The 69198-nt window shown below is 45.5% G+C and overlaps 6 protein-coding genes across 6 annotated transcripts; all 6 read left to right on the forward strand.

Annotated features, from left to right (window-relative positions):
* The first annotated feature begins 2618 nt into the window (after positions 1-2618).
* LOC120611301 (keratin, type I cuticular Ha8-like) lies at positions 2619-6711 on the forward strand. Its single transcript, XM_039873807.1, has 7 exons — positions 2619-3110; positions 3295-3377; positions 4425-4581; positions 4950-5111; positions 5194-5319; positions 5801-6021; positions 6579-6711. Exons 1-7 carry the CDS (start codon positions 2619-2621, stop codon positions 6709-6711), a joined length of 1374 nt encoding a protein of 457 aa, XP_039729741.1.
* A 9349-nt stretch (positions 6712-16060) lies between these two features.
* On the forward strand, positions 16061-19741 carry LOC120611132 (keratin, type I cuticular Ha7-like). Its single transcript, XM_039873519.1, has 7 exons — positions 16061-16552; positions 16737-16819; positions 17681-17837; positions 18206-18367; positions 18450-18575; positions 19062-19282; positions 19705-19741. The coding sequence occupies exons 1-7, from the start codon at positions 16061-16063 to the stop codon at positions 19739-19741; spliced, it is 1278 nt and encodes a 425-aa protein (XP_039729453.1).
* A 6037-nt stretch (positions 19742-25778) lies between these two features.
* On the forward strand, positions 25779-31224 carry LOC120611131 (keratin, type I cuticular Ha7-like). Its single transcript, XM_039873518.1, has 7 exons — positions 25779-26461; positions 27540-27622; positions 28671-28827; positions 29104-29265; positions 29348-29473; positions 29840-30060; positions 30814-31224. The coding sequence occupies exons 1-7, from the start codon at positions 25904-25906 to the stop codon at positions 30947-30949; spliced, it is 1443 nt and encodes a 480-aa protein (XP_039729452.1). The 5' UTR covers positions 25779-25903; the 3' UTR covers positions 30950-31224.
* Positions 31225-38074: 6850 nt separating this feature from the next.
* Positions 38075-41766, forward strand: LOC120611302 (keratin, type I cuticular Ha1). The gene is made up of 7 exons (XM_039873808.1): positions 38075-38475; positions 38679-38761; positions 39115-39271; positions 40048-40209; positions 40294-40419; positions 40572-40792; positions 41449-41766. The coding sequence occupies exons 1-7, from the start codon at positions 38128-38130 to the stop codon at positions 41618-41620; spliced, it is 1269 nt and encodes a 422-aa protein (XP_039729742.1). The 5' UTR covers positions 38075-38127; the 3' UTR covers positions 41621-41766.
* Positions 41767-51750: 9984 nt separating this feature from the next.
* Positions 51751-55156, forward strand: LOC120611134 (keratin, type I cuticular Ha4). The gene is made up of 7 exons (XM_039873521.1): positions 51751-52098; positions 52201-52283; positions 52851-53007; positions 53870-54031; positions 54116-54241; positions 54413-54633; positions 55087-55156. The coding sequence occupies exons 1-7, from the start codon at positions 51751-51753 to the stop codon at positions 55154-55156; spliced, it is 1167 nt and encodes a 388-aa protein (XP_039729455.1).
* Positions 55157-61586: 6430 nt separating this feature from the next.
* LOC120611135 (keratin, type I cuticular Ha3-I) lies at positions 61587-67310 on the forward strand. The gene is made up of 7 exons (XM_039873522.1): positions 61587-61937; positions 63464-63546; positions 64528-64684; positions 65599-65760; positions 65845-65970; positions 66143-66363; positions 67184-67310. The coding sequence occupies exons 1-7, from the start codon at positions 61590-61592 to the stop codon at positions 67308-67310; spliced, it is 1224 nt and encodes a 407-aa protein (XP_039729456.1). The 5' UTR covers positions 61587-61589.
* Positions 67311-69198: the final 1888 nt, after the last annotated feature.

Raw genomic sequence — 69198 nt, forward strand, 5'->3', positions numbered from 1 at the left:
CATGCATCTTTCTGCAGCATAGAAGAGGTAAGCTGTGGGTTAGGTGCAATTTCCAGGTGCTAGTCTGAAACTCCATACTTTTCTCTCCCACTGGTTGAGATACACCCATAGGTAGCAACATCAGGTTTGAAAATAGCATCCCAAGACCACAGCTCCAATGTCCATCTCCAGTAGACTGCCCACCTCTGGAGACTGGTATTCCTAAAATCGGAATCATTGCAGAGAACGTTGTGCACACAGGTGAGTGAAGGAGGGCTGAAGGCTCCCATCTCTCACTCTATCTTCGCCACTTCACCTCACTGAACCTGGCTCATATTTGATCATCAAGGGGCACAGGGACCCTATTTAAAGGATTAGGGAAGAAGATTGTTTTAGATATGAGGGCAAAGATCCTCACCCCATACTCACCTCCTTTGAGAAAAATGCAAATCAGCGGAACCAAGCGACTTTACAAAGAGATGGGCAACATCAGAGTCATTATGCAAAACAGCATCCTCAGTAGAAGCCCAAGCCAGTACCATCACTGAGCTTTAGTAGAGAGAAGCATCATCCAAACATATAAAGCTTCAGCAGTGATGTTATAAAGTAGCAAGTGTTATTTATTTTGAGATGGAAGAAATCATGGGTTTTAGCTAATGGAATGAATTGAGCTGGAGAACAAAGTCAAAAGATGGATTCTATTTTGCAAGTCAAAAGAAATAACTTGAAAAGTCAAGTTCTTTGGTTTACTGAGAAGCTTGTTGCTGTGTGATGAGGTAAGCACTGTTTGAAGATATAACCTATGCAGATTGTACCCAGAAGCCTCTGAAGGATGGGATGACTTGGCCTGGTAATGTCTTCTAATGATAGTGTCTGTAAAGAGTTATTCATTGATGAGCTCCAAGTAACCCTAGGTCAGAGCTGACCACTAGTTACCTTTTCTTGAAAACCCTATCTGGACCAAATTCTCAAATTATGCATTTCTTCTTGATAGAACTCTAATAGCTTATGTTTCACATACACATAGCTGGTCCCTGTAGAGATGTCTGTTCAGCTTTTGCGCAATGCTCAGAGCACTGGCAAATATTCGTTTGCTCAGAGACCTAGTTGTAACCACTTTGGGGGGATGTCTTACTTGACATTAGATTTTGTTCAGTCTTAGGGGTCTATCTACTTCCTGCTGCAAATTTTGAGAGAAAACTTTTGGGACCTTACCAGTTAGTTATCTTGGTTCCTAGTATGGTACGAGATGTAGTATAATAGAACTTTCTCCTGGGCATTGTCCTGCATGGTCCTTGGCGAAATCCTGACCTATCGCTTTAGTACTCCAACATCTGTGTTTTCTGATACACAAAGAGGAATAATATAGAACGTTGGGTTCTTGTTTTATTTCTTGATTGCAACTTCTTGCCCAGTTTGTAGGCCTTTAAAGCCTTCTTAGTTCTGGCAATGGCACAGTTGTTCTGTTTTGTGGGCAGAGTGGGGGCTGGGGTGGTGGTCAAGGTGAAGAAAATAAGAATAGGCTCTGGAGTTGAAAGAAACTGATACTGAGATGAGGCTTTGCCACTGTATAATAGGTTTATCTTAGGAAAATGATTTCATATCTCTGGCCCTCAATGCCCGTTCCTTTCTTTCTTTATAAAGTTAAGGTAATAATGTATCCTTTGTAAGATGATAAGAGGGATTAAACAAAGTCACCAATCAATCCCCTAACACATACTGTAGGTGCTTGATAACAGTCTTTAGAATCAAGGAAGTAAGGCAGGAAGAGGACCAACAATGACTCTGATAACTCAATATCCTTTGAGTTTCATGGCCAAGTCCTTATTTGACTTTCAAAAAGATTATTGTTCATTTTTGTTTGTTTCTGGACCCTTGAGCTCACCTTTCTTGGTCCAGATTTGGCATAGTTATCAGGGTCACCCTCATACAAGACACCCATGGCTACCCACCCAAGTTGCTTCCTGATGGACTGTACATCAGGTGTGTGGCACAGTACCTGGCATATAAGATATGCTAAGATATGTATGTTGAATGAACAGACTTACCAAAGTCTTACTGCCTCTCAAGTGAGTCTGAAAGGCAAACAACTGAAGAAAAGAAAAACACAGAACTTCTTAATAACCAAAACCATAACATCTGCTAACCAAGAACCACTATAGGGAAGGCTGGCTGAGTTTTAACCCAGGGATGCCACTACAGTCATAGGGGTTTGTCTCTCCTGCTACTCCAGTGACCAACAGGAATGGTCATGCCTTTAGAGTGGGCAAATCAACAAGGAGGTCAACCCCAGTCAAGGTATAAACACTTGATGGCTAAGAGAACTTTTGTTCTTTGAAAAATAATAAAAGCTTCCGACCTCTCAGCAACAGACAACCTGATATCAAAGAGCCAAGAGGCACCTCAGATTCATCCACATTCCTTTAATGAGGTGAGAAACCCTTAATGGTAAACTCAACAGCTGAGTAACAGGATGACGGTACAACAACAGGTCGAGAATCAAGGCAGCGAGGGCAAAGCGCTGAGCCAACACCCGCCTGGGATGGGGTATAAAAGGCCTAGGAGGGAAGGGGGTTGGCAGACTCAGTGTCTTGGCCTTCCCAGCACTCTGAACCTCTTGTGCAGCCTCAGCCCACAGCATGACTTCCTTCTACGTCAGCTCCTCCCCATCGCTGGGCAGCATCACGACTCCTGGGGAAAGAAACTTATGTATCTCCTCCATCGATATTGGGAGCCAGCCTGGGGCAGAGGTCAAGCCTGCCTCCCCGGGCCTCTTGGCCACCGTGGCACACGCCAACCGAGTCCGTGTGGGGACGACCCCTCTGGGCCGACCCAGCCTCTGTCTGCCCCCCAGCTGCAACACCGCGTGCCCCTTGCCAGGGACCTGCCACGTTCCCGGCAACATCGGAATCTGTGGGACCTACGGTGAAGGCAGCCTGAACGGCCACGAGAAGGTGACCATGCAGTTCCTGAATGACCGCCTGGCCAACTACCTGGAGAAGGTGCGCCAGCTGGAGCGAGACAACGCGGAGCTGGAGACCAAGATCCGAGAGTGGAGCAAATGCCACGAGTCCACCGTGTGCCCGGACTACCAGAGCTACTTCCGGAGCATCGAGGAGCTCCAGCAGAAGGTGAGGTCTGGGGCAGCCCGGGATAGGCCGGGTCTGCGGGAGCAGGGGTGTGGCAGGCCAAAACCACCGAAGGCTCAAAGACTTTGGGGTCTTGGGTTCTCCCGAGCAGGAGTGTAGACACCACACGTAGGGCTGAGGCTGGAGTATGATGTGTGCGTGTGTGAACTGTCCTGGTTTTCCTCAGATCCTGTGCAGCAAGGCGGAGAACGCCAGGCTGATTAGCCAAATCGACAACGCCAAGCTGGCTGCCGACGACTTTAGAATCAAGTAAGTAGAGTCAAGAGGGCTCAGAGTGACTTTTTCCTTCACCCTAAGTCCCAACACCCAAACACTTGTTGAATGAGATAATTGCTGTTCTGTTTCTTCTTTCTTAAATGCCCCAAATTTAAAAGAAATTATTACACCCAAAGCTAACAGATGAAAAGCACGGCACAGGGAATGTAGTCAGCATTAATATGATGGCTAAGTGGAGGGTCAGGGGAAGGAGGGAGAAATTGAGGGAATCGTTTTATGAACAATATAGATGTCTAACCAATGTACTGTATACTTGAAACTAAGTTAAATAAATAAATTTATTTAAAAAAAGACAGTGCTCGGAAAAAAACACTAATAGAAAGTAGAGGAAAAAACACCATTAAGTTAAGTGTGTATGATACAGCCTAGTATTAGTCCTTCATTTATTTCCCTAAAATAGAAATAAGGCTGCCTGAATTCATTAACCAAGAGCAGAATAAAGTAATTTCGAGAATAAACTGAGCAAGGATGGCCACTATAGTTTATGTATAAGTTGGAGGAGACATGTAGAGATGGGTCAGGGTCCAGATTTAGCTATGGAGCCCCCAGCTACCAGACATTTCCACTAAATAAAGGTGAGAGATGAACAAATAGCCCAACACAAGGAATAAGGGAACAAATCAAGGCTGCTGGTTGTTGCTTATCCTAGTTAATGGACAGTCCCTACAATGTGGTGAGTCCCATACTGGGTCCTTAGATACATGGTATTCAGTCTTTCTGAACCATAGTTGCTTCAATGTACAATAATAAAGGCAGCATGGGCAAAGTACTGAGCCAACACCCACCTGAGATGGGGTATAAAAGGCCCAGGAGGGAAGGGGGTTGGCAGACTCAGCATCTTGGCCTTCACTAGACAATGAGCCCTTTGAGAGGAGGGGCTGTGTCTAATTCATCTCTGAGCCAGAGCACGGGGCACAGTGAACAAATGAGGATTGAAGGTGGTAAAGAAGGGGGGGACCTGGGGCAGCTGAGAGGGGCTCTCCTTGGCATCTATTGACCCCGCATGTCCCGTGATGGCAGGTATGAGAGTGAGCACGCCCTGCGCCTGCTGGTGGAGGCGGACATGTGCGGGATGCACAAGCTCCTGGATGACATGAGCCTGGCCAAGGCTGACCTGGAGGCCCAGCAGGAGTCCCTGAAGGAGGAGCAGCTCTGCCTCAAGAGCGACCATGAGCAGGTGTGGTCCCGTGGCTGCAGACTCACGGGGGAGGGCGCTGGGCAGAGAGTAAGCCCTTCCCACCCTGTGTGGCTCTTGGATCAGAACCCGGGCCTGGTTGGCCTCAGGATAATCGGTCGATCTGGGTCTGAGAGTCGGGGTGACTCTGTGGGATGTGGCCGAGTGAGAGTCTCTTCTCTAAAGATTGGCCCTGTGAGTTCGGGAAGGTCTCAGAGGGGCTCTTCCCGCTGGACCCTGGCCAGACCTTTCACATCAGCACGTGTGTGGGTTTGCCCCTCAGTGTGCTCGTCGGGAGAGGGGTTCAGGTGCTGTCTGCTCTGTGCAAAGCCCTTTCCTCACTTAGGGTTTGGGTCCTTCCGTCCCCGCAGGAAGTGAACACCCTGAGGTGCCAGCTGGGAGACAGGCTCCGGATCGAGCTGGACACTGAGCCCACCGTGGACCTGAACAGTGTGCTGGAGGCGATGCGGTGCCAGTACGAGGCCATGGTGGAGACCAACCGCCGCGATGTGGAGCAGTGGTTCGAAGCTCAGGTGAGGCGGTGCTGCAGAGCGTGGGGAGTCCAGCTTCCATCTGGCCGGCAGGTGATCGTGTCTCTGTGCACTTGTGCTTCAGTCTGAGGGCATCAGCCTGCAGGCCATGTCCTGCTCCGAGGAGCTGCAGTGTTGCCAGTCGGAGATCCTGGAGCTGAGGTGCACGGTGAACGCCCTGGAGGTGGAGCGCCAAGCCCAGCACAACCTGGTATGGGTCCTGCTTCCCCGTCACCGCACTGCCAGTGCCTCAGTCCGTGGCCTGGTAGCATTTTATTTTGGAGTTCTCTCTCCTCTCACCTGCCTACCTATCGATTGTCAATTTCTTTTAAAATATTTATTGTCAGGGTCAGTTGAAATCAGAAATATAACTTAAAAAGTGAACCTCCCCCTTTAAACAAAATATTGAAGCTTAGGCATTCATTGCACAAAAATTTATTGACTTGGAACTTTTTGTCAGTTATTGGAGCTGTCGATAATATGCAGCCACTAAAGCTTTGGAGTCAGTGCTATTTTGGCAAAATTCTTGTTTATAATTCGTTTTACCTAGAACTCTCGGTGTGAGTTCCTAAAATTCTTTCTGTTCTTGGTGAGTTTCCATATTGTGGCATTTTGGGCCATAGTTATCACTGCTAAGATTTGGTGCAAGTAGCAGTTTCTTTGGTGCCTTACCCCATTATTTCCCATCACAGAAGGACTGCCTGCAGAACTCCCTGTGTGAGTCTGAGGCCCGTTATGGCACCGAGCTGGCCCAGATGCAGAGCCTGATCAGCACCGTGGAGGAGCAGCTGTCTGAGATCCGAGCTGACCTGGAGCGGCAGAACCAGGAGTACCAGGTGCTGCTGGATGTCCAGGCCCGGCTGGAGGGCGAGATTGACACATACCGAAAACTTCTGGAGAGCGAGGACTGCAAGTATGTGGGACCTGGGCAATTCCTGGCCACACCATTTACCCAATTCTCATAAGCTCCTCAGGGTGAGAGAAGTGCTGTCTGCATAGCACGCAGCTTTCTACGCTCCTGCTGAGTGATGTATTGTCTGTCTCACACTCACACTCTGCATTGTTGACAGAGTGTAGAGGGAGGGACTGTCCATTCGGAGGAGGCTGTTGTCATTTGCCAGGTGTCCAGTGGCACTGCCTGGCATAGCCATTGACTGATGAGAGTAGAAATGTGGCTATTCCTCAAATAGATTTGATCCAGCAGGTATTTTGGAATTGCTTTTTTTTTTTTTAAATCCTTCCTGGTATTTTCTATCTTGGGAGATAGAATCTGACTCTCATCTACAGAACTTTAATTCTGGAAGAATTTTAGAGATTACCCAGTCTCACTCTAAGGGTGCACAGTAGTGGGGGTCAAATGGCCAGGGCTTTAGTTGGGTCCACGTCCTGTGGTTTGCTCCACACGCACATCACTGAGACCCCCATTCATTCCCCATGCCTAACTTTGCTCACCTTTTTGTCTCTCTGCAGGCTTCCTTGCAATCCGTGCTCCACACCTACCTCCAGTGTGCCTCCCCCCTGTGCTCCTTGTCCTAGCTCTGCCCCTCGCACTAGTTGTGGGCCTGGTTCAGCCCATGAAGCCTTCACTGGAAACCAGTTCTGAATGCCTGTGGACCAGTAGGGGTGGTTAAGGCAAGGGGATACCCAAATAGAAATGCTCCTTAGACATTTAGGAAATCTGCCTTCTAACTATTGCTGACTTTCTGCATGCGTAGTTCTATCCAAATATACCAGGAAAAGTGGAATCTTGATTGGGGGCCTTCCTTCCCAGCTCTCGATTTTCCTAGATATGCTCCATAACTCAGTGGCTGGATCCCAGCCACCACTGGTGTCTCAGAATATCTACATCAAAGACACTCAGGGCTGGGATCAAGTTGAAGAAGTATGTTGGGGTGAGTCTAGGGCATGCCTTGAAGTTGCATTTGCATTTCAAGGACACCAACTTTAACCCGAGAAATTTAACAGCTACAATTGATTAGTTGGTGACCAAGGAATTGGGGAACAAATTTCACTGTTTAGGATTCCCTTAAATTTACTGTTTCTAACTATTTCTAACATCTCCAGCTTTGAATAATGGTGCCAGAGGGGAATATGGCACTAGAAACTGCATATTTGATCACTTTCTCTTCTACTTTCTTTCTTTTTCCCTCCTGCCCGCCTCTCTAGGACATTGGCTTTATCTTCTCTAAAGGTTAGGTGGGAACTTGCCTCTATCAGATCTGAGTTCTCTCCACTTAGGGTTTCTACCTTTGACAAAGGACCAGGAGTGCCTCTTGAGATGTAAAGGGAACTTTCAGATTAAGAAATCTTTCTTTTCTATATAAAATACTGACTCTCACAACTATTGTCTGGCTATACCCTTCTCTTCATCCAATTTTTAGTAAAATTTGAAAAATGACTTTATTTTTTCTAGAACATTTTTCTGGAGTATTAAAAACTATTGATTCAATAGACAGAGAGCTACTGGGCATGATGGTATAAGAATGATGGAAAATATTTCACTACAGTATTTTCAAAATATTTATACTTGTTTCCTGTCTATGCATTCATCTCGTCTCCTACTCTTCCTCATCTTTACCATAGTGGTCTTTCCGTTCTTGGACACATGCCAGGAGACATGTCCCTCTTCCTCTTCCCTGGAATGCTTTTCCTCCTCTTTGTTGTTATTTATGTCTAATCTGAAATGTTACTTGCTTGACCATTAATCTATGGTAACCACAACTTCTTCACTTTATGTCCTGTTTATTTTCATCATAGTATCTCTCAACAGCTGAAGTTGCTTACTTGTCTATTATTTATCTCATTAAAATGCTGAGTCGGGATTAGCATCTGTCTACTTCTGCTTCCCCAGAGCCGAGCACTGCCTGGCACAGAGTAGATGCTCAATAAACACCTGTTGAAAGAATGAATGCTTCTGGTCCTGACTTTATTACTGACTTGCGATGGGGCTTGAGAATCATCAGTTAACATGCTTGAACCTCAGCATTTTTTCCTGCTGTTAAATGGAGATGACATTATCTTTCCTACTTACATCCTACATCTGTCATGGATTCTAAGTGAGAAATTAAAACACTCTGAAAAGGATAAAGCACCACGAAAACCTCATCTGGAGCCAGTATCATATAATGACCAGGAGTGTGGGTGCTGAGCCAGACTGATCAGGTTCAAAACTCACTCATGGCTTCAGGTCTTTTCTTCCAGGCAACTAAAATTAATTTCCTCTAACAGTTAAATTCAACCAGAAACAAATTGATGCATTTAATAACTTGATTTCCAGGGCAAATTGTACTTGACTATTTGCATTAGTCCAAACAATGAGAAAACCTTGTTTTGAGGGGCAGAGCCTTCTTAGCAACTCCATTACATTGAGTTTTTCCAAGGAGAGGGGATCAAATTTTATGGGTGGTCTTGTTTCCTTTTCGCGCTTTGGGTCCACCAGGTTAAAGGGATGGGTAAACCTATTTTAGTCCCATGAGGCACACTCAGTAACTCGAGGCCACTATGAATCCTATAGAACTTCATTTTGGGGGAATGCAGATTATGTCTTTTTGTAGTTCTGATTTCTAAATATGGTTATAAGCTGGTTGGAAAAATAGCTCATCTCAGCCTCATAGCATGTCCTATCTTGTGGCTTTATAAGATAAAAAGCAACATGGAGACATGGAGAAGTGACACTTTCCACCAAAGTCAGAGTAAAGGCTGGCATGGCTCAAGCCAGCCTTGTTTTCATGGAGGAAGGAACTGTCCATTGCTTTTGGGGGCTATAGCTTCCCATGCTGAAGATGGGCCCAGTGGTGAGGGGTATTCTTTTGGAAGAACCTCTCATGATATCAAGTCACCATTTTGTCTGAAATTGATTGACTAGATTGTGTTAAGGGGCAGAAAGTTCTTTCCAGAAACTGGCTTGGTTCTTTTTCCATGATCCGAGAGCTTTGGAAAGCTCCCTTTGCAAGGTTGACTTTTTCCTAGAAAAGAAATGAATGAAATGGGTCCCATTGAGTGCGTGCCCACCTTAGGGGCACTGCCTTTCAGGAAAGCCCCATCTCCTGCTTTAATCCAGTCTCCTGCTTCTGTGCCTGATGAATTTCCTTCCTCACTGTGAACAGCGAACTCTTCATTACACAGAGTCTGCTTTGCTCTCTTCCTCTCTGATTGTTAAAATAAACATTTGACAGTAACTGCACAGTTTTAGATGGAGTTTTGTATAGTGATGGTTTGGGCCTGCCTGGTGTTAAATGCCATCTCTTCTCTCCAAGAACAGAATGCTTCTCTCTTGCTCTCATAGGGCAGACATCGTAACTGCTTTTAAATCATGAAACATTGAGGTTCACAGAAGTTAAACAACTTGACTAAGGCTGAGTCAGAACGAGGACCTAGATTGCTCTGGCTGCAAAGCAACTCTCTTTGTGTCACAGCACTTGAGTATTTATTCTGTGTGTGTGTGTGTGTGTGTGTGAGAGAGAGTCTGCCTTTTAAAAGGATGTACTGCAATGTGAGCCTTGGATGTTCCTGTTTCTCACACTCATGGTCACTGATAGTGTAATTTGGAAAGGACCTACACCTTGATTTATTTAGTATAAACCTCCTAAGACAGCATATGAGTCATTTCCCTGAACCAGCTAGTTTGCCTCCAGCTCATTGCTGTCTAAATCCTTCTAAATGTCTTGTCTGTGCTGAACATTCCACTGGTCAATGCTAGCGTCTGAGATGGGGGAGAGGGTAACTCTTGAGAGGAGCGTATGTCATTGGCAGAGGAAGGCTATTCCCAGTGATGTAAAAACCAGTCCAGCTAGTTTCGCCATTAAATAATCGTATTTGTTTCACAAAGGGACATGGGTTAAACACATAATTCATTGTGATCTACTTTTGAAATCTCTGTAGAGATTTTCATGTAAATATGCTCCTAAATGAAAACAAATCTTGTCCTGAGTTGATTTGATTTAAAACCCCAGGGTTTACAAGTCATTGACATAACATTCTACTGTTTAGCTTCATACTATGTTTCTTCATCGATTGATTGATTGCTTCATTCATTCAGTGCACATTTACTGAGCATGACCATACACCAGGCATGGTGGAGGGTAATACTGAGTATGATTTGCTCCATAGCTAAGCTCATTTGGTCACTGCTTTCATGTTTTCATCGACGGAGCATTTCCTGTATGTCAGGTGCTGTGCTGAGAATTACAGAGATGAACAAAACAAAAGGAGTAAGACAAAAATCCCTGCTCCTAAGAGTCTTCCAAGTAAACCAACAACAAAGGATACAATGAGGAAGGCTGTATTCAAGGTAAACTAAGGAGTCAATGTGAGTGGAGAAGAGGGACTGACCAAATACCTGGCGAAGCTGGAGGAAGCATCCCCCTGAAGGCAATTCTTAAGCTTAGAAATATGAACTCTTAGGGATAGACTTGACCTTGAGAATGTTTCAGTATCAGGGTATATAATGATAGGTTTTTACATGCAGAAGGAACAAGAGTTGTCAATATTTCTCTAATTTTATTCCACAAATTTGTGAAGTGGGCCAAATAAATAGTTCTACAATGACATATTCAGAAGTTTACGTTTTCCCAACTTCCTAAATCATTTACCCTCCAAGTTCCCACAGTTGTATTTTCTCCTTCCCATTTAATGCACATGTGCCCCAGGACTATCACCAGCAAGGTCAGTGAGAGTTTTATTAGCTTAACACCCACAGGAAATGGTCTCCTGAGAAGCCCAGAGTAGTGGGTGAATAACATTGTGGGGACATCCACAGGCTTATGGAGACACAGGACAGTGGAGATGGTTCCTGGTCCAATGCCCCACAGAAATCATCAACCGGAATCATCATCACTCAAAGATGAGGGTGTGGAGGGCAAAGGGACTTCTGAACAGCATCTGTAACTCAACCTGTTTAGCACAAAAGTTACAGACTCCTGAAAGGGGAAATGGAACCCAAAGGTATTCAAGCTCTAACAAAATATCAAACATTTTTTTTTTGTTCATAGGAAGGCGTCTTGAAAAAAAAAAACTTACAAAAATTATACAAGTAGAACACAAATACTGTAAAAACTCGAAACATAACAAAAGGCTATCGCATACAGATAGTCCTACTCTACAAGTTAGTTTCTATACATGTCTAAACGAAGTGGGGGATATTTTGATGTAGTAATGGATGCTCCTTATTGTATTCCCTTGTACCAGAAGGCCTTTCTGTAGCCTGAGCATCATTTAGTGATTTGGGGAAGAGATGTCATAGCAGAAGGTAGGGAAGTGTCTTTTGAGGTTTGACAGACCAGGTCCTGAGTGGACAAGAGCATGGACTTGTCTGAAATAAGTAAGGACAGTGTCCTGCCCTCCAGTTAGATGAAGGCATGTTGGGATCAGGCGATGAAGAAGAGGGGAAGAGAAGATAATTGAGATGCTTGTAGGTCCTCTGCTTATCTGCTCCCTTCTCCCAGACTGGGAGGCAGAATCAAGGGAAGAGGGATAATAGAAACCTCAGGTAGGTTTGGGACCGAGGAGCAGAAGGTGTTTCTTATTCCTTCCCCATGTGTAACCTGGAAAGGCACCAAGACCCCAGAAAAGAAATGGTTCAGGAGAGTCTCAGCAGAAAAGCCTAGAGAACCTTCGTAGAGAATCCTGAGGCCCAGGGTGATACAGCAGCAGCAGAAGGATCAGAGATGTAACAAAGGGATTTAACAAAGAGAGTCCCGTGAGCTCAAGGACCTGTGGATGGGGACAACGATGACCTGACAACACCTCGGTGTTCTGACAACTCAGAACTAGGCAGGAGGACCCATGTGGGTCTTGATGGGTACAGCGTGAATGGATACAAATGCTAAGGACACATTCCTGCCCACCTCCTCTCCCCCAACATCCCAGAAAAAAGGCCTCTGGAACTTGGGGCAACCCCTTGGACAGGGGTTCTCAAGATGACTAAGATTAAGGTTCTGCCCTTTGGTGTAATGGGGGATGAAGATTAAAAGTGCAATGTAGTCCAATGATAAGAAAATAAGTTATGTTTGTGTGTATATGTATATATATATATTCTTAGAATGGTGATGATGATAATGTCTCTTGATAAAGTTATATATTTTTCACACCTAATTTTATTATTTGAGATTTTGCTATAAATAAGTCTACCTATATCTCCCTTTTGGTAATTATAAAAAGTACCAAGTATCTTGTTGTGCACTTGGCTTTTTTTTTTTTTTTACTTATATAGTAGGTGTCATTTCTATGTTAGTATATATAGACCTACCTCATTACTGCAATGGCTACAAGCTTTTTGCTACATGGATGAACTACAATTTATTTAACAAATCTTCTGTTCGTGGACATTTAGTTTCTTCCCAGTCTAGTATGACTCCCAAGCTATTGCAATGAATATCTTTGTTATCCTTGTACATGTGTCCGTATAAGTGTATCTATAGGCTAAATTCCTAAAAGTGGAATTACTGGGTCATAGTGTATGTGCAGTTGTGCTTTTAATAGATATCGCTGAACTGCCTTGCAAAGAGGTTGCATGATTTCCTCTCTCTTCCGCAGTGTATAATAGTGCCAACATTGTGACATTAACCTTTTTGATATTTGCTAACTTAAATAGGTATAAGATGGTAATTTAATAAGCATTTTGAATTATGAATGATGCAAACATCTAAACCCATGATTAAAAGTCATCTGAAAAAAAAATAGCTATTGACTTCTACTTGTGCTTCACGCCAGACATTATTTTAAACGATTTACAGATATCAACTTCTTTATTACTTTAAACAAATCTGTGACCCACGTGCTATTTTTGCTTCCATTTTGCACATGCAGAAACAATGGAATAGAGAGGTCAAGTCACCAAGCCAAGTTCACTTGGCTTGTAGATGAGCTAGTCAATGGTAGAACCAGACTCTAATAGTAGAACCACAGCCACTCTGTTATGCTGTATTAAAGGGCTTCGTAATGGGCCCTAGTAGAAGATAAAGCAAAGGTCCTACCCTGTAATGTAGGTAAAGGAACACTTGGATCAGGGGGATAAAGAAAGGGAAAGTGAAGAGAATTATTTTCCCAATAATTAGTCTCTGATGATCTGGAGACCTGGGACAAGAATAAAACAGAATAATAATTTTAAAAAACTTTGAAATCAAAGTAAAGATTCTCCAATAACATGATTGTAAAATCTCATGTAAGAGAAAATGGTGACTTTTCCTCTGTTTCGAAGCTTTGTGAGATGGACTTTTGAAATCACAAAGATCTCTCAGGGTGTCCTTCCTCATCCTGTGATCTCCTTACTGGGTGCGTGAGAGCATTGCAAGCACAGTTGTGCCAGGATGCACCATTTGTCATGGTTTGCAAACTTTCCCCCTGGTGCAACACACAGTGGGTGCTGTGTGTGGACAGCACCTGTTTCCTTAGGTATCTTCAGAATCTCCCCCCGCAATAGATAAGGTAGCTGTAGATTAGATGCAAGCCGTGTGGGCTGCTTCACCTCCACTGCTTTCTCTCTTATTCAGAGATGCGTCTGTATGTTCCAATGCCTTGGCATCGAATGACGCTGTTTTGGACCCTGTGTCCCACCTCCCCCTGAAGATAGATTGCCGCTCAAAAACTTTTACTTCTAAAGAAAGAAGAGGTGGCTCTGTGAGTGAAGGAGGGCTGCAGGATCACCTTACTTCTAAAGAAAGAAGAGGTGGCACTCTTCATTGTCAGCACTTCCTTTCATGCAACCAGCTGTGTTGTTCTCAGGGGCCAGGAAGTTTTCACAGGGAAGTGAAAGGAAGCAGTCTAGGGTGTCGAGGATGGGATCCTCCTCACTTACAAAGCTGAATGTGTCTCAGACACCTGCCTCATGCCTTCCACCTGCTGCCAGTTCGTTTGAGACAAAAGAAAATCAACAGAATCCACTGCTTTACAGAGGAGCAGGCAGCATCAATGCCATTGTGATAAACAGACCCACACCAAGGGCACAGACTGAGCTTTAGAGAGGGCTGTCAGCCAGGGATGCAAAACTTCTGCTGTGATGCCTGGAAGTATGAAGTGGCGGGTGTTCTGAGATGGGAGGAACCTTGACTTTCATCAATGGGATAAATCGTGCCAGGGAATAGGGTCAAAAGGTGGAGGCTATTTAGCAAATCAAAGGAAATAATTTTAATGGTCCAATTCTCTGGATTATAGTGATGCTACGTGATGAGATGGAAGAGAGAAACAAAGAGGTGTTTGAAGATGGAACATATGCAGATGTGTCCAAAGGCTTCTGAAGGGCAGCCTGGCTGGGAGAGGTCATCTAAGGATTGCCCCAGTAAATAATTATTCATCGATGACCTCAGGGTAACTGGGAGAGCCACAGCTGACCCAGAGTGGGTTTCCCTGTTGGGAAGAATTCCAAATCTTTTAATTTTATTTCTTCTCGACAGAATTCCAAGAGTCCAAGTTTCACCAATACTCACACCCACAGCTTTCCACTTGGTTTCCATGAGAATGCTTGTTCTTGAATTTCTCTCAGAGAAGAGATTTTTTTATACTCTTTTAGGGCCTTATCCCATTGGATCTTCCACACTCAGTCTTTTGGTCCGTCTACTTTCCCTTGACCACTTTGGAAGGGCAACTCCTGGCCCCATAGCAGTTGGTTGCCTTGGTCCTGCAGTTCTGATGGAACTCTCTGGGATCTGAGATATACTACAGAGTCTCATTTTTGAGTATAACGCCACCTTCCTGTCCAATAACTAAGCCTTCTGCACTCTTCAGACCAATGTCATGGGCCATGGTACAGGTTGTTCTCACAGGGGGTCGTGACGAGGTAGAAAGAGAATGGGCTCTGTAGACATGAGACGGAGTGAGCCTTTGCCAGTTTATTCACTCTGCGAATCAGAAAGTGGATTTTACTCTAGTTTCTTCATCTGCACATTGATGCTAAGAACAGCTACCTCACAGGTGACATAAACTCAATAGGAAAGAATACAGTAGAATAGCTAGCACCTCTGTGTCTTCTACAAATGTTAGTTCTTGAACTTTTGTCTAAGTATCCCTTGAGCTCTGTGCCCAATTTCCCTTTTCTGGATCAAATAAGGTGTTTTGTTTTGTTTCGTTAGTAGCTTCTTGCTGGATTCATCCTTTGTCAGGACCACGAATCCTCTGTCTTTCACTAATTCTCATTGATCTATGGTTCTCATTTAAGTTTGTTTAAGACACTCTAGGATTTCTGCAACACTGATTTCTGCTGAAGAACAGAGACCATTGTATGTCCAGGAACCAGCACACTGCCTGAGTTATGGGCAATGTTCAGGGAACATGCTGAACAAGTGAATGAATGAAAGCCAGTTCTTACTAGTCAACCAAAACTTAATTAGCACCAAGGGTTCTGAGTGTACTGATGCTTTATTGCTCCTCGAGGGGAGAATGCAATGTAAAAGAAGAAAGAAGAAGAAATAGGGATCTCTCAACATTAAAATATTAGTAGACTTGCTAGTTTTATAAACCGGTATTTTCTCGTTAAAGTAGAGGCCGGTTGTGCATGAGCACAGGTGACAGAGCCATAGGTCTTATAGATTTTTGTCTCTCTCCTCTACACAAATCATTAACTGTAAGATTTGATCCTTCAGTGTGGCCACATCCACAAGGAGATCAGCCCAGTCCTGAGAGAGGACATTTGAGAGCTGCATTACTGCTAGTGATGGTTGAGTATATATGAATCTCTGATCTCCCAGCAACAGACAACCTGATATCAAAGAGCCAAGAGGCACCTCAGATTCATCCACAGTCCTTTAATGAGGTGAGAAACCCTTAATGGTAAACTCAACAGCTGAGTAACAGGATGACGATATAACAACAGGTCGAGAATCAAGGCAGCGAGGGCAAAGCGCTGAGCCAACGCCCGCCTGGGATGGGGTATAAAAGGCCTAGGAGGGAAGGGGGTTGGCAGACTCAGTGTCTTGGCCTTCCCAGCACTCTGAACCTCTTGTGCAGCCTCAGCCCACAGCATGACTTCCTTCTACGTCAGCTCCTCCCCATCGCTGGGCAGCATCACGACTCCTGGGGAAAGAAACTTATGTATCTCCTCCATCGATATTGGGAGCCAGCCTGGGGCAGAGGTCAAGCCTGCCTCCCCAGGCCTCTTGGCCACCGTGGCACACGCCAACCGAGTCCGTGTGGGGACGACCCCTCTGGGCCGACCCAGCCTCTGTCTGCCCCCCAGCTGCAACACCGCGTGCCCCTTGCCAGGGACCTGCCACGTTCCCGGCAACATCGGAATCTGTGGGACCTATGGTGAAGGCAGCCTGAACGGCCACGAGAAGGTGACCATGCAGTTCCTGAATGACCGCCTGGCCAACTACCTGGAGAAGGTGCGCCAGCTGGAGCGAGACAACGCGGAGCTGGAGACCAAGATCCGAGAGTGGAGCAAATGCCACGAGTCCACCGTGTGCCCGGACTACCAGAGCTACTTCCGGAGCATCGAGGAGCTCCAGCAGAAGGTGAGGTCTGGGGCAGCCCGGGATAGGCCGGGTCTGCGGGAGCAGGGGTGTGGCAGGCCAAAACCACCGAAGGCTCAAAGACTTTGGGGTCTTGGGTTCTCCCGAGCAGGAGTGTAGACACCACACGTAGGGCTGAGGCTGGAGTATGATGTGTGCGTGTGAGAACTGTGCTGGTTTTCCTTAGATCCTGTGCAGCAAGGCGGAGAACGCCAGGCTGATTAGCCAAATCGACAACGCCAAGCTGGCTGCCGACGACTTTAGAATCAAGTAAGTAGAGTCAAGAGGGCTCAGAGTGACTTCTCTCTTCTCATCTATTTCCAACTGCCCACCAGAGTACTTGGTCCAAAGTAGGTGTTCGAAAACGGAATGAATCAATGAATAAGTGCTCACTTTCTTCCTCTCCAAACCATAACTTAACCGATTACTAGAAATAGTCATTATATAGGATGGAAAAGAACAAAAGCATTATAACAAGAAAAGGAAGTATAGTCTAGATTGATTAGATCCTATTTCATCTTCTCCCCATACCTAGAAGATAAGAGGGTTTTGCGTTATAACCAGAAGCAAAACCAAGTCATTGCAACAATAAACTTTGAGTGCACAGGTCCTTGACAGACTCCCGGACCCTTAGCTTAATTCATCAGTGGGAAGAATTATTATCGTAGCTTCTTGTTATCAAGAGTTGTAATTGAATGAATGAGAAAAGCAGAAAAACAATGCAAAATGGTTAATCTAATGGGTAAAGTAGCAAACCGTAGCTCCAGAACTCTTATTTTTAAACTCTTATTTTTAACTCTTATTCTTTTTCCTGGCTAGATGACCTCCTTATGGCAGAATAAATACTGTATTTGAAGTCTGGTCATTTAGGTTGAGTCCATGATTTACTATTAATCAAGATATATAACCTTGGACAACCCACTTATTCTTTCTGAGTCTCAGTTTCCATTTGCTCAATGAGCATAACAATACTGGTCCTGACCATCAGCTGTGTAGCTACAGGGTCCTACACAGTGATTGTTGATCAAATGAGCAAATGAGGATTGAAGGTGGTAAAGAAGGTGGGGACCCAGGGCAGCTGAGAGGGGCTCTCCTTGGCATCTGTTGACCCCGCATGTCCCGTGATGGCAGGTATGAGAGTGAGCACGCCCTGCGCCTGCTGGTGGAGGCGGACATGTGCGGGATGCACAAGCTCCTGGATGACATGAGCCTGGCCAAGGCTGACCTGGAGGCCCAGCAGGAGTCCCTGAAGGAGGAGCAGCTCTGCCTCAAGAGCGACCATGAGCAGGTGTGGTCCCGTGGCTGCAGACTCACGGGGGAGGGCGCTGGGCAGAGAGTAAGCCCTTCCCACCCTGTGTGGCTCTTGGATCAGAACCCGGGCCTGGTTGGCCTCAGGATAATCGGTCGATCTGGGTCTGAGAGTCGGGGTGACTCTGTGGGATGTGGCCGAGTGAGAGTCTCTTCTCTAAAGATTGGCCCTGTGAGTTCGGGAAGGTCTCAGAGGGGCTCTTCCCGCTGGACCCTGGCCAGACCTTTCACATCAGCACGTGTGTGGGTTTGCCCCTCAGTGTGCTCGTCGGGAGAGGGGTTCAGGTGCTGTCTGCTCTGTGCAAAGCCCTTTCCTCACTTAGGGTTTGGGTCCTTCCGTCCCCGCAGGAAGTGAACACCCTGAGGTGCCAGCTGGGAGACAGGCTCCGGATCGAGCTGGACACTGAGCCCACTGTGGACCTGAACAGTGTGCTGGAGGCGATGCGGTGCCAGTACGAGGCCATGGTGGAGACCAACCGCCGCGATGTGGAGCAGTGGTTCGAAGCTCAGGTGAGGCGGTGCTGCAGAGCGTGGGGAGTCCAGCTTCCATCTGGCCGGCAGGTGATCGTGTCTCTGTGCACTTGTGCTTCAGTCTGAGGGCATCAGCCTGCAGGCCATGTCCTGCTCCGAGGAGCTGCAGTGTTGCCAGTCGGAGATCCTGGAGCTGAGGTGCACGGTGAACGCCCTGGAGGTGGAGCGCCAAGCCCAGCACAACCTGGTACGGGTCCTGCTTCCCCCTCACCGCACTGCCAGTGCCTCAGTCCATGGCCTGGTAGCAGCATCTCTTAGAAGTCTCCGTAATCAGTTCCTTTAACATCAAATTAGACCTTAGGATCTCAGTCTCTTTCTGGTGGAGATGGTTTGCTGGTAAGGTTAGTTTGATCCAGAAAAATGGTGTCTATTAAAAGTCAATACCACTTCCTTTTATAATAAGGTGTGGAGTTTCAGGTACTCATTTTACAAGATTTTACTGGGTGTCTACTTCATGTCAGGTGTTGGCGACACAGGGCTGAACATGACACAGTTCAAGTTAGATTTTTATTTTTTGTGAAAAGTCATTGTCATATTGACAGTGAATTCTCCAGAGTTCTGAGAACGTCCTATGAATTCTTGGAATTTGTTCCCTGCCTGGTGAGTTTGGCCCTGATTTTCACTGCTGAATATGGATCACCTGGGACTCTTACCCCATTATTTCCCATCGCAGAAAGACTGCCTGCAGAACTCCCTGTGTGAGTCCGAGGCCCGCTATGGCACCGAGCTGGCCCAGATGCAGAGCCTGATCAGCACCGTGGAGGAGCAGCTGTCTGAGATCCGAGCTGACCTGGAGCGGCAGAACCAGGAGTACCAGGTGCTGCTGGACGTCCGGGCCCGGCTGGAGGGCGAGATCGACACGTACCGGAAGCTCCTGGAGAGTGAGGACTGCAAGTATGTGGGACCTGGACAATTCCTGGCCAAGACACATACCTAACTGTCAGGCGATTTCTCAGAGATAACTGACATGCTCGTGGAAGGAGATCTCATTGTGATGAATGAGACTCGCTTGGTGACTCATTCACCATTGCTGGTGTGTACAGATTGTACTGTTGATAGAATGGTACACACATGGTACCTAGGTTCCTAAGCCAAGTCTCCTGCCCCCTGTCCCCGCCACCACCAAGGGGACACCTGAATGTGGAAAAACACAACTGAGCGTGGAAGTGACACTGCTCAAGTAGGTTCCGTTGGACTGTGTGATTTGCTTGTGGCAGATTTGTCCTATATAATTCTGGTCTGACCCTTTCTGTCCATCACTGAGACAGCCTTTTATTTTCCATGTCTAACTCTTCCTTTTCTCTCTCTCTCTGCAGACTTCCCTGCAATCCATGCTCTACGCCGGCCTCCTGAACCCTTTGTCCAAGCCGTGCCCCCCAGTCCTGTGGGTCTTTCTCAGCCAGTGGAACCCCATGCTGAGAGCCGATTCTGAAGGTCTGAGTCCCAAAGCAGGATGTCAAGGCTGGTTGCACTGAGGCTGGGATTATTCTCATTTGCTTAGTCTTCCTCCCAGAAACACCAAACCCATTGGAAGCATTTTCACTGACTCAAAAATGTAGCAGATACTTTTAAGCAGTAGCTTCCTGTTTGTGCCTTAAGCTGATTTTTTTTTTTTTGGCAATGTTGTATTATCTTGCACCTAAATTATTGTTCCCCCTCCCCCTCCCCAGTCTCTCTTCTGGAATTTTAGTTCTACTCCAGTGCTTCAGAATCTTCTAAAATGTAATTGGGCTCCTGTATGAAATAGTCAATAAACCTCTTTCCTATATTAAGTGTTCTCCTTCCTGTGTTTGGCAGCATATGTGGTATGATAAAGAGTCCTGGCCCTCGAGCCCTTGGGTGGTCACTGGCCCTGACATGTTGCTGCCAGGACTTCTTGGAGCCTCGGGTTGAAGGCTCTTTGCTGACATCATATGTGTCCTTACGTTGCCCATCGATGCCCGTAGACTGGTGAAAGGAAGCAGTGTTGGATGCCAAGTTTGAATTCCTTCAGAACAGCTCAGAACTAACATGTCCCTACCATGCTTTTGGCATCTTCACTTTCTTGGCATTTCGTTCAAGAGCAAAATCATACAACTTGGAGTTCCATCCTGGTCAAAGGGAGATCATGTTGAGAACTGCCTCGGTCGGTCAAGTGCCAATTTCTTTTTCTCTCATTCACACTGGCTCCTTCATAGAGGTGTGGGATTCCTGACTGATCTTAAACATGGAGGCCCAGGTTGGGCCCTGGGGACAGTTGACTTGGTCCTGGCTCACTTCTGGGATGTAGTTTTCTCTAGAGAGATATTGGCACCGATGTGTGTGATTGTCTTCCAAGTGCCAGTGCTGGGGATTGCAGTTGTCACGAGTGATCCGAAGGCTTTGCCTGCCTCTTGGATGTGGCGCTGTTCCAGGCCAATGTGGTTCACAGCCGGACACGATAGAACTGCGTCTGGGGAGCAGCACCCAGATGCTGTGCTCCTTCCATTGCTGTGCTAGTCAATTTCGCTTTCTGGCAAGTGCTGTATGTCCAGGAGAATGAAGCTCTCAGATCTCAGCTCGCCTATGTACCCCTGTCCAAAGACTAATGCAAAGCTGGTCCTTCTTTGTGGCAAGACCATGTGCTCTCGTGTTAGACAGACCTGGGCTCAAATCCCGCCTCAGCTGAGTGAAGTTGTCCAGGTCACTACACTCTTTGGAGACCTATTTTTTAGTTGTAAAATTAGAATAACTGTACTTCCCTCTCTGTTGTTAAGGGTAATCCATATAATAACCCATATAGAAGATGCTCAGTGAATACTGGTTTATGGGGCTCCCTGGGAACCAGCAGGGAGAGTCTTTTTGTCCTAGAGGGAAAGAGGAGCTGATGAAGTGGTAGCAGAACCCATTAGTAGCATTGGGGGCCATATATTTTCCATGTTGGTGGCCTGGAAATTTGGCCATACTCCCGTCCACTTATAAATAATAATGAAAACCAACCACCATTGTTACTGGAGCTCGGTTTCTCTCTCCAAGTGGCCTAACTGAAATCAAGAAAGCATTCTTTGGGTTGTCAGAGGACAGAATGTCTACTTGGCTCTTGTGGGCTTCTTTCTATCAAGTAACCCCCAGGAGCAACATGTTTTAAGGAATGACCCTGACCCCTTCCTGTGATGGGGCCATGGAAATCTGGTCTGTCCCCCACTTGCCTGAATGAACTCTAATTGTGGGATCCCCACAGCTACTAGGCCTGGCTACCCAGCTACTACTCAGCTACTGTGGGATCCCTACAGCTACCAGGAAAGGCTACTCAGACACAGGAAGGACTGCAGGCTAGGGAGTTACTCGGACACTGTGGTTTACTCACAGCTATTCTTATGACCTGAGGGCTCAGGGCTCCCCCTCTGGTCCCAAGTCCCAAGGCTGATTCTTCCTCAGGGTGATTCTCCCGTCTGCACATCATGTTCCTCTCTGTGGCCTGGCTACGTCACGAAACCTTCACAGATTGGCCTTAGGTGTGGTATCTAGTTTTGCTTTGGCCACAATGATTTCAGCCAGATTGATTCTTGTCTTCCCCCTGAGACTTTTGCTTTCTTGGCTTGGGACCAAATCCAGTGTTGAGCCACCTAACACTAACCCCATCAGTCCTCAGTTTATCAGCTCTGCACTCCCAACATGCTGGTTTGTAATATTTCTTTCCAAGCTTCAGGCAATAATTCCAGTGAGGCCTCTGCAGGCCCCTTCACTCACTGTTCTTCAACTCCAAATGCCTTTCTCCCAAATCTCAGCAAAGGGGAAAGGAAAACGATGGCTGGCCGCAGGGTGGCGAGGAACAGGGTAGCTGGCAGCAGGTGCTGGCGGACACTGAGACGGCCTTGGGAAAGGACCCACAGTTCTGCTCCTGCCACCGTCCACGCCGGGAAGCTAAGAAAATCGAGGTGGAATTCTGAACTTTCCAGAACAGGAGCATTTTAAATTTAGATACTAGTTTTTTTGTGGTCTATGGTGTGTGACACTTAAGGCCCTGATTGTCCTACCCTCATCGTCTTCCTTTCCTCCTCCTAAGAGCAAAATTAAATTTGTCCCCATTTATAATAATCTTCACGAGCTCATTTTGTTGAATCATTTCTCTTTGTCTCTTTTCATCTAATTCAGTGTTTCCCAACCTTTTTTTCTCATCCACGGCTTCTCATTTAATGAATACTTAAAAAATCCTCATCTTCTCACTGAATGTTGTTTTTACTTTCAAAAATATAACTATCGGACTCATATCGCGACTAAAAGACAGCTCGTTTAGAATACAGATTGCGCTTGTTTTTAAACGACACTCTAACCAAAATATCTTCCGTGCCACCTGTTTTGGAGATTACAAATGCCACCTCCCCTCTAGCAGGGGGAGAGGACTCTCCCACCGAGAATTGCTGTTCCTGTTCAGGTTTGAGCCCTTGGTCCAACTCAGCCCCTCTACCTGCCTGCCAGGTACAAGACACTTTAGCAGCCCAGGGGAGTTTCTCACGTGTCCAAACAGCCAGGGTACTGTCTCCTGGCTCCAGGTGTTTCTCCCTGACGCACTGGTGGGCAGCCCCACTCACTACACTTCATACTCTCCAAATGTGAATTTAGCTCCTCTCCCTTGAGCCAGCACTTTGCCTTGACTTCCCAGCTTTCCTTCGCACCACATTATTGCCCCAGGAACCCAGGGGTGACTTTTGGTAACCTTCCCCTCTTTGATCCCCACATACAGCAAACCGCTCAGCCTTATAGAGCCTTTCTGTAGAGTCCTTCTGTAACATCTCTGTCCTTTATCCCTTCCTTCCTGTTGGCACTGCTGGGGCCTTGATTTGGTTTCCATGACATGTGGCCAAGGTTCTTGCAAGAGCCTCTTCCTGCCTAACTTTAAAGTTTTAGATCAAGTCTCTTTGATACTCTATATCCCTAGTGCTCTGTGACCTCTTCTTCCTCTGAGTTACATGACCTATCTCTACTACTCTCAATTTTTTGAGAAGTGGGAATTTCTCTGATTCATCTCGGCCCTCCTTGGTGCCTTGAGAGGGCATTGCTGTGGCAGGAGCTCATGATTAATGGATCATTTGGAGTAGGTCAGAGTGATAAGGTCAATGATGGCAGTAAACCCTGCCTTGGTGAATATTGCCCACGTCTGTACACTTCTGTACACATCCACTGGCAGCCTCTTAGCCCAAACGCATCAGAAATTCTATTCTAGGGCCTCTGTTTAAGGGTGATAGGACTGACATGGAGAATATTCAGAGGAACATACTCAGGATGGCAGGAGGACTTAGACCATGCTAAGCGGAAAACCAGAAATGAGAAATCACATAGCTGTCACAAAGAGCTGAAGTTCTGCCATGAGGCAGAATGACTGGATTTATCATTCCTGGAACCCCGTGGTTAGAACTAGAAAGTAAATTAACTAAAGGACAACTCTCTGACTTACTTGCTAGTGTTTCACCAGCGTCCAGCACCAGTTCCTACTCGGCACAGAGTAGGTACTCAATAAACATTTGTTGAATGAATGAATGAATGAATGAATGAACAAATGAAAACAAATGGCAGAAATAGTAGGGAGGTAGATTTGTCTCTGCATAGAGAACTTTCTAACAATCCCCGATGTTGTAGGTCCCTAAAGACTGAGATAGACGTTATTTATCTCTTGATTCCAGTGTCTTACACAAAGCCTGGGGCACTGTGAGCCACAGGGGCCAAGCTGGCCAACGATGGGGTAGGTCATTCTGGAAAATGGTGGACTGGACAACTAATTGGAGATTATCAGCAGGGATTTAATGCCTAAGGGTCCTAGACTAGAGGACTTTGAGATCGCTTTTGGACTGGAGATTCCATGTTTCAGAGCCAGCTAAAACATGGACTGTTGCTTCAAGGGCCCTCTTGGCGAGTTCATTCATCTTAGAAATGGGGTCAAAGCAGCGTCTTCGTTAGCATATCCTGGAAGCTGGCTGGCTGCCTTTTTCCAGGGCTTATTGAATAACCTGTCACTGGCTTCTTTGTTTTAGGAATAGAGGCGGCCATAAAGCTTCTGATGTTCTGACTGTGTCTGAAGATTAAGGAAATTTAAATTTTGTCCTAGAGTCTCCTAAGTAATGGACAATCAAGGTAGGTGCATTTCAAAGAAATGCAAGAAGTTTCAAAAGATGAAAGATCAAAGTTCTTGAGTGTGTATCTTTAAAATAAGGAGGGACTCGGTCGGTGAGTGGATCAGTGTCTAACAAAGACAGATGCCCAGAAGGGATGGAGAGGCCCTTGAGAATAGATACCCTAAAGTATGAATTGCTACCCACTTTAGGTTGTAGACTGCCGTACACAGGAACACGATTTTATTTTTTGGGAATCACACATCACCCGGTTTCATTCCCGAGTTTTTTCTCCCACTTTCCAAATGGCTTATCAGTTTCACACTTGCACAGGGAGAGTCTTAATTGCCTGAATCAGTTTGATACGTTGTATTTTCATTTTAATTCCGTTCAAAATAACTTTAATTTCTCATTTGATTTATTTCTTCTTAGACCCATGGGTTATTGAAAAGTGTGTCATTCAGTTTTCAAACACCAAAATCGATTTGGCATTTAGGTTTTTCTTTCATTGTTCTGGCCTAGTGTTTTCCCCCAATATTTATACAGGAGACTTCCATCTCTTTTCTGTTACATTCCTTCAAGAGGAACTTGGCTATTTTTTCCTCATATTTGAGGAAAGTCAGCTTCCAAGGGCATATCCTTATCTTTGACTCGCCTTTACCTGACGACTCCGTATGGCATGGTCCTGGCATTCAAGGCTTCCCACAACCTGGACTAAACACAGCTTTCCAGGGCTGGAGTCCATGTCTTCATTATAAGCACCCACACAGCTAGTTTTTTCCATATCCCAAATGTGTTTGATTCTGTTCATTTTGTTCTCTGTGAGAGACACTCTCTCCTCCAATCCTTCATGGAAACCGTGACTCAAAACACATTTTAAATGCTACTTATTCTGTGAAGTCTCTCAATATTCTCTCTTCTACTTAAAATCCTCACAGTTCTTTTATTAAAAAATTTTTTAAACACCCCCCCTCTTATTACCTTTATAATGTCAAGGCAATTTACTTTCCTAGCTTTCTTAGTAAAATCTAAACCCCCTTCCTCCAGGCAGGCCGAGCAATGTCGCAGCCTGGGCACTCCATACTTATCTGCAGAAACAAACTAACTGTGATTTTTCTGTTTTTCAATGTGCCTGATTGACTAATATTTCAGCCTTTGTCATGATGGAAATATTCTAAGGTAAGAAAAGACTATAAAACGACAGAGACTTTGAGGAAAATTTAGGAGTCTCTGGTTCTTGATTATTTCACAGACATAAGCCAGCAGAGGGGAAGGAATTCATAGCCCCAGAAGCTCAAAGAAGACCTCTTTTTCTCTGTTTTCTAAGACTCTGCAGTGATGAGAAACATCCCGTGTGGGTTGGGCCTCTTTCATGGACCTCATTAACTCTTTATAGGAGACAAAATCACTGACTAACCGAGTGATTGTACAACAATCGACATAAATATTAATGAGGAAAATGCCAGTTTTCTTGTACCAACTCCCACTACAAACCTATATAAGGTCTAGAAGAGAAGGAAGATTTCAGGTTCAAGCAAATCCAACTGTCGACAAAGCAGGAGTCTGGTCTTTTCGCACCATGACTTCCGACGGCTGCAGCTCTCTCCTCACTGGCCAGGTTTCAGAGGCCAAGGCTGCCTTCCCGGGCCTCTCGGCCACCGTGGCGCACACCAGCCGAGTCCGTGTGGGGACGACTCCTCTGGGCCGACCCAGCCTCTGTCTGCCCCCCAGCTGCCGCACCGCGTGTCCCTTGCCAGGGACCTGCCACGTTCCCGGCAACATCGGAATCTGTGGGACCTACGGTGAAGGCAGCCTGAACGGCCACGAGAAGGTGACCATGCAGTTCCTGAATGACCGCCTGGCCAACTACCTGGAGAAGGTGCGCCAGCTGGAGCGAGACAACGCGGAGCTGGAGACCAAGATCCGAGAGTGGAGCAAATGCCACGAGTCCACCGTGTGCCCGGACTACCAGAGCTACTTCTGGAGCATCGAGGAGCTCCAGCAGAAGGTGAGGTGTGTGGTGCTCTAGCTCAGGGGTTGGCAGACTACAGCCCACGGGCCAAATTCGGCCTGCTGCCTGATTTTGTAAATAAAGTTTTACTGGTACATGGCCATGCTCTTTTATTGATGTATTGTCTATGGCTGCCTTTGTGCTACAATGGCAGAGTTGAGGAGGTGTGGCAGAGACGTGTGGTCTGCAAAGCCTAAAATATTTACTATTTGGCCCTTTACAGAACAAGGTTCCTGGACCTTGCACTAAAAGTTCAGGGTCTGGATTGGCACTGGAAATAGCCACAGCCGAAATGTTCTTTTGATTGTGAGAAGAGAATCTCAGGAGTGAACGGGGATGTGTAAAGGAATTTGACTGTTCAGGCTTCTGAGTTTATGCTTTCTCAGTTTTAGTACTTACAATTCTTAAATTACAATTCTCAAAAACAGTGCAGCCAAACTTCTGGTGCAGGAGAGTGCTCTAATGTCCTTTAAAAGACAGCGTGTATCCATTCAGTAGCATTTGCCTCTTCTGCATAACTGCTGTCCCCTTTGATAATCAAGTCAGTGCTTCTTAAAAAACCTATATCTTTGTTGTAGAGACAGAAAGACAAAGAATCCCGGAAGAGGGGCCACCGAAATCTGGCTAGATTCAGAGAAGACCTTTGGGGAGGTTGAGCAACCAGCCTAAAGGGTTTCTTATGAGGAATGGATCCTACCTTATCTAAAACTTTCATAACCAGCCATTGTTCTCTGGTCTAGACTCAGATCTTCTTGTAAGGGTTTGCAGAGATCACTCTGCATTGCAATTTCCTGAGTACTCTGCTGCCTCCAGGCTCAGCATCACATCCGGCAAAACGAAATTAAGTTTGTTCTATGTTTGGTTTACTACTACCTTTCGTCTCCCAGTCCCTCCAGCTTCACCCTTAGCCAAGCACCCTCTCACACGCTCCACCTCCTGTACCACCCATGTTTGGGAGTTCGTGTTGTCCAAGGGGATGTTGCAGTTCAAACCCCAGAAAACAGAACTTCCTTTGATCTGAGGCCATAGACGGATCCCAGGACAGTGAATCACGGAGCCTACTTTCTTTCCCCAGATTCTGTGCATCAAATCAGAGAAAAGCAGGCTGGTTGTGCAAATGGACAATGCCAAACTGGCTGCAGATGACTTCAGGACCAAGTGAGTTGGGATAGGATGGGGAGGGGGAGGAGCCAGCTGCCTCTCATGGCTTCTTCTCTGTTCTAAGGCGGTTGGCATCAGAGATGTAATTGACTAAGACTCAAACCAACAGTTCCAGCAGGAGGAAATGAAGGGCATCAAGCCCAAGATCTTGGAACTTCCTCGCAATTGTTTAGCTTTCGTAAATGGTAAATTGTACATTTTTGTAAATTGTTTAATTTACAACAGGATTTAGAATCACCTACTTGATTCTGTTGTAAGAAGAACCTCGTGAGGCAGGCAGGGCAGTGATGGCATCGACTTTGTGAGGACACCGAGACTCAGAGCACTGAAGGGACTTGCCAGAAGGAACGTGGCTACTGAGTGATAGAACTGGAACTTGGCCCTCAACTTCTTACCCGGAGGCCATTAAATACGAAACTCTGCTGCCTCAGTGAGGATATGTTTCCATACCACAGCTCCTCCAATTTGTGAGCGCTGATGATTCATGATGGGAGTCACGCTTCACAGCCTGCCATGGAGGCGTGTGACGGTCAGAGAGTTCATACCGCCTGAGAAGGTCTGACCCAGGGTCAGGAAGGGGCATTGAGCTTTCCTGTCTTTCTTCAGGGCGCCATGGAAGCCTCATTCCTCTAGAGCTAAAGAAAGCTATTTTCTCCCTTCCACTCTGGCAGTCTGGCTTCTAATCTGAGGGAGACACCAAGGTCCATCTCAGCAGAAGAGGGTCTGCAATGATCGCACTGCATTGCAATGGCCTGAGTACTCTGCTGCCCCGCTACCCCTTTGGCCAGCAGCCCGAGAGGGCAGGCACTGGCCATACGTCTATCCCAGTGTCCTCAGTACCGGCCACTCTGCCTGGTTCATCCTAGGTGCTTAGTGTTGAATGGGTGGGGGACACCCTGTTGCTTTCTGGCTATGAGTGCACTACACAGGAAATACCAACTCACGATTAGGCTGCAGAGGGAAGCCAGTGGTTTTATGGCTGTAAGTTGTGTCCTGGGGCCCCTTCTGCTCTCCAAACTTGATTCCTGTACCTGCCCTGGTAAAGGTACCAGACAGAGCACTCGCTCCGCCAGCTGGTGGAGGCCGACATCTGTGGCCTGCGCAAGGTACTGGATGACCTCACACTTGCCAAGTGTGACCTAGAGGCTCAGCTGGAGTCCCTGAAGGAGGAGCTGCTCTGCCTTAAGAAGAATCACGAGCAGGTGTGGGGTCCTTTGTGTGACACATGGAGACTTCTGGGGGTTGAATTCAGGCTCGTTTTGGGGAAGAAATAAGGCTCTTCTTCCTGCTGGGGATGGAAGCTCTGCAGATCCTGGCTCATAGTTTAACCTCACAAGCCATGAAAGGGAGCTGCGGCCCCCTTGGGAGCACATTCTTCACCCACATAGGAGCTGGGGAGGGTAGGAAGTGGGAGGTGAGGCTTTGGGTGGAGGGCAGTGGAGGCCCAGGAATGGGACATCCTCCTCCTATGCCTGTAGGAAGTCCACACTCTGCAGTGCCAGCTGGGGGACAGGCTCCGGATCGAGCTGGACACTGAGCCCACCGTGGACCTGAGCAGGGTGCTGGAGGCGATGCGGTGCCAGTACGAGGCCGTGGTGGAGACCAACCGCCGCGATGTGGAGCAGTGGTTCCAAGCTCAGGTGAGGCGGTGCTGCAGAGCGTGGGGAGTCCAGCTTCCATCTGGCCGGCAGGTGATCGTGTCTCTGTGCACTTGTGCTTCAGTCTGAGGGCATCAGCCTGCAGGCCACGTCCTGCTCCGAGGAGCTGCAGTGCTGCCAGTCGGAGATCCTGGAGCTCAGACGCACAGTGAACGCCCTGGAGGTGGAGCTTCAGGCTCAGCACACACTGGTGAGCTCCCTCGCATGCATGGAACTGTGATTCAGCTTGGCAGCCACTCCTATGAGCAGCTCCTCATTCAGTACATGCCTCCCCTATACACAGATCAGGACACAGCTTAAACCTTGGCCTCACCTCTGTTGTGTTGAACATTCTCATAAATGTGGAAGCTGAGGAATGATCATTAACTCAGATGAGGGAGACTTTGCAAACATATCCTAAGGTTTATAGCATGTTGCCAGTTCTTCCAGCTGGAGAACGGGAGCTAGATTGTTCACTGGGCCCGGCAATGCCTTGGGGTGTCACGGTCTGACTGAAGAGCCCGAGGGCAGGGGTCCATGGTTTTTAACCTGCCTTCCATTTTCTTTGGCATCACAGAAGAACTGCCTGCAGAACTCCCTGTGTGAGTCCGAGGCCCGCTATGGCACCGAGCTGGCCCAGATGCAGAGCCTGATCAGCACCGTGGAGGAACAGCTGTCTGAGATCCGAGCTGACCTGGAGCGGCAGAACCAGGAGTACCAGGTGCTGCTGGACGTCCGGGCCCGGCTGGAGGGCGAGATCAGCACGTACCAGAAGCTTCTGGAGAGTGAGGACTGCAAGTATGTCCTCTGATGTCTGTGTCAATGTCATGTGTAAAAGCAGACACCTTTTACTGGCAATGACCTAAAAGGAAGGGCTGGCATTATAGATCCAATCTTTGGGGACGAACTTGTCACCCAGGAAGCCTGGCAAGCTGCCTGGATGTAGAGGAGAGTGTGCAGGAGTTTTTCAGCTCATGTTGTCCATTATGCTGACCACGTTAGTCTGCCAGATGCTAGTCGCTCCCACAGGGGCTACAATACAGAGAGCTCAGTGCATGTGAGCTTTGCTAAATTCTCTCTGGAAGAAATACTTTGGTAGCTGGGATCTTGAAACTCAGCATTTAAAAATAATGCACAGGGCATGTGCACCTATTCTCTTATTTAGTTCCTCAATAGGCTGTGAAAAAGGTAAGATGGATACTATACCCCTTTAAGCAATAAGGAACGAGATTAGGGGGCTGTGTTTAAATTAAGAGCGTGGCTGACATCTGGCCTTATTTCACTCCGTCAGCCTTTCTGCCTTTCTCTTGGCTGTGTGCCTTTCCATATGGAAGGTAACACTGGTTTTGCGTATGTGTGTGCTGAGCTCGGGCCACAGCTTCCCTGTGGCCTGTGGGCAAGTCACTGACCATTTCTAGGCATAGAGGGACCGCTAAGCTCTAAAACTCTGTTTGCTCTTCTAAGTCTAAAGTGTCTATATGCTTTTGTCTTTCAGGCACTTCTGATGCCACTGTTAAAAACACTTTTTTTTTTCTCTCTCTCTCTCTGCAGGCTTCCCTGCAACCCATGTGCGCCCCCAGCCTCCAGCACCCTTGGTCCAGCCCCTGCAGCCTGTACCTCCTGCTCTTCCTGCCTTTCCAGGCCTCCTTGGGCCTCCTGTGGGCCCTGCTCATCACCTCAATGCTGATGTATTCCTCAGCCCAAGGTGCTGAATGATGGGAAGCATCACAGCTCCTTGGCTCCACCAGGCCTGCCGTCTGAGCCCTACTTCCTCAGCCAGCCTGAGGAGACTGAAGCCAGGCAGTGCATCTCTGTTGGGTTTTCTGATCTGGCAGCTCAGCTCCAGCCCCTGGATTTGTGCTTCCTTTTCTCTCTTCTATTTTCTCTTTTCCCTTACCTCCTGGTCTCCTTGAGATGTGGCAGGTGATTTTGTTTTTATTTTACTAATAAACTTCACTTCTGCAGCATAAGGAGCCTGATGCCTGCTGGTCTCAGTTTCTCCATCCTGTGCCGAGAGCATTGCTGGGAGCTCCTTGAGCCAGCCTTTCTATAGAAGCAGGGATTGTGGATCACTCACCAGAGTGGTTCTGGGAGATTGCCAAGCCAGACACGACCGGGGTTAAAATGGGACTGCAGCAAAATGTGACAGGTGAGAGATAGCTGGCTCTTGACCTGACCACACCTATTTAGAAGTCAGATTCACAGAGCTTTAAAAATACAGGCACTAAATAAAACCCCCGCTTTTATCTGGATGAGGCCACTTGGTCTTCATGCAAAGGAAAAGCTCCAGCCAGAGGTTCTGCTGGGTCTCCCTAGAGTACTCTATGTAAAGTAAGTTTTTGTGATCACATGCCCTTTATGAGCAAAGACCTGTGCTGGGCTTTACAGACATTGTGACCAGGGTCCCACAGAAACCCTTGCAAAGAGGGAGTGGCTGTTATTATTCTCAGCTGGTGGCTGAGTCAAAGCTTGAACCTCAGCCTCTTTGAACTAGATCCAAAGCCCATATGTTGAAAGCTTTGAAGGGGAAAAACAAAAATTAAACATGAGAAGGTTTAGGGTAGTGGTTCTTAAATTGTGGGCCTCCCAGCATCACCTGGGAGTTTGTTGAAAATTCCGATTCTTGAGCTCCACCCAAGACTTTCTGAGTTGGTAGTCTGGTTTAGCAAGACTTTCAGATGATTTGATGTACTCTCAAATATGAGAGTCACTGGGTTACAAAGTTTATTTGGGGAGTGAGCCCCCGACTGGCCAGACACTCTGCAGAAGGGGTTGGCCTTGCTCTCCTGACTGTTCCCATGGGTGGGGAATCCTTCAAAACATCAAGATAGCGCCTTTCCCTGGCACGTTGCAAAACTCTGGACATGTTACATGATGGCGATTGCTGAGCTATCAATCCGAAAAGGGTCAATCAAACTGATCCACCCAAGCCTCCCCACAGAGTCCACTGACAAGGCCTTCTGGCAGCTGCCAGGCTTAAAAGTTGCAGGCAATAAACAAATGGACCAGAAGCTCCATATTTAGGCAGCCATGGCTGAGAATATCTTCAGAAAGCAGAATTGCAACTGGCCAAAGACAGGAGGCAGTGAGTTCCCCATCACTGGAGATACTCAAGCAGGGCCTTTGCAACTATCTTGTAGAGATGTTGAGGTGGAGACTCAAGCATCTGATGGGCCTGGATGAGATGATTATAGAGGGTCTTCTAGCCCCCAGATTCTATGAGTCCTTGCTTTCTAGGTCTTATTTGTCAGTGAAACCACAAAGGTTAAAGTGGAGCCAACAAACTGACTCCTTCTCTGCTCTGTGAACCCCTAAATCAAAGTAGCTCACTGAGACATTTACAATTTACAAAATGTCTCAGCTGATGGTTGTTGAATCCAGCCAGTCTTGGTGCAGAACTGACCACAGTTCCAAGCCCCAGGGGTAGAGGGAGCAAAGCCAGGACCTGGATGCTCTGCCTCCAACTGCACTCAAGCCCACAATCTTACCTGTTGGCCATTGTCTGTGTAGACAGAACTGATTTGCTTAGGAGGCATCAGGACTCCCCCTGAGGGAGGCTCTGGAAGAATCAGAGACTCTCACACCCTCCCTCTCCTCCACTGTGCTTCTGCTCTTTTTCCCAAGTGGTGGAGGTGTTTGGGCACAGGTAACACGCCCCTGAGTCACTTACCCAAGATTAAGTCCCAATAAGAAAGAACAATCTTGATTAGTCTTAATTTAGCATCTGGCCCAAACACCTTCACCTTCTTCTTTGTACTTAAATAGCTCCTTTCATTTAACAAGTTCAAAGCTGTCTCACAAAATAAACCCATTTATTCTTGTACTATGACAGAGTAGGCAAGAATCGTTCTTCCCATTTAAGGAGAGGGAGAGAAGGTGAGTCATTCAGTGGCTGAGGGATTCTTTTGTTGATGCAAAATGAGTCAATGGAGCCCGAGGGTGATTGACCCATATTTCTTAAGTTCACATCCAATGTCCTGTCATTTATAATTGAAAGATTAGCTTTGCTGAGACATTGTTTGTGTATGTGTACGTGTGTGAAGTGGTTTGGGTTCCTGGGAAAAAATGCTGGATAGAGGGGATCATTATGCTTGGAAAGGTGTGAAGAGCTTCCCAGGAAACCAAACAGCCCGTCATTACCATCATTACTATCATCACCAACACCACAATCATCGTTTCCTCCATCATCATCATCATTATCATCACCATCACCATCATCACCTTCATCACCACATATCTTCATCATCATCATTGTAATCAAAGCTCACATTCACCGAGCTCTTACTACAGGCCAGGCACTGGTCTAAATTATAGATAAGTTTATATACATACACTTATTTAATCCTTACAGCAATTCTATGAAGCCAATGCTTTTGTTATCCTCATTTTGCAGATGAGAAACTGAGGCTCAGAGAGGTTAAGTAACATGTCCAAGATCACTCAGCAACTAGGTGGTGAAGCCAGGATTCGAATCCAGGCAGTCTGCCTCTAGCAATTATGCTCTTAACCTCTGTGCTTTACAGAGGCCAAGTCTCAGATTGTGTCAGCAGGATGACAAAACCTTAATTACCCCAATGTTTTGATTCCTTTTCCTTGAAGGAAACGAGAATGTTTATGCTAGAGCAACTATTTCTGAGACTCTATGCCACAAAAGGTGATACAAGGAATGAAAGGTCTCAAAATAGCTTGAGGACCTCGGCAATTTTAATATCTGGGAATCACCAAAGAAGATCAACCCATTCCCTGCCATTAAAACCACTTTGGCTATTGAGGAAGAGAGGAGAAATAGTCAGAAGTCCTTACATATGTTTATCATTTTACCATTTACAAAGCACTTTTTGGATAACACTTCACGTTCAGACACATAATCAATGCTGGGGGGCGAGGGGAAGGGTGGCTGAGGGCAAAGGTATTACAGGGCCTGGGACTCTCCCCAAAGATCATCTTCCTCATGTTTTATCCCACCCTGCAATGTCCTCCCTACCCAACCACATTCAGACTGAGCTTCTGACCTTACGCTGTCTCCTGGCCTCCTTCAGCTGAGGCTCTCCCTTTATGCTGGTTTTTGTACCCAAATCTTTCTTGCCTCCTTCCCCCTACTTCCTTTCTGGTTGTCGGATATCCTTAACATGTGCCTCAGTCATTCACATTGGCCTCCAAATCCCTCCACCAAAATGCCTCCACCCCACAATTGGACTCTTACCCTGAGGGTGGCAGCATTGTGTCTGCTCACCAGCAGATGTCACCTTCATTTCTCTCTACTAATCTCATTCCCTTTTCTATTTCCTCTTTGACTTGATTGGTTTTACCTCTTTTCTTTCTTCTGTCCCAGCCACGTCTCTGAGAGCCTCTTTCACCTGCTTTGAAACTCATTTTGGTGCCCACAGATGGGGATGCCGCAGGGCTGAAGCAATGGGGAATCACTAACCACTACCACCCTGTAATCTTCCAAACAACGAGAACCGAATATCAAAACAATGAATTACCAGGCCTTGCTGAAGCAAAGATTCTTAAATGGATTGAGATTCTAATGAGATCAGTTGTTTGACTCCTACCTCTGAGTCACTTAGTGGGTGGGGTCACCGACATATCTCCTTTGGGATACAGGTAAATTATCTGAAACAGCCTCATCCCTCTCCCTCGTCCTCTGGCTGAGAATCATAAACTGGGATGAAACGCCCTGACTAGGGTTTGGGACAGGAATAGGCATGGAAAGAAGTGGAAGGGAGAAGGAAGAAACTTTTGGGGGTAAAGGGTCCAATTATTTTACATTACGTTAGAGTTAGTTGTAGATTAGTCTGTCTGCTCAGTAGGACTGAGGGCTTGTAGGAGGCAGGGGCATGTCATCTCCCCACCATCCCCTGTCCCTCTGTCCCCAGCCTTGGTAATATACTAGGCAATTGGTAGATATTCGACAAATGATTGTGTTTTTTAATGCCATTCATACAGTCTTCTAATTACATTAATCACAAACCTATTTCTAATGTCCATCTCACACTTTTTAAATATCTCACCTCCCTACCTTCTTATTACTTCTCAAATACTTCAGGGACCTGGATTAACCTGAATTGTTCATAAAAAGATAATGCTCTACCAGAATGATGATTCTTAGTTTTCACTTTAGTTCCATGCCCAGCAATGAGAAGCTGCTCAATTAATGCGTTTTGAATAAAACTAAACTGAAAACCAAAGTGGGTTTGATAGTCCACTGACTGCTCAGTTTCTCTCTGAATGAATAAAATTTGCAGCTATTTCAATTAGGAAATCACGAGAGTACATACGTTCTACTCCTAACCTGTGGAATGCCATGGAGAACTTATAACGCCAGAGTGCCATTTTCTCCATGAATTCCAGAGGCAAATTCACTCGAGCCAACTGATATTTTGAAAACACTGCAAGAAAGAGGCTTTATGTTTACTCACCAGCCAGTCCATCTGCCATCTCCATGTTGAATTCTTGTGCCATTTCCCCTTCTTCAGGGAAAAAAGGAACCTCCAGGTATCAGGGGTAACCTGTCGTTTCCCACATCTTCTGTGTGGCTGCGGTTGGCCATGACCTGAAGCCAGTGCAGGTCTGACTTCCTCTGGTTTTTCTTCCTTTAGCTCTCCACATTCCTTATTTGTTCAGGAGCAGGTAGCCTTGCTCTCCTTTTGACTTTATGCTGCCTGGGTATAGGCAACGGTGTATTTCTTGGCCACAAAGAAATCTCACACTGGATCATGGAAGGGACGCTCTGGTCTGGACACTGTGGACCAATGTCAGTTCTTTCAGAGGCCTCAGCAGCTGTGGTCCTGTGTCTGTAAATCTTTTCTGAGTCATCCCCACTTACATCTTGTTGGACACTCAGCAGGGTGGGCCATTCTTCTTTCCATCGATTTAGGTTGTCTTGGCTACTTCTTAGCTTTGCATCCTCCAGGTTCACTCACGTGAAGATGAGCTCGCTTTTCTGATCCACGTGGCCCCAGGTGGTTCAGATTATCCCTTCCAGGTTTCCTCCTTGCTTCTTTAAGCTCTTGTCTCTTTTTAAACACACCTCCCGCAGTTTCTGTCTGTCTCCATTGCTCTGATTTCTCTGCATTGGATGCACATTCTATTTTGGCTTATTTGTCAATCCAATCCTTCAATCTTCTCATAGTTAGAACCTAAACATTCTCCTTTGACTAAAGCCTATATGAGGTTACACTGGCCGGTTAATAGATAAGACTAAAGAGCTTAGAGGATGCTATTGGCATTTAGTCTGGCTCAGAAGAAAACCTCCCCAGGTGGCAAGGAAGGCACAACTGAGAAAATAGCCAGTGCTTTGGAGCAGGCTGACAAGAGCCATGAGGCAGGAGGACCATGCTATGCTGTTTCCTATTAGCAAATGCTCAGTAGTCTGATTCACAGGCCTTTCCATTTGTCCCAAGCCCAGATGAAGTGGGACAGAAGCTTCCTCCTGACTGCCACTGCCCAGCCTTGCGTCCTTCCTGTGGAGAGTCTGGACCCACCTATTTCTCCCCCCTTTAATTGCCTTGGAGGAAAACAAAGAAATTTTGATTTTATTATAACTCTGGGGCTCCTTTGTAGTACGGTGGGGAATCTTAATGGCATTTTAATAAGCGGTGATAATGGCCTTGGACAGGGTAGAGGAAGGACCTTTTATCTGAGACTTGAGCAGAAAGCCGCATGAATATTATCATGAAAGCTCAATGGGGAGAAGGACTCCAATAAGTTGTCAATTAAACTGCTGCTCTGGCTGGCAGCCAAAGCCACAGTGGAGGTTGGGATGCTGCTTACCAGAGATGCAAGTGGTACCCAATGATGCCTATAATTATGCAACGTGTATATATATATATTTAGAACTTTGGCCCCTGCCTCCCCAGACCTTCTGGTGCCTTCTTTCATCTCTGAAACCAACCCCATGTACTCCAAGCTTGCTTTGTTAAGTCCCCTGCTTATGCTGTGTCTCAGCATTTTCTCTCCTGGTGCCCAGGTCCTTGGATTCAGTCACATGACCACAGAACCCTCCTTGGTGTGTTTTACCTTTGGTTCTTAAACCAAAGGTGATGCGGAACACGCTAAGGCTGAGGACAGGATGCCCAACACAGGATCAGTACGTATCCCTGGGATAGCAATTTCACGTAGAGTTTGGCAAAATGTTAGACAGTTTACTTGATAATTTTGGAACGATTTTTTTACGTTAAATTCAACATGGGTATATTATGGAATATCAGATCAATTCACACGAAGCTTTAAGATTACCTTCAAAGGTTTTCATGCTTGTGGAGCATCTTTCTCAGCCACGGCCCAAACCAGTCCCTATTCACCTCAAGGCTTCCAAGGCTTGAGGCACTGCAGTATTGGAGGATTCTTCTCTTAAAGCAAACAGAAAGAAAATTCACTGCTGCCACTTCATACAACTTCTTCCCTGACTCAATCCCAGTCCCTCCCTAGAAATGCCAAGTGGGCAAGGGGATGAGTCTGATTATGGGTTTACAGGATCACGTGACACAAAAGAATGTCATTGGATGGGCTAACTCCCAATTAACAAGAGCAGTTACTTGGGCTAGACTGTGTGGCCTCCTTGAAGGTCTACCACAAACTCTGATTTCATGAGTGTATTGCCTGAAGAGGAGTCCTGACTTAGCAAAAAGCCCGAGTAAAGGATTTTATGGGACAAGGGACTCTTCTGAGGAAGGCAAATAACAGACTGAAGAGAAGGGCATTTGAAAAGCAGTGAAGATGTAAAAAGAAGAAAGACATTACATACTATGTCCACACCCTCTGTGGAGGGATATAAATGCTCCCCAGAGGAAGGAGACCCATAAGGTCTTTGGAGAACTGGGACTCTGTCTTTAGCCGGGTGTCTCACTTCCTCCCAGCACCATGCTTTACAACTGCTGCCTGCCCAATCTGAGCTGTCGCTCCAGCTGCCCCTCCCGGCCCTGCGTGGCCCCCAGTTGCCAAAACATCCCCCTGCCCGGGGCCTGCAACATCCCTGCCAACGTGGGCAACTGCGGCTGGTTCTGCGAGGGCTCCTTCAATGGCAGCGAGAAGGAGACCATGCAGTTCCTGAACGACCGCCTGGCCAGCTACCTGGAGAAGGTGCGCCAGCTGGAGCGGGAGAATGCGGAGCTGGAGAGCCGCATCCAGGAGCGGTGCCAGCAGCAGGAGCCCCTGATGTGCCCCAGCTACCAGTCCTACTTCCGGACCATCGAGGAGCTCCAGCAGAAGGTGAGGTGCCTTGCTCTCCTCTCCAAGCAAAGGCTTTAGCTGTGATTCTCAATCTGTTGAAGAGAAGTATTTTTCTTGCTTCTATGCCATTATGAGTCTTGCTTCCCCTTTTAACCTGCAAAATGGCTTTTTAAACCATTTTAAAGAAGTTGATGGTTTTATATTTATTTTCAGTCCTCACTAAGCAACCTCTCTTTCTCCAGATCCTGTGCACCAAGTCTGAGAACGCCAGGCTGGTGGTGCAGATCGACAACGCCAAGCTGGCCGCGGATGACTTCAGAACCAAGTGAGTTGTTCAGAATGCGCAGTGGGGTTCACTCCTTTTGTTTTATCTCCAGTTAAAGAAAAGGTATTTCTATAGTTTTCCTGAACAGAAGTTTGATCCGTTGCTTGTGAAGGATTTTTCAGAGACTGAGGGGAACCCAGCAAAAAAAAAAAATCACAAAAATAGATAAGGATTAAAATCAATCTGTTTGCTTTTGGATCAATAGTGAGTCTTGACTGAGCCTCTAGAACCCTTTGTCTCCTGGTCCTACTCATTGCAGAAGGTGGGAAGACAAGGCGAATGGGGATATCAAAGATCATCTCTGTGAGACTTGGAAGTCTGCATGTTACCGCTTTGACTGCATCCTCATGCAGGTATGAAACGGAGCTGGGCTTGCGGCAGCTGGTAGAGTCTGACATGAACAGCCTGCGCAGAATTCTAGATGAGCTGACCCTGTGCAAGTCCGACCTGGAGGCCCAGGTGGAATCCCTGAAGGAGGAGCTGCTCTGCCTCAAGAGCAACCACGAACAGGTGAGACCAGAAATGAGAAATGAAGAAACCTGGTTCAACCACAAGCTGAGGGTGGCTTTGTTGATTTGGAGTGGCTGAATCAGGAATACGAAGCTGAGAGGGACTTTATTAATTTCCTTTAAAAACACCAACACTTCATGATGAAAGACAAAATGTCCCCAGATAAGATGTCTCTTTTACTCAAAACCAGTGCATCATTTGAGTTTCCCAGAGTACCCCCATCAGCTTGCGATTGGCAATTGGGTTGCGGAATGAGTCCCTGTGTTGTTGTATTCATGCTGTGCAAAGTCATTTCTCGTCCCCCAAAGGCCGAAGTATCAAGCTTGGTGAATCTGAGTCTATACTCTTTCAAAATCTTGGTGAAGAATAATTTGGGGCTCCTTCTATCTCCTGAGAGAGGCTATGGCATGATTTCCTTCCTCGATGGCAAGAATTATTCAATATACAGTCTGAAATTGTACAGCCAGTTCTTTATATGATGAGGTTATCTGCAGTCAATCTGCAAACTGGGAAGGTTGAACATTAGTCCATCCTTCAGTGGCAGCCAAGCAAATTCTTGCGAAGCGTTTTTGAATCCAAGTGCAATAGCACAGTCATGGTGAGAAGGTAGCTGGGCCACATGGAGCACAGATCACTTTGTCTTGAATGTCGTTGACTGTTCCACTAGAAGTTTCTTTCACAAGGAAATAGACTAAAAGGGCTTCAATAAGCAATGCCATTTCTTAGAGTCCATTCTTCATTGAGGATAGTCAATCTTGCATTTTCTGCATCCACAGGAAGTCAACACCCTGCGCTGCCAGATTGGAGACCGCCTCAACGTGGAGGTGGACGCTGCCCCCACCGTGGACCTGAACCGCGTGCTCAATGAGACCAGGTGTCAGTACGAGGCCCTGGTGGAGACCAACCGCAGGGACGTGGAGGAATGGTACACCACCCAGGTGGGCATCTCAGCACATGGCCACTCAGGACCCTTGGGGCCCTCAAGGCAGAGTCTGACCTGTCTCTCCCCTTTGCTGTTTCAGACTCAGGAGCTGAACAAGCAGGTGGTGTCCAGCTCGGAGCAGCTGCAGACCTGCCAGGCAGAGATCATCGAGCTGAGACGCACGGTCAATGGCCTGGAGATCGAGCTGCAGGCCCAGCACAACCTGGTGGGTATCATTCAGAGTTTGGGGATCAGAGTCACTAAGATGCCCTTTGGGCCATGTTCTCCTTAACTTTTGAAGCTTCGACTTCTATGGAGCCCTATGGAGAACCCCACTAAAGGAGCAGCTCTGTGACTTCCTCGATCTTCTCCACACAGAGGGACTCTCTGGAGAACACGCTGACGGAGACGGAGGCCCGCTACAGCTCCCAGCTGTCCCAGGTGCAGTGCATGATCACCAACGTGGAGTCCCAGCTGGCTGAGATCAGGAGTGACCTTGAGCGGCAGAACCAGGAGTACCAGGTGCTGCTGGATGTCCGGGCCCGGCTGGAGTGTGAGATCAACACGTACCGGGACCTGCTGGAGAGCGAGGACTGCAAGTGAGTACATAGCCGCGGGTGTCTGATGAAGCCATGCATGCACATAAGCATACTTCTCAATTGGACGCCATTGCATACTTGGAAAGGAAATTACGCCTTCACATCAGACATGCTTAAACAGAACTCAGAAGACACAATATGGCCATCATTAAATCCATAAAATGGCAAGGATTGTTTGATACATAAACTGAAATTGTGCAGCCAATTCTTTTCATTCTACTGTGTTAATAGTGATATGACATCAATGATATTTCTTACTTTTTATAATACCATATTTTGTAGAGGGTACATTTCCATATGCTACCTCATCTGGCCTTACAGTTAAGACCAGACAGGCTGGGTGAGTATTTTCCCTATGCTGTAAGTGAAGTAACTGGGCCTTGGAGAAGTTAAGGGTCTTTTTTAAAGCCACCAGTTAGGCATGAAGAGTGTTAGGAGTCAAAGCCAGAGTTTTAGAGTTTCTGCATAGAACTTTGGGCACTATATGACAGGAAGACCATGAGCAATTTGACTGTGAGCTTTGCAGCAAGTGAGCCTGTGGCCTTTTCTGTTATAGATCAGGCCAAGTCGTGACAGGCGTTCCACTCTTGGAGTCTCTCTGGCATATATTATAAGGCCCCCTCAATTCACCTTTCTACATCTTTCTTTCTCTTTAGGCTGCCCTGCAACCCCTGTGCCACGACCAATGCGTGCGGCAAGCCCATTGGGCCCTGTGTGTCCAATCCCTGTGCCCCCTGTGTCCCCTGCACCCCCTGCGCTCCCTCTGCCTCCTGCACGCCTTGCGTCCCCCGCCCCCGCTGTGGGCCCTGCAGCTCCTCCGTGCGCTAGAAACCAGAGGCGACCAGAGGAGCAAGGAGACAGGGCTCAGGGCTCCAGGGTTTTGACCTGGTCCCGGTTCATTCAACACAAGGGCCTGAAGACACACTTTGCATGGCCGGAGCTGCCCCAGTGGTTCCGCCAAGAAACTCACCCAACCCATTTCAGACCCTTCCTTGCCCACCCATCCTTCACCGGGGTCTGTTCCTTCTCTGCGTGCCCAGAGAACCCTCTCAAGTGCCCGTGGCCTTTCCTTGGAAACTTCTAATAAACTTGATTTTCTTGGCGAAGCAGATGCCTTTCTCGCTGGTATATTCATTTGTTTCGCCACACCCGTCCCTGGAGCACTCTATAAAAAGCCACTTGAAAGGAGGGCCAGATAATAGCCTGACTCTCGGATACAGGAGCCGTTCCATGCCTGGAGGGCAGAGGGCTGGCCTGACATCCTGGACCCACGGGTGAGGCAGGGTGGCAGGAGGGAGGACAGTGCAGCTGCAGGGCTGTGGTCTCTCTCTCCCCGTCACCATTCCTGAGTTTTTCCACTCTCTCCTCTTGACCTGGACATCTCCTAGAGACAATTGTACCCAAATATGAAGTGAGGAGGCGGGAGCTGGGGTCAGAGAAGGAGGCTTTGGAAAGTTCATCTTTTCTTAGCAGGAAGTTTTCAGTTCAGCACTGTATTACCTGGGTTACTGGTGGTCTCAGCAGCCTCGGGAACACCCAATGAAGAGACCTTCTGGCTTGCCTGCCGTGCCCAGAACTTCCTCCTTCCTCTTGTGTAGGTGGATCATTGTCAGCCTGGGCTCCAGCTGCTCGCTTCTCCTCCCAGCCCTGGGGCTTAGAGACCCCTCGACTTTTCATTTGATCCTCCCGCCTTTCTCAATTCAGTCCAGCGAGTACCTATGGAATACCTACTCTGCGCAAACTCTGGTTAGTGGGAAGGAAAGAGACACGTAAAGAAAGACACAGTCCTGGCTGCAAGTTATTTACAATTTGTTAAAAGGGAAAAAACTCATTCCTAAGTGGTGTTGTTATAAGGCATAGTCCCCAGTACTGTGAACACAGGCTGGTCGTGGCAGGCAAATCTCTGAGTATGGAAAGTGACAGCAGCGTTCATCGAGAATGGGTAACTGTAATGAAGAGCCACAAAAGTGATAAGCATTGACTTGCTAAAACCTCGGAGGACCGTTTTGATAGGAAGGGATCAGAGATAACTCAGGTCTCTACTTTTTCCCACTAACCTACCCATCACCCAGGCTTCCTGAGGCTGGTACAGGACTCCATTTTGGTGAAACGTAGGCTTTTGTACTGAAATAAAAAAAATAAAAAAATAAATTGAAATTTATATGTATATATTTTTGATAAAGCAACTATTTATTCTTTCTACCATAATGTTCCCCTTGACCCTTATTTTTAAAGCTCAAATCCCAAGGTTTGCACACCCTGCTACTTGGCTTGTGAGAAGCCTCTGAGCTGGAATTCCTTCTCCGATGTGGTTTGCCACCAGGTCTGTGATTTCTTCCAAACCTAAGGCCAAGCTAGGTCCAGAAGTCCTCCCTAATTCTGTTTGTTCCTTTATTCCACGTCCCGCTTATATACATATTTTACAGTAACATAAAAGTGATACTAACAGTTCTGGTGGTAGGCAGAATAATTGCCCCCCTCCCTTGCATGTTCCAATTCCTGGAACCTGGAATATGTTAGGTTATACACAGAGGGAAATTAAGGTTGCAAATAAAATTTAAATCGCTAATCAGCTGACCTGAAAATGAGGACATTATCATGTGTTACCTAGTGGGCCCGATGTAATCGCGAGGGTTCTGAAAAGTGGAAGAGGGAGGCAGAAGAGAGCGAGAAGGAAGTAAGAATGAGGACACAGGTCAGAGCAATGTGACATGAGAAGGACTTGACCCATCACTGCAAGATCTGAAGACGGAGAAAGGGGGCCATCAGCCAAGGAACGCAGGTGGCTTCTAGATGCCGAAAAAGCAAAGAAGTGGCTTCTGCCCTCTCGATCCTCCAGAAAGGAACAGAGCCCTGCCAACACCCTGACTTTTTAAATTGTGGGAAAAAATATACAACATAAAATTTGCTATTTTAACTATTTTTATTCCACAATTCAGGGCCATTAAGTACATTCATACTGTGGTACAGCTATCACCACTATCCTATTTCGAGAGCTTTTTATCACCCCAACCTGAAACCTTGTACTCCTTATACTCATTAAACTTCTCAATTCCTCCTGCTCTAAGCCCCTGGTAACCTCTGTTCTACTTTCTGTCTGCATGAATCTTACTATTCTAGATATTCAATGTAAGTAAAATCATATAATATTTGTCCTTTTGTGCCTGGCTTATTTCACTTGGTATAATGTTTTCAAGGTTCATCCATGTTGTAGCATGTATCAGAATTTTGTTCCTTTTAAAGATGAAATAAGATTCCACTGTATGGAAATACCACATTTTGTCTGTTCATTCATCCACTGATGGATATTTTGGGTTGTTTCCACCTTTCGGCTATTGCGAATAATGCAACTATGAACACTGGTATACATATATGTGCTTAAGTCTCTGCTTTCAATTATATTGTGTGTGTACCTAGAAGTAGAAATGCCAGACCACATGGTAATTCTATATTTAACTTTTTGAGGAACAATCAGACTGTTACCAACAGTGGCTGCACCATTTAACATTTCCCCTAGCAATGCACACATCTTCCAATCTGTCCACATCCTTGCCAACACTTGTTATTTTCTGTGTATTTTTCCCTAATAGCCACTCTAATGGGTGTGAAGTGGTATCTCATTGTGGCTTCGATTAGTGATATTGAGTTTCTTTCCATGGGCTTATTGATATTTTGTATCTCTTCTTTGAAGAAATATCTATTCGAGTACTTTGCCCATTAAACAAAAATTTTTGTTGTTGTATTTCTTTATAAATTCTGAATATTAATCCCTAATCAGATACATGGTTTGCACATATATTCTCTCGTTCTGTGGGTTGCCTTTCACTCTTTTAAGAGTGTCTTTTGATGCACAAAAGTTTAAGATTTTTTTAAAGTTCACTTCACCTATTTTTTCTTTTGTTATCTGTCCTTTTGGTGTCATAGCCAAGAAATTGTTATCAAACCTAATGTCATGAAGATTTTTCCCTATGTTTTATTCCAAGAGATTTATAGTTTTAGCTCTTACATTTAGATCAATGATCCATTTTGAGTTAATTTTTGTATGTAGCGTAAAGTAAGGGTCCAAGCTTCATTCTTTTGTATGTGCACATCAAGTTCTTTCAACACTATTTGTTGAAAAGGCTGTCTTTTCTTCAATGGTCCTGGCATCTTCTTTGAAAGTCATTTGATCATATATGTGAGGGATGATTGCTGGATTCTATTGTATTCCATTGGTCTATATATTTGTCCTTATGCCAGCACCACTGTTTTGATTACTGTAGCCGTGGAGTACATTTTGGAAGTAGAAAATGTGAGTCCTCCAACTTCATTCTTCTATTTTAAGATTGTTTTAAATATTTGATGTACCTTGAAATCTCATATGAATTTTGAGATGGGTTTTTCTAGTTCTGCAAAAAACATCACTAGGATTTTGATAGGGATTGCATTGAATCTATAGATTGCTTTGGGCTGTATTATTATCTTAACAATATTAAATCTTTCAATCCACAAATACAGGATGTCTTTCCATTTATTTCTGTCCTTTTAAATTTCTTTTTTCAATGTTTTGCAGATTTAGTGTACAAGTCTTTTACCTCTTTGGTTATATTTACTCCTAATATTTTATTCTTTTTGATGCTATTGTAAATGTTATTTTTTTTTTCTTAATTTCCTTTTTGGATTGTTCATTGCTAGTGTACCTTGATTTTAACTCAATGAGAGTAAAATCTTGATTTTAGACCCATGCCAGACTTATGACCTATAGAACTTTAAGGTAATAAATTGTGTTGTTTTAAGCTACTAAATTTGTGGTAATTTGCGATAGAATAGGAAACTAATACAGCTCATATCTATTGAACATTAAGTATGAGTAGACCAAATACTAGGAACTTATCTTAAGTAATCGTCATAACAGTGCTGCAAATTAAACACATTTTCCAGGTGAGAAAACTGAGCCTTGGGAACTTGCTCAAAATCACAGCTGGTTATTAGCAATTATGGGACTTGAACTAGGTTCTGTCTGTAGTTGCACATAAGACACCACTATAAAGTGTGAAGACAATTTTAAAAATCAGAGCAGAATAATATATCAAGGTCAATGACCTTCTTCAAATTTGTTCCCTACACACAGATTCCAACTAATTTTTGGCAATTTTTTTTTTTAGGAATTGGCTTTTGAGTCAATTAAGAGTCACCATTACATGGAGATTTTTAAAAAATTATCTAACTTGATTGTCTATCTTATTCACAAGTTTTCTCTTTGAATGGCTTCCAAAATATCAAACCCATTCTTAAAGGACAACGGTTTGCTGTTAACAAACTGGATATTATAAAGGTACAGACAGGGCAAAAGAGAGAGCTTCAAAGGTGCTTTGAGTAGAGAGAGCAGCACTGGAATAAAGAAAAATTCTGGCCTGGGACAAAATATTTGGATCTATAAATTCTGCCATTTTTTTTTTTTAAAGAAAAATCTGTTTTTGTAGCAACCTTAATTTTGTAAACAAATGTGTTTTACATTTTCTTAAACATTTCCACATGGCTTTTTAATTGTTTCCAGGTACTCTGCTAACATTATCAAACACACAGACCAGGATGGTGGTTCTCAACCTTGGGTGTGCTTTGGAATCACCTGGGGAACTTAAAAAAAATGTTGAGGACTGAGCTGGCCCGCAGAGAGTCTGATTTCATTGGTATGGGATGCAGCTTGGCCACGGGGAGTTTTAGAAGCTCTGTAGGTAATTCTAATGAAGCAGGTTGCAGTCCACTCACCAGAATGAGTTTTAGTTCTGACTTATCCTCTCATTAGCTCTATGTCACTGGATAAGATACACAGCTTCTCTGAACCTCAGTGACCCCACAGGTCAAGTGATGGTAACAATCTCTTCCCTATCTGCTTTATACACTTGCCAAGTGGATCATGGAAGATTGTGTTTATAGAAACACTTTTTAAACAAGATATTTTTATTAGAAGTTTTGATCATTTTATTATTGCTGACTTAACAAATAGTTAAGCTTCTTTAGAAAAGTATGATCATATTAATTTTTTTTTTTTTTTGGTTTCATGCCCAACAGTGGAATTTATGTGTTGTCCTGTTGTTTTTCACACCACCATTTCTCTTTTTTAATTCTCTAGCTCAGCTCTGCACAGGAGTATATGTTCTACTCGGTATCACTATTATTATTAATTTTTTAAACTGGGACTTCAAGAAACTTTATTGAAAAGGGATATACCATGACTCACTGAAAATTCTAGTTTGAATCTTTAAATATATTTTCGGACTCAAAATTTCAGAAATGTTTAAAGGAAAGGTAATTTAAACATCCCGTAGTCTACTGGTTTTCAAAATTTGGGAAGGAAAGCAGGAACAAATCCTATTTTCAAATAAATTTCTACCAGCAAATGAAAGCAGAGCTGCCTTGGCAAATGAATGGTGCCCAGAGTCCACTCCCTTTGTTCTCCTCTGTGGAACACAGGGCTTCATGAAACATCACTAGTGTGTTAATGTGTCTCAATTCATTTCTATTTTGACTCTTATATAAATATTTCCTTTTGTCTCACATTCTATTGCCACATTGTGGATTCCTCTTCAAAGGACCTGAGAGCTGGTCTTCCCCAAGTGGGAGGGCTAGTTTTTCTAGGCTCTACTCGGCATTATGTGATACTCTTTGGCCCCAGGCCCATCTTCTGATGTGGGCCCCAGGTCCCTTCTCCGGTGGCATGTCCAATGCTCTTTGGTGACCTGTTTTATTGACTCCTGGGCTGTTCCGGTCTGAACTCTTAACCTATGGGGCATATCATTCTCAGAGGTTTCACTTTTCCCCAGGCTTACATCCTAAGTACTTTTTCTTGATCTTTTCCTTTCTTTTCTCCTAGAAATTATATATTTGCTATGGGCTAGAGCTAAAACACTTTTTTTTCATCCTTAAATCTATGGGTCAACATCATTGTTTGAGTTCTTTGAGGGCCGAGGCGTCTGTCAGCATCTACAGGAAAAGCGAGACTGATCAGGAGTCTCAGCATTTTCTTCTATAAAAGCCTATTTCATTACTTCCAGGAGTCACACCTCACCACAAGTTTGTAGGATTTGTCACTTTTTAACCCCCATTTTACTGAGGAGCAAAGCAATATGAAGGAAGCATAGGAGTGTCTTCCTGTCTGTACTCAGAGCTGATACTGAAATTCATGATCTCATTTCCATGTTTTCTCCCAGTTCTTATGTTTTGACACAGCCTGACCTAGCAGTGCCTCATCTCTCTAATTCACAACGAGGTGTGACAGGTCAGGCAGACTTGAATCTACTTGCTTGTGTCATTTGGACAAGTTAAATTTCTTCCCAGTGTCTCATATTCTTCATCTCTGATACATGGTGATGATAACGGAATCTAAACACTTTGGGGTGAGAATGGAACACTATGTGTGAAGGGTCATAGCAGACTGTCTGACTAGAAAGTGATCTACTGATATTCATTTCCTTCCTATCTCACTGTCTGGGCCTCAGTTTTCTCTTCCATAAATTCAAGTACTTCTAGCTATAGAATTCTTTGATTCTTGGATATAGAACTTACAACTGAGGTGAACTTTTACAGGGCTAAGAGTTTGGGCTAGGCAGGTAGGTTTGTTCCTGGATTCTAAATCACCTACGGTCATGCCATTGTGCATTTTCATTTGCTTAGATGCAAAAAACCCACAATCTAATTTCCAATCTAGATATTCAATCAATTATGAAAAAAGACAGTCATTTATGAAAAAGTAGAGCAAAGCTATTGAGTGTAACTTGGTCTTAGTTCAGGAAGGTACCATAGAGAGTAGCTGGTAAGAGGACTGCTTGGGCAGAGAGGTCTTTGAAGGACTGATGGGGGAAGGAGTGGGGTGGGGAAAAGGGTCACAATGGAGACCAGGAGAAGAAACTATAAAGAGAGGAACAACAGGCTGAAATTAATCTAAAATGTCCTTCCCTTTGTGTAGGTGGATCATTATCATCAGCATGGGCTACAGTTGCTTGCTTCTCCTCCCATCTCTGGGGCTTAGAGACCCCTCGACTGTGCAAATGTTTTACACTGTTTTTACGTATTCAGGCTCAGGAATTAGACACCTGAGTTGTTTAAATCCCAGTTCTGCCACTTATTGGCCGTATCTTGGGAAGATTTTGAGCCTTTCCTAATCTGTGTTTTTATCTGTAAAATGGGAATCATTTTATAGGCTAAACTTATAGAGCTGTTGGAAGGATCAAATGAGAAATGTGTCATTGCACTTAGCACCTTGTCTGGCACATAATAAGTATTCATGAAATGGTAACATCATCATCATCATCGTCATTATTGCCACCATTATTATAAATGCTTACACAGAAATGTAAGGCTGGAGGATTCCTAGAGGATGAGTGTAGCTCATTTCAATCCTAGTACAAGAAAGGAGGCTTCGATAGCAATATAACCCCCACGTAGAGAACTTGTCCTTCTCAGGAACCACCCCAAGTAAAATAACCAAACCTACAAGATCAGGAACTTAGTAGAGAAGATAGAGGCCATGGCCATCTGCCAACTTCCTATTTCAGTTACTAAGTTAACATTAAAAATTTGCACTTTGTTGATTAATTCATAAATACGGTTCTGTGGCCCTCGTGCTTGCAAGTGAGGTTAAGTGAATGAGGTTTGATCACCATTGGGTTAGCATGGGCAACGTACCTAGGCGTCTGCTCAACAAAATTGAATTTTCACAAAATTCTTCCTCTTAGCCATCCATCTGGGTCAACAAAAGGAAGAAGGAAGGTTACAGAACCATAATCGTCCCCAACCCCAACCACATTCGCACATAACATCTTACTTAACTTTTACAACAAAGCTGTGAGGTGGGCAGTATTATTACCACTTCAACTTAAGAGATGAAGAAAACAAGAACCAAAAAAGGAACTCACTTCTCTGAGCTCCTATCGTCAAAGAGGATGTGAACACAGGTCATTTAGCTTCAGCTGTGTGCTTTTCTGTTCCTTCCACCCTGCCTTTGATATCTGGACACATCCTTCTTTAGTGACTCATATTGTGTTCCATAAATAATCTTCTGGACCTTCTTTCTGAACTACGATTTTGTTTCTGTGCAGAACAAAGGACAGATAGAAAGACAGGGAATAGAAAGTGAGATGGGGAGGGCTGCTTTGTTAAGATTCATTATCAGGCAAGAGGGAGACTCCCAAGGGTTTGGAAATGTCAAAGGGCATCTGATCCCAGAGGTGATGGAGAGATACACATTCATCATGTGGTATCCACTTCTTAGGGACGACAGAGTCAAGCTGCATTCTTGTGGGTGCTGTGACTTGTTCTGGGAGCATCTCAGACTGGCAGAGTCACACCTCTAGAGATGCTCAGTGCTTTCAGAAAGAGGATTAAGTCTAGGAACGAGGTGAAAGGAATTTCCAGAGGCTTTGAGATAAGATCACCATGGATACAAAGATGGCTCTGAGCACCTCGTTTTGGTTTTCTTTTCTTGTTGAGTCTGAAGTATTTGCTTCATATTTGTGTGTCAACACTGCTACTTGAACTCTTACTCTGTGGACTATTCCCAGCATAAGTTTCTTTCTATATATTTCTTCTCTTTCTCATCTTTGGGAAGATTGTTGCTTTAGTGAAGGTTGGTAAACTTTTTCTGTAAAGGACCAGATAGTAAACATTTTAGGCTTTGCAGGCCATATGGTCTCTGTTGCAACTACTCAACTTTGCCACTGTAAAACAAAAGCGGCCACAGACAATACCTAAATGAATGAACATGACCGCGCCAAAAAAACTTTATTTACAAAAAAGGGCAGCAAGTCAAACTTGGTCTGTGGGCCAGTTTGCTGGTCTCCTCTTTAGCACTATTCCTACCCATTCTGCTGGTTTCATTTACTAACTATGACTGCAGAAGGGCCCAGCCTCCCTTTCCTTACCAAACAGCATAACAATAGATTGTCCCCAGTGGCTTGACCTTGAGCTTGGAACGTTGCCCTGAAACTTATGAGGAATGCCCTTATCCTTACTGATCATAATCCTTCTGGTCTAGCATTCTTTTCAGACTACTCCCATCTTTGTTCCTGGGTTGCTGACGCCATCAAAGGACCACGCTGCCAGAGGAACAGCTCTGTGAAGCACAACAGACCCTCCAAGAACTGTCACATAGCCCTGAGAATAATGCCCAAATTTTCCCTTAAATACCCTAAGCCGTGCTGAGAAGGCAAGGCAGTTTTGAAGGTGTTAACCCGCTGCCTTCTCAGATCACCGACACTCTGACAATAAACGCTTATTCTAAATATCCCAACTCCTGTGTCAGTCTATTGGCTGAGCAGCACAGGCAACACGAATCCTGTACTCAGCAGCCCTCCAGTTTCATAACCACTCAATTATTTTCAGTCTCTTCTTTGCTGACAAATTACCCAAGCCCTAACACTCTCACTGAGTAAAGCTTAGGATTCTTGCAGCTAATAAAGGATGAGTTTCTGCTATAAAGACAAGTTGAACTGAACACTGAAACATGGGTACCTTTGGGAGAAGAAGCCCACTAGAAGACTATTCACTCTAAACTGTCTTTCTAGAGAGTCCAGTGGCAAACCTCATGGGTGAGGAGTCCCAAACAACCCCACCCCATGTTCCTGGCTGTCCTCTCATTTGAGTAATGGGGAGAGCCATTTGGAGCTATGATGATTCTGCGTCCTTTGAAGCCATCTGATGAAACTCTGATTTCACCAACCACTAGCACCCAAAAGGATCCTGGTGTGACACAAGCTCAATGGAATAATTTTATGGGATGAGGAGGGACTCTGTAGAGGCATCTAACTAGCATATTTTGGAGAAAAAATTACCTGAAGCATTAAGAAAGGAAACTATGCTGTATGTCAAGCCCCCACCCACAATTAAGGGTATAAAAGGATCATGGAGGAAGGAGAAACTCAAACCTCTTCCACATCTACCTTCATCAGCTTGTCTGGTCTCCCATCACCTTTCCCAGCACCATGACTCACAACTGCTGCCTGTCCAACTTCAGCTGCCGCTCCAGCTGCCTCTCCCGGCCCTGCGTGGCCCCCAGCTGCCAAAACATCCCCCTGCCCGGGGCCTGCAACATCCCTGCCAACGTGGGCAACTGCGGCTGGTTCTGCGAGGGCTCCTTCAATGGCAGCGAGAAGGAGACCATGCAGTTCCTGAACGACCGCCTGGCCAGCTACCTGGAGAAGGTGCGCCAGCTGGAGCGGGAGAATGCGGAGCTGGAGAGCCGCATCCAGGAGCGGTGCCAGCAGCAGGAGCCCCTGATGTGCTCCAGCTACCAGTCCTACTTCCGGACCATCGAGGAGCTCCAGCAGAAGGTGAGGGGTGGGGCTTGTGGGGGCACAACAACAGCTGGCTACCTTTGAACACTAAGACATTCTCAAGTCAAAGTGGTCCTCACCGTGGAATCTTGTTTTCAGATTCTGTGTGCCAAGTCTGAGAATGCCCGACTGGTGGTGCAGATAGACAATGCCAAGCTGGCCTCTGATGACTTCAGAACTAAGTATGTTGAGGCTTTTCAGCCAGGTGACCTCCAAGGTTCCTATGGCTCATGGCTCTGTGGGCTTGATGTTGCCTGGAAGGGAAGAGGAATCCATTTCTCTTTCTGTCTCTCTCTCTCTGTCTCTCTCTCTCTGTCTCTCTCTCTCTCTCTTTTTTTACTTCTCCTCTTATGGCTGGTTATGTAAAGTCAGTTTCAAACAGAAATCCAGACTCATATGTTGTCTGCTCTTCAGCCTATATTGGACTTTCTGGAGTGCCTTCTTAAACATCCATATTCATAAATTGAAATTAATTCTCAGAGAATGGGTTGCTTTAGTGGTATATTAACCAACAATATAGAGAGGAGAGAGACTCCATCTCAGGAGTTCCCATGGGTGCCTTCTGGTGTTAGGATGAGTCAGGTCCTCTCCAACCTATCCACATAGAGCTTGTGGGAAACATGGAAGAGAAGAGATGGAAAACTGTGTCAGTTCGAAGGCAGCTAGGTTGATCCCATCCAAACAGGATACAGGGCAGGAAGACGGGCTTCGTTCCTGGCTTTTCCTTTCACTCTGATCTCTGCGTGCAGGTACGAGATGGAGCGTTCCTCAAGGCAGCTGGTGGAGTCAGACATAAACAGCCTGCGTAGGATCCTGGACGAGCTGACCCTGTGCAAGGCCGACCTGGAGGCCCAGGTGGAGTCCCTGAAGGAGGAGCTGCTCTGCCTCAAGAAGAACCATGAGGAGGTGAGAACAACAACAACAAAAAAGGCTTCAGATCTAAGCCTTTGGCATCAGGAATCAGGAGGCAATTGTCAACAGGATCCCTGGGCTGGCACTCTTCTCCGAAGAACTCAAGGTTAGCTTAGGGAATCATGATGCTCTATCCAGAGCATGAAGTAAGGTGAGCTGGGAAGGATCGGCAGGTGCTGGAGATGCCGAAGAAGGACATCCACGCTCTGCTGGTTACTGTTAGGTCCTGAATTTTGTGGTAGAGATAGAGAGGAGAAAAAAGAAATGAATCATGGCCCCTCTCTTCAAAGAGCTCGCAGTCTAGTCTCTAGTCTGGGGAGACAGCCAAAGAAAAACTTGGTGATACTGTACAACAGGAGGAAAATATGAACCATGTGAGATGTGTGAGCAGCCTGCTCAGGGAACAATCCAGTTGGCCTGAAAGAAGAAAGGGAAGGAACTCCTTTCAGAGGCATGTCACGGGGAGGAGGAGGATTTTAATACCTGGGTGTTGTAATCTGTGGGAAGAGGCTGAGCAAAGATGCAGAGTGGCAGAGTGAGGTGTATTTGAGAATGGTGACCCATGGATGGATACGGCTGTGCAGGCGGTGCCTACAGGGATGTGATGAAAGGACCTGCACATGCCAAAAAGTTGGGACTTAGTCTCATAGAAAATGTGACTTGGTTTTAGTTTTCTGGGAAAGGAACTGACGTGACCCAAATTTGGGTTTATTCCTACATAAGATCTGTGTCAGTATTTGGGAATGATCAGGATATTCTTTTCAGTGCATTTTTGGCAGGCTTGCGCTCTCTTTCCTACAGCAGGAAGAGTGTAGATCTATTTCTGTGGGTTCATTCCTTCCCTTTCCTCCGTCAGGAAGTCAACACCCTGCGCTGCCAGATTGGAGACCGCCTCAACGTGGAGGTGGACGCTGCCCCCACCGTGGACCTGAACCGCGTGCTCAATGAGACCAGGTGTCAGTACGAGGCCCTGGTGGAGACCAACCGCAGGGACGTGGAGGAATGGTACACCACCCAGGTGGGCGTCTCAGCGCATGGCCACTCGGGACCCTTGGGGCCCTCAAGGCAGGGTCTGACCTTCCTCTTCCCTTTGCTGTTTCAGACCCAGGAGCTGAACAAGCAGGTGGTGTCCAGCTCGGAGCAGCTGCAGACCTGCCAGGCGGAGATCATCGAGCTGAGACGCACGGTCAACGCCCTGGAGATCGAGCTGCAGGCTCAGCACAACCTGGTGGGTATCGTCTAGACCTCGGGGTGAGAAGTGTGAGGTTGGGGGATCAGAGCCACTGGGATGCCCTTTGGGCCATGTTCTCTTTAACTCTGAAGCTCTGACTTCCATGGAGCCCTATGGAGAACCCCACTGAAGGAGCAGCTCTGTGACTTCCTCGATCTTCCCACACAGAGGAACTCTCTGGAGAACACGCTGACGGAGACGGAGGCCCGCTACAGCTCCCAGCTGTCCCAGGTGCAGTGCATGATCACCAACGTGGAGTCCCAGCTGGCTGAGATCAGGAGTGACCTTGAGCGGCAGAACCAGGAGTACCAGGTGCTGCTGGACGTCCGGGCCCGGCTGGAGTGTGAGATCAACACATACCGGAACCTTCTGGAGAGTGAGGACTGCAAGTGAGTATGTGGGGAAAGATTTCTGGGAAAATGTGTTTGGTAGGACTACAAGACACTATAGGCATTCACATATCAGCCACATTTGCAGTTCACCAAATAACACACATTAATTGCCTGTCTACTGTGTGACAGTTCAGCATGTATGGAGGTCCAAGGTGAAGGGCATACATCTCCTGCTTCAAGGAGCTAACGATGGAGCCAAAAACTGTTGGGTATGGCAGATTATGTTAAATTCCATGAGTGCTCGAGAACATGAGATATTTTCAAAAGGACAATTTTCTACCTCTGCACATGGCATTCTGGGGAAGGGAAAAGGATGTGGTAACAATCACACTTGAATCCAGCTAACCCCACCCACTGAGAATTCATAGTTTGTTTCATTAAGCACCTTGGGGTTTTCTCCATTACCCTGCCCCCCACCCCAATCCATTCTAAATCTCTGTGTTCTCCCAGCCTGCCCTGCAACCCATGTGCCACCACCAACGCTTGTGGAAACTCCTGTGGGCCCTGCGGCAGCTCCTAAACAGGTTGCTGTTAATTTAAATACTTGCGTCCTCTTTGAAGATGGCAATGAAGCTGTTTAGAACAAGCATAAAAAAGGTCTCCAGGTCCTGCCTTTGCCGGAGCTCAGTTGCCTTTAGAAACCTGCCAACTGTGATATTTCTAGACATGGAAATGCTTTCCAGATCCAACAAGTAAAGGCACACATCATCAAGTTCCAATGTCTGGAAAACTCCCTCCCATTGAAGGTTGAGTCTCTCTGTTTCTGAAGATGTCCAGCTTTCTGTAATTTGAGCTCCAGGTATTACGTTAGGGCGTTTCCTATACGTACTGTGTTTCCTGCTTTCCTGGTTTCTATGTTATTCTCTGGAATGCAAGGAGACTACTTCATTTACTTTCCAATAAACTTTATTTCTCTGGCATTGTAAATGTGTTTCTAATTCACATTTATGCATTGTAAAGTACTTCTCATGGCTGTTTCATAAAAATACTCCTTCATTAGGATGATGAAATGGGTTGGATGAAACTAGCCATCATCTTCCACTGGTAAATACTGATGATGAGGGAGGGCTGTCCTCCTGGGAGGTTCCCACCAAGGGAAGACCATGCAGAAAATCTGGCCTTTAACACGTGCCCATCTTGCCTGGGCTGCAAAGCCCTTGGCAATTCTGAGAATCCTCTCCAAACCTTATAGCTATCTCCTATTGTCACCGCATCACTGTGAAATTCTTTGATTTCCCTTCTCCTACACCATGAAGACCAGCTTCTGTAGAAACTGCTCAAAGAGTAGCTACCCTCTCCTCTCGACATCTGGGCTGCATATGCATCACCAATGTGGATACCTGCCCTTCTCTCAAAATGCACCTTCAATGATTTTCATAACCCTGCACACTCTGAGTCCTCTTCTTACCTCTCTGACCCCCTACCCCTCTGTCTCCTGATTAACCCATCTTCCCCTTTCTGTCCCGATGGAGAAAATGCTTAGATCCTTGGCTCTTTGTTTTTCACTCTCCACATGCCTGTTCCAAAGAACTAGCACCTCCATGCTAATGACACGCAAATCTTACTCTTACCTTAGCTCAAGTCCCAGGTCTTCGTTTGCCCATAGAAGAGCTTCACTTGATATCAGGACATCATGTCACATTTAATTGGTCTAAAACTTATCTTTGCCAGACTGGTTCATCTTGTACCCACTTATTGTGTCCAATACTGTATAATCTAAAGACCCTTTCAATGCAGGCAGGCGTATCTCCTTACCTTCCTCTCTTCAAGTTTACTCTTTCCTTACATCTTTGCTCATATCTGTAATGTTCCTCCATAACCTCTTTATCATTTTATTTCCTATAATTCCCCAAAAGGCCAAGGTTCATTAAATCTCATTCAACATTTATCTTACCCTACAACCCACTTGCCTCATCTCTGAATTATTAAAGCTCTCAAGTCCATTAACTACTACCTCCATTATCCATTCAATTTGATGCTATGGCCGACACGACCACAATCAATCATCTATTGTGTGTGCCGGTACCGTGTGGGATGCTGAGAACACACAAATAAGTGAACCCCAGTCCTGGCCCACAGCATGTCTACGGTCTAAAATGGATAAGAAAAAGATGCAAACGTCAATGTGGCTCAAGAAAGGTATAAGGAAAGAATGGTGAATTTCCTAGATATGAGAGAGTGATAAGAAGAGGCTCCAAGAAGGAGGGAGCACTCGATCAGGACTGTGGAAACCCAAACAGTCTGTTCATATACTCGTTGTCTGCCTGTCTCATTAACTACAGGCCTTTCAAGAGAGACATTATCTTCCCCTAATCAAAACCTAGTGCAAACCATAGAATACTATAAGTAGAATAAATAGAGAACAGCAAGACTAATAAGGATTCATGAGAAAGATATTAAAACTCTATATGCTTCCCATAGTTCCAACTTCAATCATCTATTACTGAATGATATTAGCATAATTCTGAGATAACATTTGGTGGGATATGTTTGGACAGATAAGTGTGTGCAGGTCTGAGCAGAGGGAAAGTTTTCCAAGCATAAACTTTGCCTGTTAAAGAGATGAGGAAGCAGGAGGTGTGTTTAGAACCTGACAGACCAATTTTTTAGCATGGAGCAGAGGATAAACATGGTAGTGGAAGATGAAACTGCAAAGTAGTTAGGTAGGACCATATCTGGCAGTTATTTGAATGGTTATCTGTGAGATTTGCTTCTAAGGAAGGCTGGCATATGATACATATCAGGCAGCTATGTACAAGCTGAGTTGTGATGGGTCTTTGAAGTCGATGGGATTAGGTGAGAAAGAAGGAAGGTCGATCAAGAGGCTGGTGGGAGACAAGAAGAACTGAGATGGATGGAGGTCGGGGAGAGGGTGGGGCTTGGAGGGGTGGATTTCAGAGGCACAGCTTGAAGTGAGAAGAAATCTAGTACTGATTGAATACCTATGATGGTCAACATGAATGAAGATTTTGAGCCTCAGAAAATGAAACAACAGTAGCACTCCAGTGGCAAGAGCTGAACGGAAAAAAAAAAAGACTAGATTTGGGAGAGATATTGAAGAGTTAAATAAAAATGCTGGAGTTGTAGGGGTTGTTAAGACTGTCGCGGAAGTTGTTAGAGTACGAAGAACCTTGGGGAGCACTAATAGAAATGACAGAGCGGGCCTGGGGCTCTCCAAAATCCCTGACGTGAGGTTCTGCCTTGGTTTAGCTGGGTGTCTGAAGATAGAGACGACATCTGGTTATAAGCAGTTGGAGAGAGAAGTGAAGAAGCAGCTAAAGTGATCCAGAAGTCAAAAGAAGTCAGAGTTTTGATGAGAGGATGATCAATAGCATCCAGATGAAAGAAGATGAGAATTATGACAAATCTACTGGAAATAGCTATGGGGAGATCAGTAGGGACCAGAAAGAGAGCAGGGTCTGTGGTATACAGGGTAAAGAAGCCACATTTCAGTGGCTCTGTCACATCTATCTCAAATCATCAGCTTGATAGAGAACTTAGTGCGAAAGTTCAACACCACACATTTATACTAAACATGAACCTACTTTGCTTTATCCACAAAAGTGTTTCAGCAGCTGCCATTCCCTTTGCTCTGCAAAGCAATGACATAAACAGGTTCTCATTCCTTCTCTGAGTGGTCCTTGGATCCAGCTTTCCCAGAAGACTAAGACAATTAAGTTGCATTGTTTTGGATCATTTCATATTCTTCTTGACTTCTCTATTCTAGATAGGGTAGAGTTAAAAACATACTATGAACTTTGCATTTTTCTGACTTGGTTTGTCCCTTAAGACTCCCACTAGACTCCATTCCCATTGGGACCCCAGGACGGAGTGTAAGAGAAACAATGGTGGCTCTGGAGAGGGTTTGTGGAAAGAGTCCGGATCCCATTTTGAGGTGTCTGATTCTCTCTTTGCTCAGTCCATTTTATCTGTGACCTGGCTCATTCTCCAGGTTCCCTCCTGCTTGTCCCTCATTAGAAACCCTATCTGAGTATCTTCTCAGAGCCCAAACTGTTGGCTTAGTTTCCAGATTACCATCACAGTTTCTCTCCTCAGTGTAGTGAGGGTGGGCAATTGACAAATTGGCAACAGCTATCTTTATAAGACAGTCTATGCAAGCCCTATATCCTGGCCTTATAAGCAGCTCTAACTGGGGTTGGCTCAACATAATGCTCTGGTGTTGGTATTGAATAGTTTTCTGCTTTTCTAATTCCCCAGTGGGTGACTTTTCATCAGTCTTTAGAATAAGTCAGTCCTCCTGCTCTATGTGTGCCTATTGATTCTACTGCTGGCCTCTCCTTGCCATTTGTACACATTAAAATACAATTAATTGACAAGTGGTCCAATGTGTTCCTTTGCGTTTCCCAAAGAATACACTTTACATTTTTTGTGATGAGGATTTCAAGTGCCAGGGCCATCAGGGAAGATGGTTTTGGGAGGAGAAGGGTGGCCTTTCAATGCCTTTAAAGTCCTGCCACAGGGAGGATGGCCTTAGTAGAAGATCTGCCCTGGGCTCTACTCCATGGTTAACTACCACTGATGAGTTTATGTATGATCTCTCCCACGAAAATAGCCTTGGCTTCTATAATAAATCTCAACTGTAATTTGCTTACATCTAGAAACCAGAAGTCTTACCACAGCGTCTGCCACAATTACAAAGGCAGGTATAAAATCTTTCTGTTTGTTAGGATCTTATTTGCTCATCATGTTTATTGAAGGGTCATTGACTAGAGACAATCCCATTGCTTATGTAAAGGCAAGAATTCACAGTACACAGTAAGTGGAATAAATAAAAAGCAACTGCCTTCTAGTATATCTGGGAAGCTAATTGAAACTTGACTCTGCTCTATAGACCCCAGTCTTCTCAACCATCATTAGCTAATGACCACATAGCTATGCAGGAATCATGGTCACTTCCACTCAAAATGTGGGAATAGTTGAGTTTTCTATTCTTTAAAAAGTGCCATTGTCTAGATCTTTCTCTTTTGAAGCTTGGGGCATAGAAGAAGGGGAGAAAAATAGAGAAGAGCCTACGCATCCAGCTATTTGCTTTAAGTTATTTGATCTCTCCAATAGGGCTTCCATCAGTTTGGTACCGATTTTATACCCTCACATGTATTCCACCTTTCTCTAAAGGTAGAAATTCAGGCAGGAGGGACAGCGAGTTATAGATTGTGAACGTGGGTGAGGACATCAGCGCCTTCAAAGCATACACCCTGGGAGATTCTCTCCCAAACTGCTGTCTTCTATGAAAGTGAATTTGAAGCTCCACCTTGGAAATAACTTTTAGAATCACCCAGGAATATATACATTATTATTTTATATTCACAACGTGTTTCTGACCCAATTCAGATTCTACTCAGTTTGGTTGTTTATCCCACTCCTCACTAGCCTTGGTTTCAAATGACATCTGGCTGCCTCCAAAAAGTAAACACACCTTCAGAAGATGAAGATTTGCCTTCAATGAGGATAAGCAAAAGAAATGTTCCAGGCTGCGAGGGCAAATTTAAAGAAGTGATCTGAGTAATGTCCGTGTGGGAGGAATCAGCATGGAGCTTCCAAAGGAATTACTTTAAGAAGTATCTTTCATATTTTGAGCACTGATAGATTAAACACAAAGTCTTTAAGTTCATATCTCCATTTGGAACAGCATGAGGGCAGAACATCCATTTGCCAAAATGTACTGATGGTCACGAGATGCAGTTAGGCACATAATGAGATGGTGGCTTTTCAGGTTCACATCCTTTGGAGAACTGGGCTCAGGTGTTTCTGTGTCACAACAACTGATGGTTTCCTTTTTTTCTAGCTTTTCTTGGTTGTTACACTTCCTTACTTAGTAAACATCCTTCCATTAGAGTAAAAATGATCGTTGCTTCTCTGATAGGCTTTTATTTCTTGGCCCATTCTAATTTAGGAGGGTTTATTGTCTAGTAGTGGTCGAGTCCCATGAATTCAATCCATTTGTGTGTGATTGCATCTCAGCAGTAAAAACACTGAAAGAGGGAGAGTGTGATGGAGAGAGCGTGGCTGTTGGAATGCGAGAGATCTGGGTTTGAACGCTGTCTTCCCCACGTTGGTGTTCTGTGAGTATGGACAACCTCTCTCAGAGGCTTGGTGTCCTCATCTACAAACCCTGCAGGCTTTCGTGAGGACTAAAAGAGATAATGCATATGAGATGCTTAGCACTATAGGTGCTCAGTAAGCGAGAGCTGTTCTAATAATAGTCATGCTGTGTGTAAGAACATGGTACAGTCCTCATGCCGAGTAGGTGTTCCTAAGATGTTAGTTTTCTTAAGGTTCTATGAACATCGAGTAATAGCAGAAATGGAGCCCGGAGTGCTTCCTGTAGCCCCTGCTAGGAGGAGGCTGGCAGTGCCTCCACGTGACCTGGATGGAATGACTAAGGGACATTGCACTGGATAGACAGCTTTGTTAGTCCTTTTGGATCTCAGCTTCAGGACCCCTACCCAATGGTCTGATTTCTAGGTGGGCTTCCCTAGATGATTCTTCTCATAGAGGCCTTACTGAGTATGAGCTGGATGAGGCACAGATCTTTCCTCGTTTAGAAGAAAGAGGCACAGATGTGCCCCCAACTTTGGGGGACAGGGTACAGCTGTCACTCTAACTCAACACCCTGTGAATAAGCACTGCTGTTGGCATGGTAATGGGTTGGTCACTTTGAAGCTTGTACTTAACCAACCAGCACGATTGATGAGGAGTCCTGAGTTAGCAAGAAGCCAGAGTAAAATGTTTTATGAGGTAAAGGATGTGTGTGAGGTGGCTTAAAAACAAATGGAAATTGGTAAACATGGTAAAAAGGGGTAATGCAGTGCGTGGTTACCACACCCACTGCTGACAGAATATAAAGCTTTGGGATGGAACCAAGGCTTACACCAGAGAAAAAGAATCAGGCTTTGAAACTGACCTTCAGAGATTCACTCCGGCCCAGCACCATGCCTTACAACTGCTGCCTGCCCAACTTCAGCTGCCGCTCCAGCTGCCTCTCCCGGCCCTGCGTGGCCCCCAGCTGCCAAAACATCCCCCTGCCCGGGGCCTGCAACATCCCTGCCAACGTGGGCAACTGCGGCTGGTTCTGCGAGGGCTCCTTCAATGGCAGCGAGAAGGAGACCATGCAGTTCCTGAACGACCGCCTGGCCAGCTACCTGGAGAAGGTGCGCCAGCTGGAACGGGAGAATGCGGAGCTGGAGAGCCTCATCCAGGAGTGGTGCCAGCAGCAGGAGCCCCTGATGTGCTCCAGCTACCAGTCCTACTTCCGGACCATCGAGGAGCTCCAGCAGAAGGTGAGGGGTGGGCACCACACTGCCAGATTAGTGAGCTATTGACTCAAACGTAACATATTCACTTCTGAATGGATCTAAGACGGTTCAAAGCGAATGTTGAGAATGATAAAGACATAGACTTCATCAGTTTAGGTACAACCCATCAAGTAGTCTTCGAAAACCTATTGGGGAAGGCCCACAAAGGAAGGATACAGACCAGAGAAAAGGTAAAGCATTAGGCCAAAGCAATCTTATATTGCTTCTTACCTGAAACCAGAATATCTGATTCTTTAGTTCTATTATGATATCCTGGTATTTTTTTTCAGAGCCTATAGCATTAAAAAAAAAAAAAAGCCACACCTGGAATTATTTCTTGGAGCTAGGAACTTCATGAGTGAATTCTCAAATATTTAAAACATTTCCAAAGTTGTTAGCAAGAAGAGAATGTGTAAAAAGAAAAAAAAAAAAAGAAAAAAAAAAGAAAAAGAGCCATTGACTTCTGGAAACCTTACTAATACATGCAGACACTGTACTGTCCACTAGAGCAAACATGCACATAGGTGATTTATTCAGGGCCAGAAATGCAGGAGTAGAAATGAGGATAACTAAAGAGCCAGCATAGAGGTGGGATTTAATACATGGTATAAATCAGGGAGGGCTTCCTGGAAGAGGCACTATCTGAGCAGGATTTGAAGGATAAGCAGGTGTTTATACTAATTGTACAAGCCTTTGACTGTCAGAGGGGATTGTCCATTGTTTTATAGTTCTGGCAGATCGAAAGCCAGAAAAGGGCCATATGATTTGAAGAGCATGCATTTATTTACCCACACTCAGTGCTGGAATAAAGGATGAAGTCCCAAGTAAGATGGTCTCTTTCCTTCAGGATCTCAGAGTCTAATAGTGGAGAGAGATATAGAAATGAATGACCACAGTGAAGTTGATAAGAAGCATTAACTATCTAAGGGCAAAGTACTGTGAGAACACATGGAAGAAGGAGTCGGGGAAGGAAGGGGAATGTGGGTTATGCACAGGGTCTTTCTAGGTGGGTGAGGGCATTCCAGGGCAATCGAGGTAGAGGGAGAAGCTTTGTGCAAAAGTCTTGTTCAGAGCAACATGACAAGAGAGTGCAGATAGGTCAGCAGGGACAGAATAAGCGGGTATATGGGTAGGATAACCAACATGTCCTGGTTTGTGTGGGACTTTTCTAGGTTTAGCATCCCAGGAATCCCCTAGTCCTAAGAAAACTGGGATGCTGGTCCCCCTGTGTGAGGCTCGGCACCCAGTATATTCAATTCCTACAGGAAGCTAGAGACTTACCAAGAAGAGAAGACTTCATGGTAGAGGGCACATTTCTCTTGACTGTTTTAGTTTTGAAACATTCAGTTCTATTAATCTTCCTTTTATCCCCAAACTGAAATCTGAGAAGACTCGAAACTATTTGGTAGAAATGTGACTTAAAAACAAAAAACAAACAAAACACCTTTTCATGTTAAGGCACAAGCATTCCTTCCCAGTATAACTCACTTTACAGTTAATCCTGTCTCCAGATCCTATGCAGCAAGGCAGAGAACGCCAGGCTGGTGGTGCAGATTGACAACGCCAAGTTGGCTGCTGACGACTTCAGAACCAAGTAAGATTTTTTAAATGATGAGAGCTGTTCAGTAAGGGAGAGGCTAAATTGCAAAGTCATGGCCTCTGTCTTGGGAGCATGCCAGCAGAAGCTATCCGAATGCTATTGGGAGGATTCCGGCGTTGATTTAGTTGGATTAAATTTCAGTTCGTGTCCTCTAAATGCCAAAATTCCGTATTTTAAGTTTAGTTTGGAGGAGCGCAAGAAACCACCCATTCTTTCTCTTTTTCAAGTTAATGTCTGGATCAAATTGAAAAATGAATTTCAAATCAGTTTTTTAGGTATAGGGTAGTCAGTATTAGCCCATCAGAAAAATTATTAAACCTCAAAAATAGGAGGCAAAATATTTCAGAGAATCAATCAATTTTTCTGGGTGTTCATTACAATCATTACAATCACAAGAATCCTTTGCATTTTTATGGGACTTTACAATTGACGATGTAACTTTACTTGGTCATTTCTTCATCTTCAGGCCACCCCGATGAAGTGTTAGTGTGGTTCCCATTTTATAAACGAGGGAATCAAGCCTCAGAGAGGTTAGGGGACTTATCCAACTGACTTCTAACTCAGTGCTTCTCTTAAACGCCAGATGGCTTCTCAGGGTGGTTGGAAAGGACAGTGAGACAACCCATATGGCAAGCTAATGGAGCTTACCGACTCACTTAAGAAAGCAAGATGACAGGACTTAGTTGATGGCAACCTGTGAATGGGATTCTTAGAACAAATGCAATTACTATTAGATGAGAACTGGGCATAGGCCCCCAACAACACCCTCTCTATGGGTCTCAGGGAAGAAATGGGTCCTTTTACTTAGCCCGGTGATAATTTTTTCTCTTTCATAAACTTTGAAAATATTCAAAATATAATGAATTATGTCCAATTATATTCAATTTTACTTGGATGACTAGGTCAGCCAAGTAAGTAAAGCCTGGGAAAAATTCTTCCTCTCTGATCTCCTTTGACCTCTGGCTGTATGTGAAGGTACGAGACGGAGCTGGGCTTGCGGCAGCTGGTGGAGTCGGACATAAACAGCCTGCGCAGGATCCTGGACGAGCTGACCCTGTGCAAGTCCGACCTGGAGGCCCAGGTGGAGTCTCTGAAGGAGGAGCTGCTCTGTCTCAAGCAGAACCACGAGCAGGTAAGGGAGTCCTAGTCCCCAACACCCCAATATTGAGAGTTCCGTAACTCCCCTGAGCAGGATGAGGTAGGTCCTTTGCTAAGCACCTTAGAGCTAATATAACATTTTGCTGTTTGCTCAAAACATACTTGGGGAATATTGGGCCATGAGTCACAGGCCTCCATGTTTTTACCTACAAGAGTGTAGTCAGCTGACTTTTTTCCACTTAGGGCCAGATCTGTGACCAAAAGTCCACACAAAGATGTTTAACATACTTTCTACTATTTGATAAAATCTATTATCTTCTCAATAGATGCCAAATGAATGACTAAGACTGGAAGGAGATAACAAACTTCTTTGTGTTATATGTCATCTAGATGTTAGAACCGAAGCTGAATAAATGGGTGGATGGATGGATGGATGGGGAAAATGGGAGAAATGAAGGAACTCATATAATGGTTGATTCAGATGTCGTGGTTGAATGTAATACTAGGAAATCAGACGCGTGTCTCAAACATTAGGTGTTTTGATGAAGAGGAAATATCCCCTAATAGACAGATGATGGTAGAAGACATGAAATACATGAGAGGAGTTAAATCTGGTTTCTCTATATTTAAGTAGCAATAAGTATAAACCAGTTATCATGTCAGGCTTACCAATTGAGCAAAGAGAAAATCAGAAAGAGATGACAGAATCTTGGAGTCGGAAGAAACATTAGCAATTATTTAATCAAGAGGCCTCCGGGTACACATGAGGAGACTCAGATAGGGGGCCTGAATCACAAGAGCTAACTTAGCTGGGTTTTACAACAACTGGTCTTCAACTCACGAATCCTAAATTTCAGTGCAATACTCTTCTCACTAATTGGACTCCCTCAAAGAGAGTTTATTTACAGACTTGTTCTGTGGGTTCATTCCTTCCCTTTCCTCTATCAGGAAGTCAACACCCTGCGCTGCCAGATTGGAGACCGCCTCAACGTGGAGGTGGACGCTGCCCCCACCGTGGACCTGAACCGCGTGCTCAATGAGACCAGGTGTCAGTACGAGGCCCTGGTGGAGACCAACCGCAGGGACGTGGAGGAATGGTACACCACCCAGGTGGGCGTCTCAGCACATGGCCACTCGGGACCCTTGGGGCCCTCAAGGCAGAGTCTGACCTGTCTCTCCCCTTTGTTGTTTCAGACCCAGGAGCTGAACAAGCAGGTGGTATCCAGTTCGGAGCAGCTGCAGACCTGCCAGGCGGAGATCATCGAGCTGAGACGCACGGTCAACGCCCTGGAGATCGAGCTGCAGGCCCAGCACAACCTGGTGGGTATTGTCTAGACTTCGGGGTGAGAAGTGTGAGGTCGGGGGATCAGAGCCACTGGGATGCCCTTTAGGCCATGTTCTCTTTAACTCTGAAGCTCTGACTTCCATGGGGCCCTATGGAGAACCCCACTAAAGGAGCAGCTCTGTGACTTCCTCGATCTTCCCCACACAGAGGGACTCTCTGGAGAACACGCTGACGGAGACGGAGGCCCGCTACAGCTCCCAGCTGTCCCAGGTGCAGTGCATGATCACCAATGTGGAGTCCCAGCTGGCTGAGATCAGGAGTGACCTTGAGCGGCAGAACCAGGAGTACCAGGTGCTGCTGGATGTCCGGGCCCGGCTGGAGTGTGAGATCAACACGTACCGGGGCCTGCTGGAGAGTGAGGACTGCAAGTGAGTACTTGTCAGGCATCTCCCTTGCAAGAAACATTCACCAAAGGATAAAATAGGGACTTTGCAGGTCAAATTTCAGATGCCAATATGTCTGTAGAGACCAGAGTTTTATATTACAGCAGTGAAAAGTAGAGGGTATTTGTTGCTACCTACAAGTATTTTCTGGCCCAAAAGATACTTTAGAGATTTGACTGTTTTCCCCACCAGTGAGTGTTTGAATGCTGATGGGTAAATAAAGCTTTGCACCTTCAGGGTTGGCTGTCACAGCAAAAGAGATAACAAAACTGTAACAACCATCATGTATATTGAATAGTGTTTTCAGGTGTAACCCAAATACTCAAATCCATTGTTTCATGGATCCTAATTGAATCCATGAGAGACAAGCAGAGTGGGAATAGTATAACCGTCATATAGATGAGCATTTGAACCTCCCACGGAAAGATGAGTCAATAACTAATAGGGTCCAGCACTTGTCACCGAACAATATTTTTATGAATACAGTCTTGTGGACTTTTCACAATTTCGTATGGTAGGTCTTACCTATACCCTGTTTTATGCGGGAAGCTGAGGCTTAGAGGGATAAACTGGCTTCCTCACAACTGCAGAGTTACAGAGGAAGGCCTGGGATTGCACCTTGAGTCTTCCGTCTTTTCCGTCCCATCTCTGACTTTGTAGAAGCGGCAGTTGGAACAGGCTTGGCTTCCTGAGACGTCAGAGAATAAATTCCACTTGTTCCCAGGTCTCCTTGGGTTGAGTCCCCTGCTTTATTTTTTTATTATTATCTCTCTCATGCTGACAAGTTTATGATTCTATGTCCTAGGCTGCCCTGCAACCCCTGCGCCACGACCAATGCCTGTGACAAGCCCATAGGGCCCTGTGTCACCAATCCCTGTGCCCCTTGTGGCCCCCGAACCCGCTGTGGGCCCTGCAGCACCATTGGGTGCTAGATGTCCTAGGGCCAGCAGGAGGATTGCATGAGGACAGAAGGACCACCAATGGACCAGCCTTGCTTCTCTGACAACAATCACCACAGGACTCCCACTCAGGCATCGCTATAAATCATCGTCTGGAAGAATAGCAAACGCCCAGGGTGTGGCTTGACTCTGAGGCCAGGCCCGCCTTATCCTCTTCATTCAAGGCCACTCTCCTGTCGTTATTCTGTGACCTGACAGTCTGACAGGTTGGGGCCATGCAGGTGTCAACCGAGATGTTTTGTGGTTCTCTCTGTCGCTTTGTTTGACCTTTCTTGCAGTTCCCCAAATCCCTTTACACATCTTCTAATAAAGTTTCCTCTTGCAAAGCAGAGATGATTTGTATTCATTCTTTCCCAAGTGTCTGCTCTGTGTGTATATGCTTCTTATAAAGCCACTTGAAAGCATAGGCAGACTGTGTAATCTTCTAAAAGATATTCGTCACCATTAATTAACATTCATTAAGCACAATGAGTGCCAGCATTCACTCAGGCCAGCAAGGAACCAGTGGGACCTATAAGGCAAGAAGCCTCATCTGAATGTGGTAAATGCATTCATTATGGGACCTCAGTAAAATACAACGGTTACCATTTCTAGAAAGTTCCACTTTTTCTTTTCCAAGTGCCTACAAGAAGGACAGGGACTAACATTGATTGAACAACAACCAAGTACTAGAAACTACACAACTAATTTTTTCCCTTATTTGCATCATAAGTAGCAATGATGGGACTGAATCCATAGCTCACTCTTTGAATGTCAGTTGTGCCTATGAGAGAATAAAACTGATTTCAAACAAGCACCCAAAGCTTATATTCCCTTCAAAATTGTCACCTTGTGAGAGATGATGCTATTCGTACCTCAAACGTCTCAAACTCTTCTTTGGAAAACACTGAAGAATTCATAATAACAGAAAGGGCCATTTCTTGCATTAGAGTAATATCCAACAGATTTTTTTTCTCAAATGGTTCTCTTCTCATTGGAACTTTTTAAACACTGGGACTGAATTTGGATTTGGGGACCAAAAAATATTCTTTAGAATCAAACTAGGATATTAAGTCTTTGCCAATGTAAAAAGTGACCGTTATGCTCGTGCCCTGCTCCTCCTGGTGTCCACTGATGTCTGGCCAAGGTTAATGGCTCCCATAGCTGTGCATGCTGTGGTCTGTGCAAGGTCACTGTCCCAGTCTGTGTCCAAACTGCTGATTATGTCTTCTTTCTTTGAGATGAAGCTGACACCATCACCCCTTGCTGTGATGATGCCTGCTCCAATGTTGGTCTTAAATTTGTGTTCTCTTATACTCTAGTTCTCTGAATATATACTCCCTTACTGTTGATGTTAGAGCTCCCTTATCCACACCTTAGGCATGAGACCCTGGAAGATGACTGAGTGACACTCCAATGCTGTATGCAGAATGTCCCAGACCCAGCTAGTGCATTCTAGCCTCTCTTCCTTCAGGAGGAGTTCATTCCCAGGAACCACTTCCATGCCTTGTACAAATACCTTTGTCCAATCCATCTCATCAGTTCTCCAGATTTGCGGGAACCACTGTTCACCAACAGTCACCTGCAGCTGCCCTTGTCAGGAACAGGTGCCTCCCAAACACCACTGTCTTTTGGGTTTTGCCATCATGCTGAAAAGCCTATTGACAATCTAACTATGATTCTGTTGATGGTAATCCTTTTTTTACTCCCTCTCTTAGACTGTTTCTAAGATCGTCTCTTTGTCTCTAGCATTGTGTAGCTTCGCTGCATTATGTGTAGGGGTGGGTCTGGTTTTGTTTTCCTACTTAGGACTGAGGTGCTTCTAGAACTGATCCATGTTTATACCATCCGTGGAAAATTCTCAGCCATTATATTTTTTGAA

The sequence above is a fragment of the Pteropus medius genome, unplaced genomic scaffold, assembly GCF_902729225.1.
Source record: "Pteropus medius unplaced genomic scaffold, Ma_sr-lr_union100, whole genome shotgun sequence".
In the NCBI taxonomy this organism is placed as follows: Eukaryota; Metazoa; Chordata; class Mammalia; order Chiroptera; family Pteropodidae; genus Pteropus; species Pteropus medius.

Bases quoted from the DNA above. Each gene is read 5' to 3' on its own strand.
- LOC120611301 (XM_039873807.1), top strand. From the start codon at position 2,619: ATGACTTCCTTCTACGTCAGCTCCTCCCCATCGCTGGGCAGCATCACG. The intron at 3,378-4,424 runs GTAAGTAGAGTC...CCGTGATGGCAG, and splicing joins GCCGACGACTTTAGAATCAA to GTATGAGAGTGAGCACGCCC. The intron at 5,112-5,193 runs GTGAGGCGGTGC...CTTGTGCTTCAG, and splicing joins AGCAGTGGTTCGAAGCTCAG to TCTGAGGGCATCAGCCTGCA.
- LOC120611132 (XM_039873519.1), top strand. From the start codon at position 16,061: ATGACTTCCTTCTACGTCAGCTCCTCCCCATCGCTGGGCAGCATCACG. The intron at 16,820-17,680 runs GTAAGTAGAGTC...CCGTGATGGCAG, and splicing joins GCCGACGACTTTAGAATCAA to GTATGAGAGTGAGCACGCCC. The intron at 19,283-19,704 runs GTATGTGGGACC...CTCTCTCTGCAG, and splicing joins CTGGAGAGTGAGGACTGCAA to ACTTCCCTGCAATCCATGCT.
- LOC120611131 (XM_039873518.1), top strand. From the start codon at position 25,904: ATGAGGAAAATGCCAGTTTTCTTGTACCAACTCCCACTACAAACCTAT. The intron at 26,462-27,539 runs GTGAGGTGTGTG...TTCTTTCCCCAG, and splicing joins TCGAGGAGCTCCAGCAGAAG to ATTCTGTGCATCAAATCAGA. The intron at 29,474-29,839 runs GTGAGCTCCCTC...TTGGCATCACAG, and splicing joins TTCAGGCTCAGCACACACTG to AAGAACTGCCTGCAGAACTC.
- LOC120611302 (XM_039873808.1), top strand. From the start codon at position 38,128: ATGCTTTACAACTGCTGCCTGCCCAATCTGAGCTGTCGCTCCAGCTGC. The intron at 38,762-39,114 runs GTGAGTTGTTCA...ATCCTCATGCAG, and splicing joins GCGGATGACTTCAGAACCAA to GTATGAAACGGAGCTGGGCT. The intron at 40,210-40,293 runs GTGGGCATCTCA...TTGCTGTTTCAG, and splicing joins AGGAATGGTACACCACCCAG to ACTCAGGAGCTGAACAAGCA.
- LOC120611134 (XM_039873521.1), top strand. From the start codon at position 51,751: ATGACTCACAACTGCTGCCTGTCCAACTTCAGCTGCCGCTCCAGCTGC. The intron at 52,099-52,200 runs GTGAGGGGTGGG...TCTTGTTTTCAG, and splicing joins TCGAGGAGCTCCAGCAGAAG to ATTCTGTGTGCCAAGTCTGA. The intron at 54,242-54,412 runs GTGGGTATCGTC...CTTCCCACACAG, and splicing joins TGCAGGCTCAGCACAACCTG to AGGAACTCTCTGGAGAACAC.
- LOC120611135 (XM_039873522.1), top strand. From the start codon at position 61,590: ATGCCTTACAACTGCTGCCTGCCCAACTTCAGCTGCCGCTCCAGCTGC. The intron at 61,938-63,463 runs GTGAGGGGTGGG...TCCTGTCTCCAG, and splicing joins TCGAGGAGCTCCAGCAGAAG to ATCCTATGCAGCAAGGCAGA. The intron at 65,971-66,142 runs GTGGGTATTGTC...TTCCCCACACAG, and splicing joins TGCAGGCCCAGCACAACCTG to AGGGACTCTCTGGAGAACAC.